A 60,974-nucleotide genomic window follows, 5' to 3' on the forward strand; every position below is an offset into this window, starting at 1 on the left:
AAGGATAAGAACCCCAAAGTAGGCCTTTGGGGTTCTTAGATCAATTTGGTCCATCTCCTTCCACCTCTCTCCAAAAACACAGCTTCCTTCTACATTACTGCAATGCAGAATAATTTTCTGGATGGAATCTAGGATGAAAAGCTCAAATGAAGACTTGATGTCCTGCACATGAGTAACGGTCAGCTGTGGTGGCCCTGGCTTATCACAGTAGCAGCTCTGCAGGCTGGCTCATTTCTTGGGTAAGAAGACCATTCAATTTTACCATTTATTGGCATCCATATTTCTTCACCTGCTGTCTGGTGGGCTTGTTCTGGTCCTGGAGCTGGCTGCTGATGGGGTACTCGTCTTCATTTTGTTACTAAATGGTGCTCAACCTCATCCTCTTCTTCAAAGTCACTGTCAGACTCTGAATTTTCAGAAATGTGAAATATTCTGAAACCTCTTTGTCAACATCATCATCCGAAGCTCCTCTCTCTTCCAAAATCAATTGGAAGGCCCTCACAGCACATAATCTTTTCTATCTTGATCAGTTGTGATAAAGAACCACACTGGCAAAGTCTTATTTATAGTATTATGCCCCTAATTTGCAGGTGGGACAGGGTGTGAGAAAATAAAATTTGAATCCCTCAAGAAAGAGGGTAAAATGTGCGGGAATGTAAGAGGTGTAAGAAGGTGTTGATAGTTGAATTTTCAACAATGTTGCAACTTTGTGCAGGAGCAGGAGGGGAAAAAACACTATCAACAGCACCAGGAAGAAGGAAGACAGAGTATGGGAACACAGGACCTACACTTTCAACACTTTTATTAGACCTGGGTCCAGTGGACCCGAACACCTTGTATGTAATGTAAATGCGTGGGGGGATGTACAGTATGAGGTCATTGAAAATTAGTTCGGATTTATGTTCTTTACAGAAAATAAGCCAAAGCCAATGAATTTCAGGTTGAAAAAATAATTAATTGTTTAATTTTTCTTTTGAAAAAAACTGAAAACGGGTCTCACAGACCCGAACACCATACAAGGGTTAATACCAGCAAGTCCAAACCATCTTGTAAACATTCCCTTTGCAGTTATCCGCCCTGCCTGCCCTCTTTTCTCCACCTCTGTTGTGCACTGCACTGCTTTAGATGGTTGGCCACAGGTATTTAAAATCCTCTCCTCCTTGCTAGCTCCACTGTTTCTCCTCTCCCTCTCATTAGCACACATGCAATCTGTCGTCGACTACTAGCTTTCACCCCCTCTTCCCTCCAGAGCATACCTCCACCTCTGGGCTCTCTTCCACCTGTTCCCTAAACATCAGTCTCTGGTTAACCTATCACCATTGCCAACAAGAAGGGGATCAGAGCAGACCCCTGATTGAATCCATTTTAGATACATTTTGTTATGTTGGTTGTCGCTGTCTCTGGAAGAGTATTACTGTATTCAAAAACATAATTTCAGTCAAGCGGTATTGATATTTTGTTGCTCTGTAGAAATAATCGTTGCGTTATCAAGGCTCCCAAACAGGACAACATGCTTTCTTTTATTTTATTTTATTTTATTTTGATTCGGGTGAGTTATCACTCAATCGGAGACGATCTTTACCAACAGCCATTTTGCATCATGTATCCCATAATGCACCGCTGCTGTCACAACATTTCGCCATTTCAGGTTTGGCGGAGAAGGGGGGCGCTCTGTAACTCCCGCGAAGGAATTAGGTCAGCCGAGCGGAGGTGTGTGTTTCTTCATTGAAAACATTTCTCACTCGTTCTCGTTTTCCCGACGGCTCTCTTATCGTGCTCCGATGCGTGTTACCTGGCTGCTGCGGATGAACTTTACCAGCGTCGGCCCGGGCTGAAGAGTCGAGTCAGTTGTCGGATTTTCTAGCTAACAGCTACCAAGCTAGCTGTGTGTAAACAACAAGGTAAGAGCCACTGTAGTCACTAGTAAATAAATAATGAATGTTAATAGAACTTGGTATGAATGGCCAGTGAGTACAGTGGGGTTTAGTGTATTTGCAGCGAATCAAGTGAATTTGCAGCACCAGTTGGCTAAGTCGCTCTGTTAGCTTGTAAGACACTTTTACGTTAATAAATAAGCAATCGTTAACTTGGTTAGCGGTTGCATTTACTCCCCTGTTAGCTTGCTAACTTTACGAGCCACTTTATTGTATTTGTGTGCGTTCATTGTAACCATAGCACTGACAAGCTAGCCCAATAACGTTTGTTTGTTTTTCACTAAGTAAGGTTGTGTGGCTGTGTTTGTAACGTCACAGTCACGTTTCCTCTGAAATATGCAGTGTCACATGCGGTGCAACTTTAGTGTGAGCATTAACGAGCGGTACAAATCCAACAATTAAAAGCTTTAATTGTTGTACTTTGGAAAAATGATGATTCTTCAGAGAAACACAAACACGATTAGATGAAAACAGACTGAGTTAAAAAAAAGAAAGAAAAAAAGCTGGAATGGCTGCAGACCCACCATCTGCACAATATGTTAGCTGCTAGGAATGTTTTAATTATTTTGCAGAGTGCGTCAGAGAGTGATAAACATGCACATTTAATCTGCACCTGTTAGTGCAGGGACAGCAGGGCTGCAGCTAGAGCTTATTGACTCGTGACGTCCTTGATTAGAAACCTTTCAGAAAATTGTGAAAACAAATGGCCACACGTTTCTAAAGTAATGTGCATGTGTAGATTTATTAATCAGTGCATTTTGTTTTGTAAAAGATGAAACGGATGAAAGGAGGAGAGGAGGGAAGCGATGACTCCTCCTGTGAGAGTCCAGCAGAGGTTTGCAAGAAGGTGCGAAAGCAGTTGAGCGAGGATTCGGAGCCAGATGTGCCTGAGTCGCTGGACTGTAACTGGGCACGGCTGCCTCAGGAGCTCCTGCTGCATATCTTCCAGTACCTGCCACTGCTGGACCGGGCTTATGCCTCCCAGGTGTGCCGTGGGTGGAACCAAGCCTTCCACATGCCTGAACTGTGGAGATGCTTTGAGTTTGAGCTCAACCAGCCAGCCAGCTCTTACCTAAAAGCCACACATCCAGACCTTATTAAGCAGATCATAAAGAGGCACTCCAATCACCTGCAGTATGTCAGCTTCAAGGTAAAAATGTCTGTGTAACTGCGTGTGTCCTCATTCTGGGTTCAAACGTTCATAAGCAGCTTCTGTTTAAAAATGTTTCTTGGCTGTTTTTCGAGTGATATGCAATCTTTTCTTTGTTCTTATCAGGTTGACAGTAGTATGGAGTCTGCAGAGGCGGCTTGTGACATTCTTTCACAGTTGGTGAACTGCTCACTGAAGACCTTGGGCCTCATCTCTACAGCCAGGCCCAGTTTCATGGAGGTTCCAAAGGTATAATTAACACAATCACGAGGAGTCTGGGTCTTTACAGTGTCCTGCTCTTTAGATTTGTAAGCAAAATCAAAGGAATTCTTGTTTTAGTGTACATCCCCTCTTATCCATAGTCTCATCTTATCTGAGATTGGGTCTCAAAAGCAGCGTCTGTTCTTATGCATGGCAAACGACACTTTTATTATCAGTCCCACATTTTCAAAAGGACACAGGACTTTATTTATTTACATATCATGAGCTCTATTCCTTGAACCAGTTACATTCAGGTTTCATGGAATCTAGAAGTTATTGAGCAAACTAGCCTAAGGGCGGGACCTTTCTTTTTGTGTGTGTTTGTTTTGTTTGTTTTATCAAGGATTGGAACCTGCTGCACGTTCTGTTATCTGTAGAAATTGACACACCCACTGTCGTCACAGTTCACGTTTTAAAACCTTTGTTAAAAACTGGCTCAGGATCTCAATCTTAGTTGAATTCTTTTGAATGTTTCAAAATCAGGTTTAAGAACTTTTAGGTTCATTAAAGTAGAAAAAAATCACTTGTTTATGAACTTTTGAATGTCACAAAGATCTCAAAAGCTGTTTAAGAACCTGTGGTGACGTCATAGAATTTGAAACGTGCAAACGGCCTCACTCGTTCACCAGGGTGTGCTCTTTTTAGCTTCTGTTTTAAAGACAGCATAAGCCTCTCACAGCCTGTGCTGCTTTTTCTGTGACTATGGATAAATATTAGAGGACGTGTTGTTCTTGGATTTTCTCACAATGCGGTGCTGGTTGCCAAGTTGCGAAAACACCTTTTGGCATAATAAAATCTTCTGAACTTCTCCAAAGAAAGTTCTCAAAATTGCCATTATTACTCACTTTCTGCCAGAGAGGACATTTGATTGAAGGATTTAAACCAAAAGAAAGCTGAATGCAAAAAAACAAAGAAGACTTGTTTTTTCCACATTTCGGAAATAATTAGATATTACACCATTTTCTCCATAAATACTTTTTTGCTATTATAATATGTACCATAAAGTCAAATAGACACCCTTCCAATATTTTGCACAAAATTTTTTTTTTCCCCATTTTCTTGTCCTCACTTTGTAATACAGATCTATGTAGTCTAGCTGTCTGCAGCACCAAAGCTTAAGATTAATTCGAACAGAGGTCCACCCATGCAGTAGACACAAATGAACACACCCTTGCATTTCTTTATGTCAAATTTGTTTACCTTGTCTATAGATTCAATCTACAAATTAAATTTGTATGTAATCTTATCCCACTAATTATGATTAGATTAGGGTTTCTTATTGTACTCAGATTGCAGATTGTGTTTGTATTGTTATATGTAGCAGATTCCTAAGTTTAAGGTTGTCTCAGTAATTACAAATAGTGGTGTGTGAGCCATGACAGAGGCCTGCCTGACGTACCAGGCCCACCAAAAAACTGTATGTTAGTGGGACAGATTATGTTTGGGTAAAAGATCATTCCAGACACAGTTGATTAAATTAGCATTTCAAAGGCGTCAGTCAGGTTTAAAGATCGTTACAATTCAATGTGTCATGTTTGTCCTTCCACAGTCTCACTTCATCTCCGCCCTGACCGTGGTGTTCGTCAACTCCAAATCGTTGTCTTCGCTGAAGATTGATGACACGCCAGTTGATGATCCATCTCTGAAGGTGCTGGTGGCCAACAATAGCGACACCCTGAAACTGCTGAAAATGAGCAGCTGCCCTCACGTCTCTCCTGCAGGTACAGTCTAAGTGCATGTGTTTTTATTTATTTTCTACTTCCAGCATGAATGGAAAATAAGTATAGTGATGTGCAAAAGTCTTGAGCCACCACTCATTGCTTTGTTTTGCTTCAAAAAAAAAAAAAAGAGACAGAATTTGGGTGTCATTGGGGGGGGGGAGTGGCCATCATCAACAAGTTTTTCTTCGGACATTGGCTGCTTTACAGTCCTTGTACCTGAACATTTTCCAAGTAATGTTTTTCTTTATAACATTGACCTATGAATCATCTCAAGCATAAAAAAGGCGCCTAACTCAAAGGATGACTATATCTTGTGTACATAACATGCCTGGATAGAAAAACCATCAATCATTGATTGGCCTTCTCAGCTGTTGAAACATTCATCTTTACATAGTGTTCTGTTCTGTTGAGATGATCCCACAGCATTAAAGGCAGCCAACATCCAAAGACGACAATTAGCATGTCCTTCAAGAATCCTGGAGGACTATTGCTGAAGGCTACTTCAGGAAAGTTTGCATAACAGAGTTCAGGCCGTGTTGAAGAATAAAAGTGATCATACCAAAGTTGATCACCTTTATTGTTGCACAGACTCTGTATTTGCCTTATGCATGGCGTTTCCATTCATGCTTCAATGTTTGAATAAACTGCTGCACATATTTTACATTTTTGAGGAGCATATAAAAAAATAAAAATGAGAGGTGGCTCAAGACTTGTATACTTCACGCTGTATTGATTAAAAAACAGAACTTTATTCACATAAAGAGATAAATTGTTTAGGTTTTGATGTAACTTATGGATTGATAGCTGAACTTTATTTCTTTATTTAAAAAAGCCTGAGAAGAGTCAAAACTATGTGTCTGTAAAACTAGTAGTGGGAAACTAACTTTTAACCTCAATGACTTAGTACATTTAGACCATCCTTCAATTTGTAGGTCTGAGGAGAGACCATCTGAGAATATATGAGAGAAATCCTCTTTTCCTGAAATTCTGAGCTAATATGATTGCTGATTAAACTGCAACTTGTCAGAGAAATGCAGTCGACCTGTTCTTTGATTGAAAGTGAAAACACGATTTGAGAATTTGGTCGCATTAAATGAAACGATCTGCCTGTGCTTTTAGGAATCCTGTGTGTGGCAGACCAGTGTCACGGGCTCCGAGAGCTAGCGCTAAACTACCACCTCCTGAGTGATGAACTCCTGCTGGCGCTCTCCTCTGAAAAGCACGTCCACCTGGAACACTTGCGAATTGATGTGGTGAGCGAAAACCCCGGGCAGCACTTCCACACCATCAAGAAGAGCAGCTGGGACGCTATGATGCGGCACTCGCCCAAATTTAACCTGGTCATGTACTTCTTCCTCTATGAGGACGAGTTCGGCCCCTTCTTTAATGAGGAAATCCCGGTCACACACCTTTACTTCGGCCGCTCAGTGAGCAAAGAGGTCCTGGGCCGAGTGGGCCTCCACTGTCCTCGTTTGGTGGAGCTGGTCGTGTGCGCCAATGGCCTGCGTCCTCTGGATGAGGAGCTGATCCGTATCGCCAAACACTGCACCCAGCTGTCAGCCATCGGCCTGGGTGAGTGCGAAGTGTCCTGCAGCGCGTTTGTGGAGTTCGTCAAAATGTGCGGCCGCCGGCTGTCCCAGCTGTCCATCATGGAGGAGGTACTGATTCCAGATCATAAATACTCCCTGGATGAGATTCACTGGGAGGTGTCGAAGCACCTGGGCCGGGTCTGGTTCCCAGACATGATGCCGACCTGGTAGAGAGTGAAGCCTGTGCTCAGAGTTCAGTATGTCGAGTTTGTGGTGCGGAACAATCAGTGCCTCCATGTTGCGTTGAAAAGCCTCGGCTGGGAAGCTCGATGACAGCATGGAGAGCATGAACTTGCTGAACTCTCGTTAGCAGGGCAGGGATGTAATGTGGCACTCGACAACAACACAATGTTATCACATTATCATGGAAATGCCACAGAATTCCTGCTCGGCTTAATCCGCAGATGGAATTCAGCAAGCTGGCTTCGGCCCACAGAAGAGCAGGAGGAAATTTAAATAAAATGCAATGTTGTTATAACTGCAAATGGAGTTATATGTACATTATAGGCTGGGTATGATAATCTGTGTTGTGAGAGGGGTGTGTGAGTATGTGCATTTATGTGTGAATGTGCGGGTGGGTGTTTACATGTTTTCCAACATTGAGCAGTAAATTGGGACAATTAGGTGCACAATTGCATGTTGTTATGCTACCACTTGGCCTACATAAATCCGGTGTGAGATAGCAGCTCTGCACTCTGTAATACAATATGGCATTGACCGTATGGTTATCTGTACATAGGATGTGACAGAAGGTGTATTTGTCATGTGTGGCTGAATTTTGCAGAAGAGTAGCTGGGTCCTACGCCTCATTTTAACCTAATTTAAAGAACAGTGGTTTTGTTGTTTGTCCTCCTTGCCTGGGGAGCTCCAGTCGTGTCTCACAAAACACGATTGTTGAGCAAATGGAAGATGGTGGAGAGAAAAAGAAATGTGTATATAGGTCTCTAAATTTGTGACGTGAAGGTGTACAGTGTTGATTGATGTCATTGATTTTTATTTTTTTCTCAAAGTTATATTTTGAGGAGTTTTTTTTTCTCCCCCTGCATCAAACACAAATTGGCCTGACAAATGGTTTTATCTATTTTGGAAAAAGGTTTATGTACAGTTATAGATTTCCTAAGCACCTTAGATGAATACCAAATGATAGATGGAATACACCCGGTCCTTGGGACCAAATATGGTGATTATTTATACTGTACTCGGGCTTTGTTGAGTCAAATCCCCAAGTGCCGCATATTGAAGTTGTAAAGCTCTAATTAGAACAATCAAATAATTCTGTGTAAATAGTGCACAGAAATGTCTGAATTTGGAGGTAGAGATCAGTGGTCTCAGTTCTTCACGCTCAGATTGCTTTGTAATCATTCAGTAGACTAGTCTGTATGGCTGTTGGCTTACAGTGCATGCTGGAAATGCAAATCCAACCCATTTGTGTTTCTCAGATGCATTAAAATGAAAATATTTTTTATGTAGGTTTCATTTGTATCTTCTGCTATTTGCCTGTTCAAGCTCTAAACCCCGGTTCTCTGTTGTGGATATCTGCCCTTCCGATTAGTCCACATTTGTTTCTTCATCATGCTATCTTGTATACATGAGAGGAAGCAGTATTCACCCATTATAAACACTGTCTGCAGATTTTTCTTGTGTTCCAAACATCCATTCATTTCAGTCGAAAGAGGTTTGGCAAGTCAGATGAGTGAAACAGTTTTGTTTTTTTCCTTTAAGAAGGAAGTCAAATGCATCTGTATATAAAAACGCTGTGTGTTTGATTATTATGAGTAGAAATGTATTTCCTTATTTCACCCTCTGTCAGGGTTTGAAGTTTCCTTAACCGATGGCTTGTCTTTTATAAAACCAGAGTGCAAGTTATCCTTTACTAGATGGATCTTTTTCATACTATAGCCACTAGAGAAGTTAAAAACTGTGTGTAATTGATTAATAGGGATTATGCTTTTTTTTTTAAATGAATTTCAGTTTTTCAGTTAAACAAAAGCAACCAGCTGTGGTATTTTTCTTTGTTTAGCTGGGTTTAGCTTCCACCTATTGTCACCGTGGTTTTGTTGGATACAGGTGGTCCTAATGTTTTGAGTCCACTACCACAAACTCTCGATCCTTGGAGGGATTTTATTACTTTTTTCCTTTAATGTAGTGGAAAAAGACCCTGTTAAACAGTTGCCTTGAGGTGCTTTATATTTCAAGGCAAAACTATAGTAATAGAGAGAAAACCCCAACAATCACATGACGCCCTATGAGCGAGCACTTGGTGACAGTGAGAATGGAAAAACTCCCTTTTAACAGGAAGAAACCTCTTGCAGAACCAGGCTCAGGGAGGGGCGGTCATCTGCCACACAACTGCTTGGGGTAATGGGAGGAAGATGGGGGGGGGGGGGGGAAGAGTATGCATTTATGGCGTATACATATTAAATATTTAAAGGTTTTTGGTAGTGGACAAACCTTAAGGCAGCACTGCATGTCAATAAAAATTTAGTTTATTTCTGCCAGATTTCATTCCTTTTTACTCAAGTTTTATTTCATATACAATAACTGAGAGACTTGTTGCAAGAGGTGCTTCTTAGTATTATTGAATGAATATAGCCTCTTCACAGTATTTGTTTCTCATCACTGAAGAAGCGGATATCTGTGCTCATGTACATTAGCATCTGAAGGGTACAGTAACACATCTCCTGGTTATTTTATTTGAAAATGTGTGCAGTGCATTAAACAGTGGCCCTAACGTGAAGCCTGTTTTCACTGAGAGCTTGTCTGTATTTGCTTTTATTGGAATATTCGGCTGAAAAAAAAAATGCTTCACATGGTAAATGCTGACCGAGAGAGAGCATTATTTAAATTTTGTCACAAATATGATTGTCAGTAATTATTATTTGAACTTTATTTGGGAGTTAACAGGTGTTAAACACTCTCCTCTAGTTTTGCTTCTGTATGACAAAAGCTTTGTCTGCTTTGCTTTACTGGTCACCTGTCTTGAAATTAAAATTGTTTTGGACATGTGATCTCACACTGTAATAAAAATTTGTGAATGTACTCTGTGCAACTTTCATGTAATTATTTTTCTTTATTAACCGAAGGCACACGTAGTTAAACTCCATAAAAGGACTCAGTTATAAAAATGGGATGCATTTGAGATGAAAAGATGTATGAACAGTTTTCTTAAATTATTATTTCTTAAATAACAAGAAGAACTGAAGTAAAGGGGGAAAAGGGGTGGGGTTGTACATGTATCTTTTATTTATCAAGAAGTCTCTTTTTGGTCATCATATGTCCAAAAATAACAGGAAAATGCAGATTTCTGTCAAATAAGCTAACCCAGAATCCCTGCTTTTACTGTGTGTGGACTGATCGCACTTAAACATGTAGTCAACCCACAAACGCCACTTATCGGCCAGGAAAAGTCCTGCTAAATGTTTCCGAACATTTAAACACTGGAAAGTCCAGAAGTGCTGTTTTGTTTTTTGTTTTTTTTACTTTTTAAACTGATATTACAAACACAGAATGTTATGAAGCAAGAAATGCACTCAGCATATCTGTACATAATGCTCCTTGGTGAGAAATACTGAATTAAAATCTATTTTCCCTTGAAGAAAGTGAGGTTTTATCCTTTGATTGAAACCTTTCAAACAGCTACAGTTGTGTGGAAACTTTTCACAGGACTCAGGTCCTCCAAAAAACTAAGTACACCTTGAATGCTTCCATAGGAATTAAGTAGCAGCTAGGTGATGCTAATCAAATGCACTTGATTAACTGATTAACATCAGCAAGTGTGAGCAGCTCTTCTTTCTAAAAAGAATATGGCAGCATGACTTAGCTTTGCAAAGTTGCATTTGAACAAACCACAGGAATTCTGCAACAATGTCCTTTGGACAGATAAGACCAAAGCGGCCATAATGCACAGCACCGTGTTATCAGCATAAATCTTTCATACCAGCTGTCAAGCACGGTGGTGGAGGGGTGATGATTTGGGCTTGTTTTGCAGCCACAGTACCTGAGGACGTTGCCGTCACTGAGCCAACCATGAACTCTGTATACCAAAATATTCTAGTGACAAATGTGAGGCCATCTGACTCTAGAATATAAGCTAAAGCTTGGCTGAAATTGCATACTCCAAGTGGACAGAGATCCCAAGCACAGCAGCAAGTCTACAACGAAACGGCATAATTTTTTTTGTTGTTGTTATTATGACCCAGCCACAGTTCAGACATCAAGCTGATTAAAAGGCTATGCAGGACCTTAGGAAGGTTGTGCACTGATGAATAATGTAATGATGCAGTAATGTAACGTATATGTAAGTCATATAGAAAACAATGACTAGTTACTTCTGCAAGCCACTGAATCGTGGGGTGTATTTAGTTTTTGAAGGACTTCATAGTCATGTGACAACTTAGTTGAAACGTTTTTTCTTGACTGCTATTTCCAAATAGAAGAAAAAAATTAACCATTCATTGAAGTTTATGTTAATATTGTTGTCATTAGCCTTTCAGCTAATAATATTTAGCAATAAAATAAAAAATTAGTAGTCAAATGGGATTTTAAGGCAAAGGCACTTCTTCATATGTAATCCGCACATATGGAGGTTTCATTGGCAGATGCCAGTACTCAAAGTTGTAGTAGAGGTAGAAGCTCCTTTCCAACACGACCGTCTCAAAAGCCTCCAGCAGACTGATCATGGCATCTCCAAATGTCTGGTGTGGCCTAAATGTGTGGTAAAATTTACGGATGTCCAATGCCAGATTTTTCAATGCAGGCTGTCCGAAAATGGCGCTGTCATTGCCGAGGTACGTGGGCTCTCCGCTGTACAGGTAGATCTTGGTGTAGTTGGTCTGTGATCGGCTGGATAGTTTGGCTCCCAGCTCTGTAAGCTTCCTGTATGTGCGGTGGACAAACTGGGAACAGTCGTAGGATTCGAACCACACCGTGGCGTTGGGGCTGGGGTCAGACCGAACTGTCCACGTCTCATAGTAGATCCCAGTCTCGTTGTCCTCCTGCACCCAGCGGGCCATATCGTTGAACTGCTGCCCTGGAGAATTAAAGAAAAACATGTTAATACCAGAAAAAAAAAATGGGTGTGAAGCAGAAAGTCAAAGAAGACAAGCGTGTAAAAAACATTTTATATGTTCGAGGCATTTAATTCTTGGATGTGCTCTAGCTCTACCTAGACAAGACAAGCTATCAGTCACAATGCCAGAACTGCCTGTTTTGGGTTTTGGAAGCTATCCAGGGCCTCCTGAAGCCAGTGAAACAGTCAATGCAGAATTTCTGTTTCAACATGCTGTCTTTCTACAGTTTTCATGATTACCAAGTACTCTGGTTGTGTATCTGACTCAAAACAAAGTACAAATTTTGTAGTTTTACAACTACAAAAGCAAAATAAGCTGTTTCAGGGTCATGCTCTGCAGGATATATTAGTAGTAAAATGCACAGAATTTGATTAAAGTCTTAAAAAAATCCACATTATCACCAGTCATATCCACTGATGATGTAACAAACCAGGTTTATGTTGGCTTCTCTGTGCACAGATGTGAAGTCTTACCTGTGATTACTCCAATTTTCTCTAAGGTGCCATTCTGTGACCAGTGTAAATCATCGATGCCTTCAAAAAAGCAGGCAGCTCCCTGGTTGCACCAGAAAGGTGCGTAAACTTCTTGTCTGAGGTGAGGAAAAGTGCAGTTGCCCAGCTGAAACAGCTCGTACCACTCCATGGTGTAGTTGGCTCCTGTCTCTGCACTGCTGAACCCAACAGCATCATGCATGATGTGCTGTAAAGAGAACAGAAACATACTCTGGCTTTATGTGTGTGTGTTTCTATGAATAGTGTAGCACAGCTGCACTTCTGTTTTAACAGAGGAAATATTTTTATTAGCCAGAACACAGCGGCCCCTTCACTTCTGTTTTAGAGAATAAAATATTAAATACGAAAAGAAAAATCTTCCCGGGTGCTTTTTGTTTTATCCCTGACTTGTAAACAGACATTTCAGAATTCAAATTACACTACTTACAAACTTTCCCAGCAAACTTCCATACTTGAATTCCCACACTGGAGTCTGCAGCCGATACACCGAGATGGTGTCGCTGTCTCTCATGTTGGGAATCCGTCCATCTGGGTCTCCGGTGGGGCAGAACGGATAGAGAGCTTGACAGTAAGAGTCCACATCAGGCCGACGATCGAAACGCCTGTGGGTGACACGAGACACGTCAGATGTTAAAGTCACTGCGAGCCCAAAGCCTCTTCATGTTAAGCCACCTTTTGTTGCTCTATAAAAATAAGCATATCAACTCAAATATGAACCAGCTGTGACACTGTGTTTTAATTTATACTAAAATGTAAATAAAATTATAATGCAATAATTTGCAAACCTCAAAAATTGTACCAATTTAGGGGAAAAAAATTGGGATGGGGACAACAAAAGGCTGGAAAAATAGGTTAACAGCTGGAAGAACATTTTGCAGCTAATTAGGTTAAATGGCAGTAGATCAGTAACATAATCGGGTGGAAAAGAGCTTTCTTAGAAGTAAAGATGGGGAAAGGTTCACCAATCCCCAAAACAAGGTGTCTACAAATTGGGAAAATTTTCAGAATAATGTTCCTTAGTGTAAATTCAAACTTTCAATCAACAAGATACAATATCATCCAAAGATTTAGAGAATCTGGAGAAATCTCTGTGCACAAACGCCAAGGCCAAAACTCAATACTGAAGCACTGCATTAAAAACAGGCATGATTCTTTCATGGAAATCACTGCACAGGCTCAGGAACACTTCCAGAAATCGATGTCTGTATCACCATACCATCCACAAATACAGGTTAAAGTGTAGAAACAGCCAGAAATGCAGCAAAGATTTCTGGCACATCCACTTTAGATGAACTGCTGCCTGCTGATGACAGAAGGTCACAGAGCCATTACATAAATTTTTGTGGCGCGTTTTTGGCCAATAGAAATGTATGAAACCCACTCCATTAATTCTGTTGCTGCACAACTGAGATACTCCAGATTCCAACATTTTTAAGTCACGTGAACGTACCACGAATACTTCCTCGGGTTGCTGTCTAAAACAAGTCTTTATTGGGACAACAAGAACACACAAAATCACAAAATGTGTTCTTAACGTGTCAGTGAACGTGTAACATCGGAATAGACACGCTTTCTAGGAAAAAAAACATAAAAGTTGCGAACTTTGTACTGATCAAAACGGACTAAGGGACCATTCGTAATTGAAAACGAGGTTCATTTGATCGCCTTTTCCAGTTTTCTTCATTATCTGTCACATGATTTAACGCTAAAGAGCGGAGTGAACGTGGAAAGGTGTGCGGTCTTTATACCTGTAGGGTACGGGCCACTTCTGCTGTGCATTAATCCTGAACTGAGCGACGACGTGCAGAAAGAGGAGCAGGTTGAATCCCAGAACGACCTCCGTGTGAAACATGTCGAAGCCCTAAAAACACAACACCAAAAAACAGCAGTTACGAAGATGACTATCTTCCCATGACTCACCGCCTCTAACTTCCTCATTACAGATCACATGGTTTTGTTGATGATACCAAATCACATGACCACACCAGACAAGATAGTGAGGGCTCACTTGACCGCAGTCGTTTGTAAACTGAAACATGCTGAAATTAATGGCACATTTTTCCACATTTAGCTAAAAACCTTTCTAAAACGTGTTTTTTGAGTCATGTTTTTTTTAGTTTTACAATATTTACCAAAATATTTGTAACCTTTATATTTAAAACACAGTTTTAGCGGTTCAATCTAAGTGTTAAATGTTAAATCAAAATATTATATTTAAATCATGAACATGCATGAATATATTTCAATATTCATTCTGATGTTTTATGGCTCCAAATTTTCTTTTGTGATTAATCCGTTTTTCTAATGTACATTTTAAAGATCTTTGTCTACTTTCCAACTTTCCAACTTCTTCTGTGTGAACTTCAGCTTTAAAGCCAAAGTGCAGAATTTCATCAGTTGTGGACTTTGGCTTTCAGGTGAATGATTCGGTGTATTTCAACTCATGAAACATTTTTTTCACCAACAATTCAGTAATTATAAAAATTCAACTCAAATCATTGAGCTACCAGCATTCACTCTGCATTTTCTTCAGGAAATGCATTCTCTAGTTTTACATACCAGTTTCATTTGCTGTTGTTGATATGTTAACAGTAAGAATAAGTTCAGATTATCCTAAAAATAATAACAGTAATATGTTCTTTTTCCAACTTCGCTTGGTGTTTCACTATGGGGAATCGTCTTGGCGTGACCAACTATGGAAGCTCCAATGACACCACGTCTGTCTGTCTGAGCTGTGCTCAGGGTTCCGCCCCCTCATTCTAACACAGCCGACCAGCTCCTCCTAATTCAATCTCGCTTTCTTCCCGTGCGAAACTACTTTGAGCTCCCTCAGCACATCAAGGCTAGCTTGATTAGCTGCTTAAGAGTTCTCAGGCATCCAGTGAAGACGCAATTTTTCCGGTTCCAGTTTGGATTGTGCTGAGTAAGTCCTTGAAAGAAGGATACTTATAGTTATACTCTGTTGAAGAGCAATTGCGTCAGGCAAGCTGTTCCAGCAGTTCCTGGTTTTAGTTAGCGAGGTAGCCAACGTTGTGTAACTTGGGCTAACACGTTACGACAAGCCTTTTACCTTTTTGTGTCCAGCTAGCATTAACTTGTTAACTTGTAGTTGCTATTGGCTAGCAGGGTGCAGCTATGTCACGACGAGCTGACTCCTGCGGTGACTAGCTCGGATTGAACCCCCGCTGTTAGCTTTAACTATGAACGAGATAACGTGTCGCGATGAGCCTGATGTAGCTTAGTCTCACCCCTTTCCGCTAACCATGCCTATGACTCTTACCCCCGCCAAAGGGTCGGAATCGAAGGCCAAAGAGGCTGCATCCCACCCATGCCTCACATCACGAGGTGCCATCATCTCGGGCAGGGTTCCTCATCCAATGTGCATCATTTGTATGGGTGCCAAGCATGCTCAGGATTCACTGGCAGACCCTCAGGGATGCCCACACTGTGCGTTGATGCAGAACGCGACCTGTATGATGGCAAGAGGCTCCCACCAGCATTGCCGCCATCCAAGCAGCTTCTGCTAGCAGTCCTGGCCTACATGAAAGAAATGAGTCGCTACTGGTCAAGCCCTTTTAAAAGCAAGCTTCCGACCAAGGGCTGCTCTAAGCTTGAGATCCAGGGAATGGGTGTACTGGAGCTGACCGAACCCCAGTTCCCAGGCGGTGGAGCCTTCAGTTGCGTATCACCTTCACCCTAACCGCAGGGCAATCTCAGCTTCTTTCAGCATTTCTTTGCCCAGTAAGATGGATCGCCTCACGGCATCTATTTATCAAAGGACGTACAAATATGCTGCACAGCCAGCATGCTCGTATGCAGTATGGTTAATGGAGTCACTCTGCTGTCAGCATATTAGGCAGAAATTCTGGAAGGCATGGGCCATCAGCTGGATTCAGGTTCCCCAAACCCAGCCCTCTGGAATAAAATCTGCGTGGTTAATGATCTCATCCTTCGCTCTTCCAGGGGAGCAGTCCAAGGTTGTGGCGTGTAATGGGCCTTAAAGTCTTGGGTGAGAGAGCCTTGTGGCTACACCTCTCAGGCTTAGGTTATGCTCTGAAGGCTGAGGTCATGGATGCAGCCTATGACCTGACCAAGGGTCTTTTTGACCCAGCCCTGGAGAAAATAAGCGAGACAAGCACCTGTAGAAAGGAAGAGCAAGAAGCAGGTGCCAAGAGCTGGCTTTGTGGCAGCAGCAGCAGGTAGACAGAGTGGGGCCAGAATGCAGAGAGGAGTGGGAGGCCTGCAGTCTACCCACCAGGTCAAAGTAGAGAATCAAAGAACTTGGGGCAAGCATTCCTTTGCAGCAGCTGTCGTCACATCCCAGAGAGGGGAGAAAGAAATGGTCAGCCTAGTACACCGGCAACTTTCTGTGTCACCCCTCTCTTCGCCCCCAACGAGAAGGAAGGTGTTGGAAGGAGGTAACCAAATCACTCCAAGGTTTGGGATCTCCAGAAGTTTCCATTTCACCAGGAGCACTCTCGGACTTCCCTCCTCCAGTTCAGGGTGGACAAATGGTGCAGTGTCACCAAGCACTCCTAAATACTTTGCCAGTGTCACTGAGCACTGCCCACAGTCACCAGACACTTCACTGTGTTTTGGGGGTAACAAAAGAAATAAAGTGTGAATCTCTGCAGCCAGGCAATTTGCCAAAGGCAGAGTGTCCCCCCAGTTTCAAAGTAAAAACAAAAGATAATCACTGTCACTCCCCATTTTCCCCAACAGGGGGAGCTCACGCTCTTTCCAAGGGGGACAGCCCCAACTCCTTCAGGGAAACAGGGGTGACGTCACACTACAACAACTTCAGGGCCCTCTTGCTCCTCGGCTGAAGCAGTGGTGTGCATGTGGAGTTCATCCCTGGGTCTTGTCAACCATTTCCCATGGTTACACACTACAGTTTGTGGTAAAACCAACCATATTTGGCAGAGTGTTAACTTCGGTGGCCAGTGCCGATTCAGCAAATGTCCTAGAGGAGGAAATAGCCTCTTTGTTACACACATTTTTTTTTACAGTCAACCTCTCAGAAGCATATTTTCACATCTCTATTTATCCTCCACAGAGGAAATATCTCAGGTTTGCTTATCAGAGCGTAGTGTACGAGTTTCAAACTATCCCATTTGGGCTATCTTTGCTCCGTGGGTGCAACACAACAAATGTGTGGAGGCAGCGCTGTCTCCATTAAGGAACAGCGACATCAGAATATTCTCTTACACGGATGATTATCTAATATGCTCACGATTGCTGGAGCGTAGGTTCGGGGGCTGGCGCAATCCAGGAGTGGGCCATATCTCACATAGTGAAACACCAAGCAAAGTTAGAAGAATAATGTTGGGTTACTTAACATAATCCATGGTTCTTTGATAACAGAGTGAGGTGTTTCACCAACACTTTTAGAAAGGAGTTCTTCACTGGAAAGAACATCTGACATTGGCAGACTTTCAGAAGGATGTTCTTTAACCAGTGGAACATCATGCATTGACATGCTTTCAGAAGGAGGTTCTCCATTGGGAAAAACATCAGACATTGGCATACTTTCAGAAAGATGTTCTTTAACCAGCGGAACATCAGGCATTGGCAGGCTTTCAGAAAGAGATTCCTCAATTGGTGGAACATCAGACATTGGCAGACTTTCAGAAAGATGTTCTTTAACCAGCAGAACATCAGGCATTGGCAGGCTTTCAGAAAGAGATTCCTCAATTGGTGGAACATCAGACATTGGCAGACTTTCAGAAAGATGTTCTTTAACCAGCGGAACATCAGGCATTGGCAGGCTTTCAGAAAGAGATTCCTCAATTGGTGGAACATCAGACATTGGCATACTTTCAGAAAGATGTTCTTTAACCAGCAGAACATCAGGCATTGGCAGGCTTTCAGAAAGAGATTCCTCAATTGGTGGAACATCAGCTATTGGGAGACTTTCAGAAGGAGATCCTTCACTGGGAAGAACATCTGACATTAGCAGACTTTCAGAAGGAGGTTCTTGAACTGGGGGAACATCAGGTATTGGCAGATGTTCAGAAGGAAGTTCTTCAATGGGAAGAGCATTTGACATTTGTAGACCTTCAAAAGGAGGTTCTTCACTTGAAAGAACATCTGGCATTGAGAGACTTTCAGGAGGGAGTTCTTCACTGGGAAGAACATCTGACATTGGCATACTTTAACAAGGATGTTTTCCAACTGGTGGACTGTCGGGCATTGACAGACTTTCACAAGGATGTTCTTTAGTGGAAAGAACATCTGACATTTGCAGACTTTCAGAAGCGGTTCTTTAACTGGTGGAACATCAGACATTGGTGAACTTCTAGAAGGGGGCTTGAAGATCTTGGATATGTGGTTCTTTGTTATATCAGCAATTATAGTGAGCAGCATTGGTGCAAAGTTTGCAATTTTGTGGAGCATAATTTCTTGTGGATATTTGTCTCTGATTTCTTTCAGGATGGTCTGGACCATGTCATCTCGACCATGTCATCTCTAATGGAGCGGGAGAAGATGGCCTGGCTTTCAATTGCTGTGATAGTTTTGGAGACTCAATCCAAAGTGGCCTTTGTGACACCAGTGGAGAGTATGCTCAGACTCTGGGAGGCCATGTTCAAGAGGGTGCGAGGAGGAAGCTCCCAGAAGCCCTGCAGGACGCAGGGAACTACCTCTATCACCACTTCCTGTGCAGTGAGCACTTTGGTGCTTTGTGCTTCCTGATGCTTCTCTCCAAGGATTTGAATGTAATTTGTCACCATGCTGAGTAGTTTAGATGTTTTGTAGAATAAAGTTATAAGAATGATCTTTTAAACATATTTAAAGCATCATAGAAATATTGATACACTGTAGCTGAAATGTTAATTATTGCATGTCAGATGTTACTCACTGAAATGTAGGAGGTATGGCCTCTGGAAATTTAAGGAGCATTCGGGTTTGAAACTCTATGTCCTTCATTTTATTAATGCCAGTCACTTCCCACACCTGAGTGGAAAACACAGTTACAGTGCAGTTTTGTTTACAGGTTATGTGAACATAGTGAAAAAAAAAATCTCCAAATTGCTACAAGTCTTGTGAGTTTTCTAGTCTTACCAGTTTCAGAAAAGGTTTGGCTTCTTTTTCTTTGAAATTCTCAAATTCAAACTCCTAAAGCCTTCAAAAGAAAACAAAAAAGAAGTTTTCTCTCAGCATTTATACAAACAGACTTTCAGGTGTGAGGTGGATGGTCTGTAGGTGTCACAGTAACTCACTGCTCTCTGAGTATCTTTTTGCTGTTGGCCACCAAAAGATCTCTCATATCTTCAGCAGTGATGTGTGCTGGGATTTGATTTTCCTGCTGAAGTCTAAGGAACTCCATCATGATTGCAATCTAAAAATAAAAGGAGACATTTAATCACCACCACCCTCAGGTCTTCAGAATTTACCTGATATTTTATGTCAGTTTTGGTTTGGATGGATCCGGGTCTCACCTGAGTCCAGAAGATGCCAGCAGATCTTCACAGCCGTGTTGTAAATGGGTGTGTTAAATAACACTTTTCAAAGAAATAAGAAATTACTCATTGTTACTTAAATTGATTTTCAGTTTGTTAGCTTTTAAAAGTACATTAAATTCTATAAACTGTTGAAATGCAGTAAAAAACAAACACTGTCACATACCCTGATGGGTTTGTAGATTCCTCCACTTGCTTCTATTTAAATTTTGTTGTTTTTTCCCAGTCAGGATAAAGAACTGTCAAATACTCTCCAAAAATTGCGTAAGGTAAAATGTAGACCTTAAAATACTCCAAACTCAGTGGTTTCTCTTGAACAGATGAGCTGGTTTTAAAGTCTGATGCAGATTTACAAATGTGGAATTCTGGAATGGTCACCAAGGAAACACTTGATGCAAGTTTCTTGTTATTAAATTAAAAGAAAACACTTTATGTATTTTGCTCTACATTACACTAAACTTTATTTTTTATATAAGTAAATAAGTATAGGTTACAGCCGTCCTTAGGTCACTCCTGTGAAAAGATGCATACAAGCTAGCTAATATGAAAAGAAAGCCAACCTGCAGCATCGAGTCCGTTCATATTATCTGCCTGCTTATCTCCATTTTCTTACTGTAGATGTGAACTTAAGCAGTAAAACAATGGCTTACAAAACACTGGACTGTGGAGGGAACTAATGCAAAAATTTGATGCCTGACAGCATTTGGTATATAACAGCTTTGGTTATTTGGATAAACTGTCCCTTTAAACAACCCGGAGGGAGAGACCTCTGTGTAATCGGTAGAGTCTAAAGCCTCAAGCACAATAATAATAATAGTAATAAAAATAAAGTAATGATACTAGAGATCTTAAGACAGAAATGGCAGTAATACATTTTAAAGGGCCTGATGACTACAATACACTCACTGGCCACTGTGTTATGTACACTTGCTCAACTGCTCATCAACACAAATATCTAATCAGCCAGTCACATGTCTTGATATCAGTACATTCAGGCATATAGACATGGTCAAGATGACCCACTGAAGTTCAAACTGAGCATCAGAATGGGGAAGAAAAGGTGATTTAACTGACTTTGAACCTGGTACGGCTGTGGGTGTGCAATGGGCTGAGTATTTCAGAAACTGCTGATCTACTGGGATTTTCCCACACAACCATCTCTGGAGGTAAAGGACAGAAGAAGTAGCAAGACTGAAAAAAACGATAGCAGTGGAAAAGTATACAGTCTTTACCGGACTGTGTGGCAAAAAAAGAAAATACAGATTTTCACTTACCTCACTTACCTTTTTATGCCATAACCTGCATAATTTGTGTCTACTACATTAATGTATCTTTGATATAAAAGTTCATCTTCTTCCTTTCTGTAGCAACCTCTTGTGGTAAGATGTAATCATGTAAATGTTGTGCTTTCTTACTTGTCAGTTACTGCCTTTAGGTGGGACTGAATGTCTATAAGACAGCAACGTTCAGGCATTTGTAATTGTTCAGTGGCCACTATCTCTATATTTGATCATCGGTCTGCAAAGGCACTATATTTTTTTGTACAATAAGAATTTACACCTCTACTCTGCACACTGCATCAGAACACTTATCTTTTCAGATCTGCTGTGTTTAGAGTGCAATATATGATTTTCCATTTATATTATATTCCATACTTAACCTTTTTGGAGCCTTTTATATTGCTAGGCCGGATAATGGTCACATATTGAATTTTAGGTGTTAAAAACATTTCCATGTAAACAACTAAATAGAAATTGTGACAAAGAGCCACTAAAAAGGTTTTTGGAGTAATTTTCAGCAGTTATTTGGATGTGAAATACCTGGTAGACAAGTTATTAACTTTATGAGAAAACCTTTAGTTTTATTCAGGTACAGAGCCACTATTAAGGTTACAGCAAACACTTTTATTCAAGTACCATTTCTTGTCAAAATGGCTGTAAAAAAGATCAGTTGCAGTATGTGAGAGCTCACGTTTACAGAAGAAAGATCAAGTGTACATTTGTAAAGAATAAATGAATAAGACCTATTTAGGCTTTAGGGAAACTTGACCAGAACAGAGCTGTTGTTTAGTTAGTATATGCCCGCCAATGTCAAAGCATTCCAGTAATCAGTGCATTCACATGTAATCTTTTAGTGTTAAAAATCGTTTTGCTCTTTTCTTTTGTCATATGCCAATTTTTTAAAAAAGAGAAAAGGAATGTGCAAAGGTCCTGAATTAACCCTTGGAAACAGCCATTTATTAAAAAAAAGCGGAAGTGTCCATGGAAATACATTGTGCAAGGCTCTTAATTTCTTTAAGCAGTCTTCAGGAATAGTTCTCCTGGTTTCTTGAATGAAAGTCAAAGCTCTTCTTTGGATTTTGGCTGCCTTTTATCTGTTCTCTCTTTAAATATTTCGTTCACATTATTGATAACTTCACGTAGCAAAAGTTGTTATTAGTGTGAATGCTTGTAAAAGCATTCACAGTATTGTTCTTCTAATCTTTATTAGTGTGAATGCTTGTAAAAGCATTCACAGTATTGTTGTTGTAATCTTTATTATTAGTGTGAATGCTTGTAAAAGCATTCACAGTATTGTTCTTCTAATCTTTATTATTATTATTTCATATTCCGTACGTTTTTTGGCATCTAACTCCTTCAAAACCGTTCAACTTAGAAAAACCATTCAAACACCGCTAGATTCCTCTTCTTTTGGACATGACTGCTTCTACTTTTCTCATTTTTAACATTTATATTTTTAATTTTATTCAACTTTTTCCAACAAAAATTTCCCATGTATTTCAATGGGGAGACCCTTCAAATTCTCCTTCAACTTACTCATTTTTAAACTCTTACTACTTCCACATACGTTGACATAGAGCCACCATTCAAACTTTAGAACGAAGACAAGACATTCAACTATTCAACTTGTATTTATCTTTTCAATATCTTTTATACTTTTTCTTCAGTTCCAGTTTAAGTTTCATGATGTTTTTTCACCCGTTTCAGAGTTTATAATGGGTGTGTATGGGATGGAATGTTGCCGCTAGCGTGAGACAGCTCAACTGCTAGAGTGAGAGGAGCAAAAAAATTAATCTTAAAATCTTTTTTAAAACTGCTGCTGTGTCCGCAGCGTTTGCTCTACAGGTATGATTTTACCCTCAAAACGTAGCCATCGCTGTCCTCTTTCATCCAATGTGTTTATTATTGTACTAGGTGTTATGGTTCTTTCATAAATGTCACCAATGCACAGCCTCCTCCCTCCAACTCCTCCATAGACTCCAATGTTAAAATGGCTCAGAAAGTTCGTTTGAAAATCAGAAGAGCATGGTGTCTTTCCACTGTCACCACGTCCATATAATAAACTCCACAGGCATGAAAACTGAGAATTTGGTAGACTGGACATTGCTGCCGCTCACGGTGAAAGAATTTTGTCAATACGACCTGTACTTTTCATTTGGGAACGATTTGTTTCGGCCTGACTTTTCTGTTCATTTTAAGCAGCAAAAGTGAGGTGCATGTCTGTGTGCGTGTGTACTGAGCCATTGGGTGCAGTCACTATAGCAACCAGGCTCACACCTGCCTGCTTAACGAGCTCTGTCTCTCACTCTGCCAAGATTCATCTTAAACACTTCTCTTTCAACTGCTGCTGTGTCCACAGTGTTTGCTCTACAGCCATCATTTTACCCACAAAACGCTGCCATCGTTCTTCTCTTTCCAACACCGTGTCTTCCAAAGCTCAGACATTTAAACTTTTTAAACTGTGTGGATCCAAGTGGAGGGATGACATTTTAGTCATTCAGTGATTCAAAGAATATGAACTTTTATTATTCATTCAGCTGTTTTCTGACTATAAATTTTCTTTTCTCATTTCTTATGTTTTTCTAATTTACATTTGAAACATTTTCAGCTATTTTTCAACTTCTTCTTTGTGGACGTCAGCTTTTAGCAGTTCAGCACTTTTGTTTTCAGGTGCAAATGTCTGTATTTTTCATCTCATTCAACATTTATAACTTAAAATTCAGCAATTAATTCATTTCAGTGCATACATTCAGATTCAAGCATTCACACTGCAGTTTCTTCAGAAAATGCACTTTCTAGTTCTATTTTATTATCTATTCCGTACGTTTTTTGTACTCCTACTCCTTCAAAACCGTTCAACTTAGAAAAACCATTCAAACACCGTTAGATTCCTCTTCTTTTGGAATGGTGTGCTTCTATTTTTCTCATTTTTAACATTTATATTTTTAATTTTATTTAACTTTTTTCAACAAAAATTTCCCATGTATTTCAATGGGGAGACCCTTCAAATTCTCCTTCAACTCACTCATTTTTAAACTCTTACTACTTCCACATACGTTGACATAGAGCCACCATTCAAACTTTAAAACGAAGCCAAGACATTCAACTATTCAACTTGTATTTATCTTTTCAATATCTATTATACTTTTTCTTCAGTTCCAGTTTAAGTTTCATGATGTTTTTTCACCCGTTTCAGAGTTTATAATGGGTGTGTATGGGACGGAATGTTGGGGCTAGAGTGAGACAGCTCAACTGCTACAGTGAGAGAAGCAAAAAGATTAATCTTAAAATGTTTTTTAAAACTGCTGCTGTGTCTGCAGCGTTTGCTCTACAGGTATGATTTTACCCTCAAAACGTAGCCATCGCTGTCCTCTTTCATCCAATGTGTTTACTATTGTACTAGGTGTTATGGTTCTTTCATAAATGTCACCAATGCGCAGCCTACTCCCTCCAACTGCTCCATAGACTCCAATGTTAAAATGGCTCAGAAGGTTCGTTTGAAAATCAGAAGAGCATGGTGTCTTTCCACTGTCACCACGTCCATATAATAAACTCCACCGCCATGAAAACCGAGAATTAGGTAGACTAGACGTTGCCGTCGCTCACGGTGAAAGAATTTTGTCAATACGACTTGTACTTTTCATTTGGGAACGATTTGTTTCGGCCTGACTTTTCTGTTCATTTTAAGCAGCAAAAGTGAGGTGCATGTCTGTCCGTGTGTGTGTATGGAGCCATTGGGTGCAGTCACTATAGCAACCAGGCTCACACCTGCCTGCCTAACGAGCTCTGTCTCTCACTGTGCCAAGATTCATCTTAAACACTTCTCTTTCAACTGCTGCTGTTTCCACAGTGTTTGCTCTACAGCCATCATTTTACCCTCAAAACGTCGCCATCGTTCTTCTCTTTCCAACACCGTGTCTTTCAAAACTCATAGATACAAACTTTTTAAACTGTGTGGATCCAAGTGGAGGGTTCACATTTTAGTCATTCAGTGATTCAACGAATATGAACTTTTAATATTCATTCAGAGGTTTTCTGGCTCTAAATTTTCTTTTCTCATTTCTTAGGTTTTTCTAATTTTTATTTAAAAACTTTTCAGCTATTTTCCAACTTCTTCTGTGTGATTGTCAGCTTTTAGCAGTTCAGCACTTTTGTTTTCAGGTTAAAAACTCTGTATTTTCCAGCTCATTCAACATTTTTAGCTTATTATTCAGTAATTAATTCATTTCAGTGCATACATTCAGATTCAAGCATTCACACTGCAGTTTCTTCAGAAAATGCACTTTCTAGTTATTATTATTATTATTATTATTATATCATATTCCGTACGTTTTTGTGCATCTATCTCCTTCAAAACCGTTCAACTTAGAAAAACCATTCAAACACCATTAGATTCCTCTTCTTTTGGACATGACTGCTTGTATTTTTCTCATTTATAACATTTATATTTTTAAAATTATTCAACTTTTTTCAACAAAAATTTGCCATGTATTTCAATGGGGAGACCCTTCAAATCCTCATTCAACTTATTCATTTTCAAACTGTATCTACTTCCACATACATTGACATAGAGCCACCATTCAAACTTTAAAACGAAGACAAGACATTCAACTATTCAACTTGTATTTATCTTTTCAATATCTATTATACTTTTTCTTCAGTTCCAGTTTAAGTTTCATGATGTTTTTTCACCCGTTTCAGAGTTTATAATGGGTGTGTATGGGACGGAATGTTGCCGCTAGAGTGAGACAGCTCAACTGGCAGAGTGAGAGAAGCAAAATAATTAATCTTAAAATCTTTTTTAAAACTGCTGCTGTGTCCGCGGCGTTTGCTCTACAGGTATGATTTTACCCTCAAAACGTAGCCATCGCTGTCCTCTTTCATCCAATGTGTTTACTATTGTACTAGGTGTTATGGTTCTTTCATAAATGTCACCAATGCGCAGCCTCCTCCTTCCAACTCCTCCATAGACTCCAATGTTAAAATGGCTCAGAAAGTTCGTTTGAAAATCAGAAGAGCATGGTGTCTTTACACTGTCACCACGTCCACATAATAAACTCCACAGGCATGAAAACCGAGAATTCAGTAGACTAGACATTGCTGTTGCTCACGGTGAAAGAATTTTGTCAATACGATGTGTACTTTTCATTTGGGAACGATTTGTTTCGGCCTGACTTTTCTGTTCATTTTAAGCAGCAAAAGTGAGGTGCATGTCTGTGAGCGTGTGTATGGAGCCATTGGGTGCAGTCACTATAGCAACCAGGCTGACACCTGCCTGCCTAATGAGCTCTGTCTCTCACTGTGCCAAGATTCATCTTAAACACTTCTCTTTAAACTGCTGCTGTGTCCACAGTGTTTCCTCTGCAGATATCATTTTACCCTCAAAACATCGCCATCGTTCTTCTGTTCCCAGCACCGTGTCTTTCAAAGCTCATAGATACAAACTTTTTAAACTGTGTGGATCCATGTGGAGGAATCACATTTTAGTCATTCAGTTATTCAAAGAATATGAACTTTTAATATTCATTCAGATGTTTTCTGACTCTAAATTTTCTTTTCTCATTTCTTATGTTTTTCTAATTTAAAATTAAAACATTTTCAGCTCTTTTCCAACTTCTGTGTGGTTGTCAGCTTTTAGCACTTCAGCACTTTTGTTTTCAGGTGCAAATTTCTGTATTTTTCATCTCATTCAACATTTTTAAGTTAAAATTCAGCAATTAATTCATTTCAGTGCACACATTCAGATTCAAGCATTCACACTGCAGTTTCTTCAGAAAATGCACTTTCTAGTTAGTGTGAATGCTTGTAAAAGCATTCACAGTATTGTTCTTCTAATCTTTATTATTATTATTATATCATATTCCGTACGTTTTTTGGCATCTATCTCCTTCAAAACCGTTCAACTTAGAAAAACCATTCAAACACCGTTAGATTCCTCTTCTTTTGGACATGACTGCTTCTACTTTTCTCATTTATAACATTTATATTTTTAAAATTATTCAACTTTTTTCAACAAAAATTTCCCATGTATTTCAATGGGGAGACCCTTCAAATCCTCATTCAACTTACTCATTTTCAAACTGTATCTACTTCCACATACGTTGACATAGAGCCACCATTCAAACTTTAAAAGGAAGACAAGACATTCAACTATTCAACTTGTATTTATCTTTTCAATATCTATTATACTTTTTCTTCAGTTCCAGTTTAAGTTTCATGATGTTTTTTCACCCGTTTCAGAGTTTATAATGGGTGTGTATGGGACGGAATGTTGCCGCTAGAGTGAGACAGCTCAACTGGTAGAGTGAGAGAAGCAAAAAAATTAATCTTAAATTTTTTTTTAAAACTGCTGCTGTGTCCGCAGTGTTTGCTCTACAGCCATCATTTTACCCTCAAAACGTAGCCATCGCTGTCCTCTTTCATCCAATGTGTTTACTATTGTACTAGGTGTTATGGTTCTTTCATAAATGTCACCAATGCACAGCCTACTCCCTCCAACTCTTCCATAGACTCTAATGTTAAAATGGCTCAGAAGGTTCGTTTGAAAATCAGAAGAGCATGCTGTCTTCCCACTGTCACCACGTCCATATAATAAACTCCACAGGCATGAAAACTGAGAATTAAGTAGACTGGACATTGCTGGCGCTCACGGTGAAAGAATTTTGTCAATACGACTTGTACTTTTCATTTGGGAGCGATTTGTTTCGGCTTGACTTTTCTGTTCATTTTAAGCAGCAAAAGTGAGGCGCATGTCTGTGTGCGTGTGTATGGAGCCATTGGGTGCAGTCACTATAGCAACCAGGCTCACACATGCCTGCCTAACGAGCTCTGTCTCTCACTGTGCCAAGATTCATCTTAAACACTTCTCTTTAAACTGCTGCTGTGTCCACAGTGTTTGCTCTACAGCCATCATTTTACCCTCACATTTTAGTCATTCAGTGATTCAAAGAATATGAACTTTTAATATTCATTCAGATGTTTTCTGAGTCAAAATTTTCTTTTCTCATTCCTTATGTTTTTCTAATTTACAATTAAAAACATTTTCAACTATTTTCCAACTTCTTCTCTGTGGATTTTAGCTTTTAGCAGTTCAGCACTTTTGTTTTCAGGCGACAATTTCTGTATTTTTCATCTCATTCAACATTTTTAACTTAAGTTCAGCAATTAATTCATTTCAGTGCATACATTCAGATTCAAGCATTCACACTGCAGTTTCTTCAGAAAATGCACTTTCTAGTTATTATTATATATTCCGTACGTTTTTTGGCATCTATCTCCTTCAAAACCGTTCAACTTAGAAAAATCATTCAAACACCGTTAGATTCCTCTTCTTTTGGACATGACTGCTTCTACTTTTCTCATTTTTAACATTTATATTTTTAAAATTATTCAACTTTTTTCAACAAAAATTTCCCATGTATTTCAATGGGGTGACCCTTCAAATCCTCATTCAACTTACTCATTTTCAAACTGTATCTACTTCCACATACGTTGACATAGAGCCACCGTTCAAACTTTAAAACGAAGACAAGACATTCAACTATTCAACTTGTATTTATCTTTTCAATATCTTTTATACTTTTTCTTCAGTTCCAGTTTAAGTTTCATGATGTTTTTTCAGCCGTTTCAGAGTTTATAATGGGTGTGTATGGGACGGAATGTTGGGGCTAGAGTGAGACAGCTCAACTGGCAGAGTGAGAGAAGCAAAATAATTAATCTTAAAATCTTTTTTAAAACTGCTGCTGTGTCCGCGGCGTTTGCTCTACAGGTATGATTTTACCCTCAAAACGTAGCCATCGCTGTCCTCTTTCATCCAATGTGTTTACTATTGTACTAGGTGTTATGGTTCTTTCATAAATGTCACCAATGCACAGCCTCCTCCTTCCAACTCCTCCATAGACTCCAATGTTAAAATGGCTCAGAAGGTTCGTTTGAAAATCAGAAGAGCATGGTGTCTTTCCACTGTCACCACGTCCATATAATAAACTCCACAGGCATGAAAACTGAGAATTAAGTAGAGTAGACATTGCTGGCACTCACGGTGAAAGAATTTTGTCAATACGACTTGGACTTTTCATTTGGGAACGATTTGTTTCGGCCTGACTTTTCTGTTCATTTTAAGCAGCAAAAGTGAGGTGCATGTCTGTGTGTGTGTGTACTGAGCCATTGGGTGCAGTCACTATAGCAACCAGGCTCACACCTGCCTGCCTAACGAGCTCTGTCTCTCACTGTGCCAAGATTCATCTTAAACACTTCTCTTTCAACTGCTGCTGTGTCCACAGTGTTTCCTCTACAGATATCATTTTACCCTCAAAACGTAGCCATCGTTCTTCTGTTCCCAGCACCGTGTCTTTCAAAGCTCATAGATACAAACTTTTTAAACTGTGTGGATCCATGCGGAGGAATCGCATTTTAGTCATTCAGTTATTCAAAGAATATGAACTTTTAATATTCATTCAGATGTTTTCTGACTCTAAATTTTCTTTTCTCATTTCTTATGTTTTTCTAATTTAAAATTAAAACATTTTCAGCTCTTTTCCAACTTCTGTGTGGTTGTCAGCTTTTAGCACTTCAGCACTTTTGTTTTCAGGTGCAAATTTCTGTATTTTTCATCTCATTCAACATTTTTAACTTAAAATTCAGCAATTAATTCAATTCAGTGCACACATTCAGATTCAAGCATTCACACTGCAGTTTCTTCAGAAAATGCACTTTCTAGTTTATATTTAATTCACTGCTTCATTGTGTTTTTTAAATTTACATGAATGACAGTTTTTCTACCAGTTTCAATACTACTAACGTTATTGTTTATATTGCTCGTTATTAAAAAGCTGTAGTGCTCAGGTGAGGACACAAGATGGCGAAAGAGGGAGCATCAAACTATTTTTTAAAGCGCAGAAGAAGAAACGGCATCCGGGGGCGTTTTGTCAGTTGACAGTCCGCCATGCTCAGCCTTCTGCAGCACTGTGGTCGCAACTTACTGACAGCTAGGACCCTCCAGACCGTGAGCAGCAGTTATTATTCAGCGCAGATGGGCAAACGCGTGGCTGTGGTGCTGGCGGGCTGCGGCGTCTATGACGGCAGCGAGATCCACGAGGCCTCCGCTGTTTTGGTCCATCTGAGCAGAGGGGGTGCGACTGTAAGTGTGACACGCTGATTTTATCTGCCGCTACCCCTGGAGTAAACACCACATCAGAAATGTTCATTAGCTTCCAGTTTGTCTGCTTACACTGCTCCGTGCTGGGCAGTTTCTACGATTTTTGCACTTTTTATTTGAGGTCCGACCCGTGAGCTTCCTCTGACCTCTACAACCTGTTAACCAGACTGCGCACAGTGACACGAACAGCCTCGCAGAATGTTTTGTGCAAACTGCTGATTAATGAACGACTGAAATGTACCGAAGTATTTAAAGTTCTTTAACCTCAACAGTTATCTGCCCCCCCCCCAGAAAAAAACACCTGTACAAATGCACCAGTTTAATTGGTTGTTTCTTATAAGGCAACTCTTTCATTGTCTGGACATTTGAAAGGGTCCCTGAGGCAGCCAGTTTGATCAGTATATGGTCCTGTCTGAGCTGCTGATGGGTAGCTTCAGTGAAATGTGAAGGCCTGTGTACTTTCAGCAGCTCTCTGCACCGGCCTTAAAGGAATGGTTTGTAAAAGTCCCGAGAACGGGCCCAGAGAACGTGATAGTGTGTCCTTTGTCTTACCAGCAGTGCAAACCTCTAAATGGCCAAGTGACTTTTCCAAGCCTTTCAACTCCACCTATGTGTGCAGTTAAATCTGTTTATAAGTGTTGCAGTTTTGGCTGGAGCACTCTGAGGAAATTAATTCAAAAACTTATCACAATAACTTAGAGTGTCTATATAGCGCTCTGCATGTAGAGGTGCAAGCTGACCATGATGGAATTTTAATTTTATTTATGTTTTAATGAGACTTTTTTTTTAGTTTTGAGGCTTGAGGCGTTTCTTCATTTCTGTTAGTAATATAACCAATCGTAACCCTCCAGCTGGACTAATCAATCACCAAAGCAACTGGTCAGGCATATCTCATAACAGAATTTTTTTCCTGCCTATTAAAAGGTTTGGTGCTCTCCAAAGAGCCACCAGTAACAGAAAAGCACACATACTTCAGGTAGCCCTTTATAAGACATGCATTGAAACACTTTCTTCCTTCAAGTGTTAAGATTTCAGTTTAGTAATACTAAGTGGTTACTAGTGCTGGGCGATATGGAAAAAATATTTATCACAATATGAATTCTTTTATATCACGATAACGATATATATCACGATATACCACCTGACCTGTGGTCATCTGGAAAGTATGCAGTCTGTAAACAGCGAGTGCCGAGGGTGCAGTCTTTGTTTTGAGTTACCGCAAAGCATGTCGCAAATCCGGGTGCACGTAAAGCAGCACCATGTCGCAAAACCACAAGACGGAGTTTCTTTGCAAAAAATATCATTTTTTTTATACTTTATTTTCTCTTGCATAAAGTTAAGAGTATGTATAGTGAGAAGACAACACTAATATATTTGCCACAGGCTATTTAACCCTTTAAGACCTACGATAGAACCAAGTCCGCCAGAGCTTATCTTTACATTTTACATGCTGTAGTGCCATTTGTGGGAGCATTCCAAGTTGCTATACATCAATACAACCATTATAGCCCAAATTTTAATAATATGTATGTATTAAGTCCATAGTAACTACATAAATTGCAAAAAAGTGCAATAAACTACAAAAAAATTGAAAATCGTTTTTGTTTTGTTTTTTTAACATATATTTCTAGTTAGAGAAATTTAAGAGGCTTATCCCTCAAAACTGTAAATACAAAAAAGTTGCACAAAATAGTTTCCAACCACGAGAAATTTATTTTGAGTGTCTTCATAGTTTTATTTTTGAGATACACTAATTTTTATATACTACAGGAAAAATGAAAATAAATAAATGCAAATTTGCAAGAACACAGCATGTGCATCAAAATAAACTATTTCCAACAGTGTAACTTGACTTCTAAGCATCCCAGAAACGATACAGAAAAGCATAAAGTCAAACATGACTTTTAAAAACACCAACATAGGCTTTGAAGCTAAAAAACTACATTTTCCGCGAAAATGACGTCACTTCCGGTTTCGGGCAGGTAATGGCGGACATGGATAGTTCGCGCTGACTTATATTCCAAGTAGGAAGTGTTATGAACAGCTGATCGGATCGGCAAAGCCTGTTTCTGGAATATTATGTTTTTGTTGCTGCAAGTGCTTTTTATGCAATTTTTGCAAAGCTATATGTGGAAGGAAACCGTGACCTAGGGCAAGCTAATGGAATAAGATGTAAGTACAACTCCTAAGGTTTCATATGCAAAAAAAATAATAATAATTATTGCGCTACCTTACGTGGTTCCAGTTCTACAGGGATTTAAAAACAGTTAGGGAAAACGGAGTGTGCCTGCTCCGACCGGTTGTAAAGGGTTAATGATATATTTTATGTAATAATTTATAAAATTAGGGTTAGAAACGATAGAAACGATAGAAGACAAATGGCACGATAGACACTTTTCTATCGTCCGCACGATATATATCGTCATATCGCCCAGCACTAGTGGTTACAGCTATTAATATCACTACATTATTGTTACTACTACTTTGATTGGTGTAACAAGAGAATTTCTCAATTATGCAACATATGTCTTATTACTGCACATTACAAGTTGCTACCTTGTTACAAATTGCACCCCTGAGAGTCCATACCTCATATTTACCCTACATATTTAAGGACCTAGCTAACCCCTCACAACAACAATGGTAGATAAATGTTTAAAAACAGAGCTGCCTTCATCCCGTGAAAGATTTCTCTTTTTTCCTCAAGGACAGTAATGACAGTTGGGACTGGAAATTTTCTCAAATTCCTCTTACAAAGTGTAATTTTTCAGGAATTGACATGGAATGACCCAGACACATGTCTCAAGCTTACAAGAGTAGTCATCAGTCAAAGGTCCACTATGAGTCAGGGAAAACCCTGCAACAAGTGTTGCGAAATGCAGATATTCTTAGGTTTTGAAATGCTGCTCTGACAGAAGTTCTGTTGAGTTAGCTTCAAGAATTGTGATGTTAACAATCATCATTAGTTGCCTGGTGTGCTTTTTTTTTTTTGAACTCGTCTCTGCTGCTTTTATCACCTCCAGGTGAACATGTTCGCACCCAATATTGACCAGATGCATGTGGTAGATCACCTGAAAGGTGCACCTTCTCAGGAAAAGAGGAATGTGCTGGTGGAGAGCGCAAGGCTGGCCCGTGGAAACATCCAGGATCTGTCTAAGCTCAGCGTGAAACAGCACGACGCTGTTATTTTCCCAGGTTTGTGTTCATATGTATTTCGCTGGTTCAATCGAAGCCCACACAAAAAAGATGTTGGGAAGGTCTGAGTAAGGTCGAAACTGAAGTTTGTATTTTTGGCTTATGTACATCTAGACATTTATCTTACCTCTTCCTCATTTTTGGTGTTTTACAGGCGGCTTTGGAGCTGCGAAGAATCTCTGTACGTGGGCAGTACAGGGCAAGGACTGCTCTGTAAATGACGAGGTCAAGGCTGCTCTGCAGGCGTTCCACAGCGAAGGCAAACCCATCGGCCTCTGCTGCATCTCACCTGTGCTGGCTGCCAAAGTGATCCCCGGGTGCGAGGTCACCGTCGGCATTGAAAAGGATGACAAGTGAGAAATACAACATGGACTTCCTTGTTTGCGTTCTAAGTCTGGACTTTTCAATGTTGCAATTGTTGTGTGCAAACAGTTGTTTCCAGAGACTACCACGTGCTGGGCGTGGGCTTGTTTACAGCCAGTCTGCCTGTCCTGTTGCACAATTTCTTCCTGTTTCCATGACAAATTAATTTGATTACAGTGTTAGATTTAAAAAAAAAAAAAAAAAAGGACTTAGGAAAGGATCCGTCTTTGTCAGAGTGGTGACTGACTGACGCTTGGACCAATTGATCGGTTGACAGATGTCAAAGCCAACAATCAGTTGAGATCATGATTTTGTTTACAGGCAAAATAATATTATAAAATAATTTAAAAAAAATTAACAGAATAGAAGAAAAAATGTACCATGTAAACATTTAATCTGGCTGATGTCTTCTTGCAAGTGTGCTTTTACATAAATGTGACTCATACCAGTAACCAATGCATGTTTCAGTAGATATCTGATTTGGATGCTAGTTATTTTTCCACTTTGTGCTGGGTAAACAAAGGTCTTTCTTATAAAATATTGGCTGTTTTTGAGTGATTTAGCTCTTCAACACACAGTCTTTGACCGTGTCTACATGCCTAAATGTTGCTGTAATGTGATTGGCAGATTAGATATTAGATAGTTAATGAGTGAGACCCACTGGTGCACTGTGCAGGCTGCTAAATATTTGATTGACAGGACAATCACTGGTGTGTTTGTGTAAATAGGAAGCAAAAACTGTTGGGTTCTTTCCATGTTAAGGTGGAAAGTCCCTCTGTAAGTGCAGTTTGCAGGCATAATTGATGCATCTCCAAAACTTAGAAATATAAATTTCCAGTTGTTAAAAGCAAAACCCCAAATGTTCCTAAGATGCTTGCAGAAATCGGCTTTGAGCAGCAAAACATTAAGTAGTGCCTCTTCTCCCCCACCTCTCAGGTATCCAGACACCGCTGACACTGCAGCGGCCATCAACCAGCTGGGCTGCAAGCACGTGAGCAAGGGCGTCGGCGAGAGCCACGTGGACGAAAAGAACAAGCTGGTCACCACCTGTGCCTTCATGTGCAACGCTCCGATCCACGAGATATTTGACGGAATCGGATCGATGGTGCAGGGCGTCCTGAAACTCGCCTGAGTGTAATCAGTAGAAGGTCGAAACAAGGAAAAGACTGGTGCAAGCTGTGTGGCAAATGTCTGCTGAGCTGGTTGCAGAATGGTGTTGAAGTGATTAAAAGCACTAAAAGATAATCTAGAGTAGCAGAACTGAGCTCCTCGTGAGCTGAATTTTTGAGTTTGCGTGTCAGTTTTACTGCCGCTGTCGTGGCTCCGTCCCACGTCTGTCATATTTTAGAGAATCAGCTGCAGGTGAGGATAATGTTCTCATAAATAAATAAATGAATACAAGGAAAAAGGTTCAATTTATTTCTGACCACAGAAGAGAAAAAAATATGTATAACATATTTACACGGTTATTATTTCATTCGTACTTTCTTGAAAAGATTACAAAGCTTCATATAAAGATATGAGTGTGTAATTACAAAATCCTCATTCTGTCAAGGCGCTCTTGATTACTTGTCATTCTCAGATATGAACCCAATATTGAGCACTCTGCCACCCTTTCAATGTTTCCTATAACATCAATGACCCCCTCCACTCCCTCTGTGCACAGCACAGACGAAGCATTCACACTGAACTTCTCCACCAGGTGCTTCAGAGTCAGAGGCTTCCTCCAGTGGCCGTAGAAAGTGTCACATCTGGCTGTGTAGCTCAGCCCCTGGTGCGTCGCTATCTCGACCTCGCAGTACATCTTGTCAAAACTGGGCAGGTTATCTTCCGGCGTCTCCAAGCTGACTTTGCCCAGGAGCTCCTTCAGAGCGGATCGGCCGATATGAGCGTCGCCGAAAGACTCCACGGTCACCTTGTTATCCAGCAGCGCGGTGCAGGCGTTGAACTGGAACGAGTGCCTGGCTTGGTGCTCTGTGGCAGGTAACGGGCAGTTAACGTACTTGGATGGAGGCACCCGAAGTGTGACATGCCGGATCTGGCTGAGGTCAAATTTGCCGACTGCGTTTTGGAGCTTTTCCCGGGCTGCCAGAGCTGCATCGACAACCCAGTGCATCCCGAGGTGAGCGGGGATGCGTTTGAATGCCACGTCCTGATCTTCCAGAATCCATTTATATGCTCTCACAGCAGAATCCGCCATAGCGGAGGGACTGTAGTCTTTGTAGTAAACACCAAGCCCTCTGTCCAAATCCAGTATGGCTGGATTTCCCTTCAGTCCTATCTGGGCCAGCCGAGCGGCCTCTAGGCCTCTCCGAGCAGCGTTTCCAATGTGGAGAGGTTTGGTCTGTGTGGCAGCATTGGCTAAAGGCGCCCCGGCAGAGGAGGCTGCTATGGCAAGAGCATGACTGCACTGTTCAGGGGTCAGACCGAGGAGCTTAGCCGAGGCTGCAGCGCTGCCCATCACTCCAACAACACTGGGAGGGTGGAATCTGAGAAGCAAAACAATAAGATTTACTCAAGCCTGACATAGTGATTCTGATTAACTGAAATCACTGCTTCATTAATCAAACAGTTCATATGTATTTTAATCATCAGTTTAGTCATTTTTAAAGGAGGTTTTTGTGATTTCTCCTTATAAGGTATTTTCATGTGAGCACAAACCAGAACCCAGTCACCACATCCACCTCTAAAACCCAAAATGAAACCAAAACTGTTTTCATGGCTTGACAGCACTAGGTACTGGTGAATCAAATGCTCTAGGCTTTCTAATCTAAATGAGCTGGAGAATAAATTTATTCCAGAGCTGAAAATATTTCCAAAATTGATACCTTTCAGGGATGTTGTAGGCTTCTTTGGAGAACCTCATCAGTCTGCCCTGAACTTCAATGCCAACATTGAAGGCTAGCAGGAGATCTAGACCAGAGGGCTGGCTGGGAAGTGTCTCTGCCAGGGCCAGCAGTGCAGGTAGGACGGCGCCCGAGGGATGAGTCGCAGGGTGCCAAGTGTCGTCAAAGTCCATGGAGTGAACCTAATAGACAGTCAGGCAAGGACGTTATCAGGGATCGAAGCAGAGCTGGATCATAATTCTTGTTTTCTGCATATTTTTGCTTTTGTAGAAATCCAAACTTACAGCAATGCCATTAACAAATGCAGCGTAATGAGGAGGCAGAATTATGTCCGATTTACCCCAAACGCTGCTCCTTTCCCGCGATGTGAACAACTGGAGGCACATTAATATGAGCATAAATGACATATCAAAATAACTAGCAGCAGAAAGAAGATTATAATCACAAACCGGACTATTAAAGAAGTGCAAGACTTGACTGGATAATCAGTCATCAACATGTCATGGAAAACAACTTAATAATTTGTCAAGATTGCAATCAGGGCACAAATGAAGCGAGTTAGTTAGCAGGACCGATCATTTGTAAAGGAAATCCACCAATGAGCAGAAGAGTATTTTAATTTCAGCTGCACAAACAACCTCTGATGAGCCCATATAAAGATTTTTATGTGATCACTGACAATAGATACAGAGTACTCATGTATTACTAGTTACTGTGTAGAATTAAATGAGCATCTTCTACATCTACCCACATCATAAGCAAATATTTGTCAGCAGTTGTTTGTGCAGTTATAGGGTAAATGCAGTTCACTGTACCTGACTGTACTTCAGAGCCTTATTGAAGACAGCTGTTCTGGTTCCTAATAGTCCGACACCGAGGGTGTCCAGCATCATCCTTTTGCTCCTGTTAATCACACCATCTGTCAGCTGTGAGGTGTTGAGGGCATGGATCGCAGCTCCAAAGCTCTCTGTGATACCCTGAAAAACATTACACGGGGCTAGTCAGTTCAAATCATGCAGACTTCTCCAGAGATGGTGCAGTTTATTGTGGCTATAATCAGGTTAAGATGCTAAGCTATACTGCAGGTCACCAAAAGCCAAAAATACTTTCCAAAAGGTGCCTTTATTAAAGCTCATACAGCAACCAACAGTACCTTGCGAAGCATTGTTCAGTCTTGACAAGCTCTTCAAGTGACTAAACATCCAAGCATAGCTGGCTTTTATACATTATTACTCTGTCTGAGGGCTGGACTGCCAAATTTCCAAAGTGGCTAAAAACCCACTAGGATGAGAAGTGGGAACTTTCACAATGACTGAATGCTGTCTTTTCATTTATGCTGGTTGCCAGTGCACTGGGGAATCTGCACAATCTGCACACAACAAAATCTTGTGACAGCTGATTTTGAAATTGAAAACATATTAAATCTGTGTTTTAGTAGGCACACATGATTCAATCACATGACTTAAAATAAAATGTTGCCCCTAAAACTGTAAGACTGCTAAGCTCGACCCCACAGTAACTATATACATCCTCCATATGCGATTTTCTTCTGTCCAATTCAGTCTCCTGCTCCTCTGGACACACACCCTTATGTACACTTTATAACTCACAATGTAAATAACTTGTGCAAGTGCACTGATCTACTGCTCAGACTCATACTATCAGCCCTCAGATATATGCATTACATATACATAAACATAGCCTCATGTTCAGTCCAAACATGCAATACTCTTGTTCTTGTGTCCAATCTTACATATATTTCAATTCAATTCAATTCAATTATATTTATACAGCGCCAAATCACAACAACAGCCACCTCAAGGCGCTTTATATTGTAAGGTAGACCCTACAATAATACATACAGAGAAAAACCCAACAATCGTGGGTTATATATTTATAGATGCATGTGTGTGTGTGTGTGTGTGTGTATATGCAGATATATATGTGAATATGTAGTTGTGCATATCCACACACATACACTAATTCAACTTTATACTTTTTAATACACATCTATATATTTATGTCACTGTATTTATCTTATTTATTTATTTATGTGCATAATGACAATAAAGAGTCTTGAATCTCTTGACATTTTGTTGACCCTTCTTAGTCTGTAAGACCAGCTTTACAAGAGCAGCAGAAAGCCATAACTCTGGAAATATGCCATCTTTCGTAATGGTGGCCACTATAATGGAAATTCATTGATGTGCAAGGGGAAGTTTATGAATGCAGAAATGAAATAGGTGGAAATCACGTGATAAAGAGTTTTCATTTTCAGCCGCTGATTATTGAACCAAAAGCTGTGGCTTAAATTTTATTGTTACCAGTCGCTCACAACTGCAAACCCCAAATCTCTAACTGGTCCAGTTTGCATATAAATGTGGGCTTATTAATGATTATTACTGATTGTTATTTGTTTTCCGGGTAAAATCTGATGGTAAACCAAAGTCTTTGAAGAAGTGAAAGTGAAACAAATTCATCCATTTCATGTAAAAATGAGGAAAACGTGGTTGTGTTTCTCTCTTTTGAAAAAGATTAGTTTACATGGAAGGGCTTAATTATGTAATTCCATGATGTGCTTCCTTTCCAGCTGCTCTTTTTCTATTATACAGAGTATTCTGATACACTATGCAACATTTTTGCTCAGACCTGTGTAATTGTGTCCAAGATAAAGCTGAATAAAACTTTCTACCTAATGTTAAGAAATAAATATATATTGTTAATGCATGTGACACTAACTAAATAAATAAAAAAAAGATACTGTGGTCTTAAAAACTGCAATAACATAAAAATCTATAAGAACAAGGCTTTGGTGGATAACACTCCCTGAGACAGGAGGTCCACATGACTGTGACTCTAATGCTCCGTGCTTTCACAAAATGGTGCAACTTTGAAACTTCCTAAATGTCACCCATGGCCAAAATATCCCACAACACACACTCAAGAAAATCACCACCAGCAATATCATAAAAAGAAGCAAAGCAAATATTGCGCTGGATGATTATTAAATGTGTTTCTGGCATATTTTTGCTTGTAAGTGACTTAATGAGAACTTTACTTTGTAGACAGAAAGTCAGTCATTTCATTACTATAGTTTAAGTTTAAGATTTGTAATAAGTTAGTGGTTATATTAATGTTTTATGCATCTATCTTGCATGCCACATTGTGCAATGTGATTGATTTCTTATGTATATGGCAAGAATTTTAGACACTACTTCCTCTATTGTAGCTTAAATGTTTTGTATAGTGTTTGCCCATGATTGATGTCTGGATTTGTGTTCACTGACTGCTCTGCCTTCATGTAATTCTTGGGAACTGTGTAAGCAGCCTGGCATGTCCGATTCTCCTAAGAGGTTGAAATTGAATGTGCCTTGTGTTGTTTTATGTCTGGCCCCCGAGACTGGCTCAGGTTTAGTATAACATGCTCCTGCACAACAATAAGCTGGTTCTCTGCCTAGATTACACTAGAATTAAAGCTATCACTCCTTCTGTTTGGTTTTTCTCATTTTTGTTTGGTTAGAAAAAATAGTTAGGTAGCACAGGTTTGAATTTATTCTTTTAAAAAGGAATAGTTTTACTCAATTAATAAATTATACCCATCAAAATCTTTTATCTGTGACTCAACCCTCCCCACCTGGATCATTCATGTTACGTTCTTCCCCTTCCGGCTTGGGCTGCTCGGGTCATAGCACCACTTTAGAAGGCCATTGTTTGTGAAAGAATAAAGTATGAAGTGGGATAGTAGTAGACCTGCATTGAAGGAATACGATGCAGTGCTGAAAACACTGCTTAAGAACTGTTGTTTGAAAGGACTAATTACAGTAATTCTTCCCTTCTTTAAATGGCTATTAGAGAGCTGTGTGTGTGTGTGTGTGTGTGTGTGTGTGTGTGTGTGTGTGTGTGTGTGTGTGTGTGTGTGTAAGTTACTAATTAGCATTTAGAATTAGGTTAGGATGGTTAGACCTTAAAATGTAAAAACAGTGATACAGTTTGTGTAATTTTGCTTCTGTACACCACCACAGTGGATTTTAAATCCAGCACTCAGCATGTGATTACAGTTCAGACTTTCAGCTTAAATTAAAGTGGTGAAATAAAAGGACTGTATTAACTGTTTAGGAATTACAGCCATTTTTATACTTAGTTCCCCATTTTCAAAGGTTTAAAAGTGACTGGACATTTAAACATTAAACATTTAAACATTTTTCTTTTTTGTCCACAACAAATTAAGACGTGGTGCTGATTTCAAGTGTTGACCTTTTTTGGGTATCTTGGAATGCTTGATGTGAGGTCAATACAACTGAAGGAGGCCATTGTTAGGCTGAAAAATCAACCAATAACACAACAAAATAAGACAATAAAAAAGGCTCTAGTGAGCTCAGAAACGTGAAACAGCATGGAACACAACAGAAGACAAAGGATGCAGATGATCACAGAATTCTTTCCCTGGTTAACAAAAACCTTCAAAACATTTGGCCAAGTCAAGAACACTCTTGTGGAGATAGGCTTGTAGATTTCATGTAGGGATTGACTGCAAAAAATGTTCATCCAAGTGTTAACGAAGTTCCTTACATGTAAAATTATGCTAGCTTGCCCAATTAATTTAGAGCCTCTGAAAATAAATAACTGTGGATAAAAATGGCCATAATTTCTAAACGCTTAATGTAACACTTTTGTGAAACCTCTTGAATTAAAGCTGAAAGTGCACACTTCAATCACATCTTAATTGTTAGATTTAAAATCCACTGTGATGAGGTACAGTGACAAAACTCCAAAATGTTATGGCCCTAACTGTAATTAATGTGTGAGCATGCGCTGAATGCTGGCTGCATTTCCATTAGAAATGCAATGGGTGTCACTATTTCCATATTTTCCAAACATCTCTTTAAGGGAATAACTTGGACCAGTTTCATAGTCTCTGGCTTGTGTGTGATCCTAATGGATTTGCATTCATTTGGAGAGAAAAAAAAAACACCCACACGTGCTGTAATTTATTAAAAAAATAAATAAATAGCGGATTTATCACATCGATATTTACGCTACAAGGTCAGGAGGAAGGTGGCGTTTCTGGTGGATACATAGATTCTCTCTCTCTCTCTGTGGATGAGGAGGGAGAGCAGCATTGGCACTCTTCACAGTCATTCAATAGTTAAATGTTAATTCAGCAGTCACCTCCCGGTACGCACGCACGCAGTAAGCCCAAGCTTCATAAACGAGCTGCTGCCGCTGTGGTGTCTCAGTGTTTCCACTGATTCCACATCAGTGAAGCAGCTCAGAGAAGATGGCACTGGCCGACACAGAGCGCGGAGTGTCCAGCTGCGGGGATTCGGGCGCCCAGTTTTCCGAGATCATCGAGCTGAATGTCGGCGGACAGGTTTATGTCACCAGACACAAAACTCTGATCGCCGTCCCAGACTCACTCTTGTGGAACATGTTCAGCAAGAAGTCACCCAAGGAGTTGGCGAGAGACAGCAAAGGGCGCTTCTTCTTGGACAGGGATGGGTTCTTGTTCCGCTACATCCTCGACTATCTCCGAGACCTCAACTTGGTCCTCCCGGACTACTTCCCCGAGAAAAGTCGGCTGCAGAGGGAGGCTGACTTTTTCCAGCTGCGGGACCTCGCAAAACGCCTCAGTCCCCGGGTGAGTAAAGAGAATTCAATCAGTGAGGAGATCAGCCAGAGCGACACAGAAGACGGCGGGCAGCAGTGCGGCTCCTCCGGCGGCTTGGAGACTTTACGCACCATGTCTGTCAGCGGAGCCATGCGCTCCCCGTCTCTGGACTCTAGAAAGTCCGGCTACATCACGATAGGATACCGCGGCTCGTACACTATTGGCAGAGACATCCAAACCGATGCTAAGTTCAGGAGAGTGGCGCGCATCACAGTTTGCGGTAAGACCTCTCTGGCCAAAGAAGTGTTTGGGGACACGCTGAATGAGAGCAGAGACCCGGACAGGCCCCCTGAGAGATACACATCCCGGTACTATCTCAAGTATAATTTTCTAGAGCAGGCATTTGACAAGCTGACAGAAGCGGGCTTCCACATGGTGGCCTGCAGCTCCACAGGCACCTGTGCCTACACCAGCAACGATCCCAATGAGGACAAAATTTGGACAAGCTACACTGAATACGTTTTCTGTCGGGAATAACCAACACCATTCGCGCCACGTCCGTGTAAATATACCTACATTTCACACCACAGAGGAATGTCTTCGAAGAGTAGTGCAGTTTCTGTGCTGATTGGTGACTTTTGTTAAGGAGTGACTGTACCATATTGCTCCATTATTGCCAGAAATTAGACACAAAATGCTCCCCCCCCCCCCCCCCCCCCCCAAAAAAAAAAAAAAATTATTTTACACACAAGATTTTGTTAAGATGGCTTGAAAAGATGAAGCTGTTCTGAGGTTCAAAGTGAGCAAAACTCAAAGCACTGCAAACATCATCTCCATCTCATAGAACTGCATGTCAGTGTTTCAGTCATGTCTGACTCAGTGCTGTGTGAATTGAGTGGCATCCAGGAACAGACCAGCAGCAATTAGTATTCAGTGTCATTGTGACTTCTAGGCTTGCTTGAGCACTTGTTTGGCCAAGTTTTGTATTATCTAATAGGCTCTTATAGCAGTTCTATCACTGACACGATTGTAATTGTATGTGAAGTGTTGGTAGAGTTGTATTTGTTATAAACTTACTCATTACAAATAAAGTCTTCTAACTCTGTTATTCTCAGCCATTTGCCAGTCATCCTACCTTCCTTTTAATGTCTGCACAAAGAGTACACAACAACAAAAAATACTGGCATTCACCTCTCTCCAACCTTTTAAACCATCCTCAGTGGGGGAATCAAAGAGTCAGCCTCAAAGAGAGATGCCCTACACAGAAATCTCACCCCGTCGTGGCAGTGGAGCCGCCAGCTCGACAAAATTTGTCACACAGTTTTAACCCAGAAGCGACGTGTTACAGAGTAGTGTCCCTGCTTGTCATTGCACTCACGCATCACTTACAAAATCCTGACTCTGAACTTTCCTTGCCTCCCACTTATTGTATCACATTTGCAAACTGCCCTTATAAGGTGCTATGTGCTTCCCAGTAACCTTTGCCCTGTTATCAGCCCCCCCTCCAAAAAACCCACAAAACAAACAAGCTCCACATCTGAAGAGACGAGCCTTTAAATATTGCAGGAGCATCCTTTTTCCCCCCTACCTATCCATTTTGGTACACAAATTCATCAGCATGCAGCATGGATGCAAATAGTGCAGCTGTGCACACATGATGTCATTATCATTTCAAGTGTAAATAATGAAAGGGTCCAGCTGCACACAAATAGGAGGGTTCAGTCCGCCAGGGACTGTGGATGAATGGAGATTCGATTGGTGTACCTCGGCTGTGGGGGACGGATTTTTTTTTGACTGGCCAGCGTACAGCCAGTCCTGGATTATACGTTTCATTCAAAACAGACATGTAAAAAAAGTCCCCATATTCAAGGCCATGGGTGGGATTATAGGAAATCAGGGGCTTACAGAGTCACAGTCTCTGTAGGGGTCCGGGACATCCACCCAAAGGGAACATCTTTGCTAAATGCATCACTCTGCTTCAATTTGGTTCAAGAATGTTGGAGAAAGGTTCTTTTCATAAGGATGACAATTTAGACATTACTGTTTGTATATAAATGGTTCCTAATAAATGCACTCTAAAAGATAATTATGCAGACAGGCTTTTCCATTTATATAATTTTGTCTTTTCCTGCTGTGACATTTAGATGTGTCACATCAGGAAAGGAACAGGTGACAAAAACAAAGATGGCTCATGCAGGCTTTCTCTTGTGGCTCGCTGAGATACTGAACCAAGCGGTCATTTTTGTTATTAGCAACACCTCAACCTTTTCTACCATAGGAAATCTTGAGCACTTTAACTAAATTAGCTTTACCTTTGCATGCACACCGGCTCACAGCTAAACTGGAAATGTTTGCGAATAAGCATGTGCATCCACCCCCAGAGTCTAAAAATACACTCCAGATATAACAAAGTGACACCGTTTTAAATTCAGACCTGGCAAGGTAATCTGAAAAGAACAAATTCATTAAAAGAGAAGAAAAGATGGTGATACTATCAGAGCTCATAAGCAATGTTTATAGTGATGTTTGTTTGGCTGATACCAGTTTAGCTGCCCAATATTGTATTTCTCCTAAGTTAAGCCTGAGAGCCTAGTGATAGATACTTTACTTGGAACCATTTGTTATGAGTTATTCAACAAAGAAATCAGTGTAAATTAGGGAGAAATGATGCTGCACTCACACAGAGGACAAAGACATTAGGGAAAAACAAAGTCTCTCTTCCTAGGCTCAGTTAAGAAAAGAAAAAAGAAAGGAAAAATATGTGTGTGTTTGGGTGTGTGGAGCCAGAACGGAAACTGAGTCAGAAAAGAGCCATTAGCCCATTGGAGACTAGTGAAGAAACGCTTCCATTTCAATTAATATTGTACAATCCTGTTCAGAAGGATAACTTTTCACATGTTATCACCCTTGAGAGGAAATTATGCCAGACCACAAGTTTTTGAGGAGCAGTGTCATACAGAACACGATAGCAGCTTTGCAACCCAGGCTCATTTTTAAGCGTAATGCTATCCATACTGCATGAAATCCAATCATATCTGTTGATTATTTACAGCTGGATGAACAGACGAGGGACGAGGCAGCCCGAATGAATGTGTGACATACCACAGCAATAACAGCTGCAGTTACTGGGACAAATTTTCACACACAGTGTTATATAACTTACTACTGTGACTAGGATATTGTTACACAGCTGCATAAATGTAAATTATTTGGCAAAAAAATAATAATTTTTGTTTAAAATGATTTAGTTCCGTCCTGGAATACAAAGAATTCTTGGAAATCTAGGATGAAATGGTCAGGGCACACGAAAGATGTCTCATAAGATATGACCGCATTATCTGATACTAGTTATAAACATTCATGTGCTTTGAATTTGAATAAAGCTCACGCGGACCCTCGCATGGGTGAGTTCTGACTAATAATAAAATCTGGGAAAAGAGGTCAAGAGCTTATATTGAATTTCTTTCATGTTGTTTTTTCTCATTTTTTCTGGGAAGTTGAAACACACCACACGCTAATAACTGCTCTGAAGTTGGGAAACACCCTGGATCAGTCAGCCATTCGTCATGGAGCTCTGCATAAAAACAATGACGGATTCGCACCCACATTTACACACGGTGCAGCGCGAGCAATTTAGAGACTCCACAACACTTGCATGCCCATGGGCCGTGGGTGGAAACCCACTCGGACATGTGCGGCAAACGATGTTATTCACTGCTACGCCAATCATTCAAGCTGTTGCAGCACGTGCACACCCAGCCCCACTCTGCACTTTGATACATTTTAGACAGAGAGCATAATTTTGCAATTCCCGAGGGAGGCCTCTTAGCTGCAATTTGAATTAAATGATAAGAAATCACAAAAGAGAGTCTTTTAGGACAGTTTTCACTAGTCTCCACTGTAATGCAATACCCTATGCTGCTTTAGATTCTGGTAATGCTTCATTCAGGCTAGAGACAAAGTCATTTTAATATTTTGTTACAAATTTTTAAAGGGTCATTATTAAACACAGAAGTCAGAAATCTAAAAGCGTTGCCCTGACTGTACTTTTCTTATTAACTCTAAATACAAGAGAGAAAAGTGAGGAAACAACAGAACAGGATGAAGACAATGATTCTACTTGGTGCTGCACTGGGGCAGTAAATAAAGGCGTGATGAGAACAATATGCAGTACTGTATGATGTATGATGGTAAACATGAATGACAGATACTGAGGAGGACACGTCCCATGAATGCGCTACCTTTCAGCGATGTGAAAATTAATTAAATGGGCCTTCAGGTTTTTCCCTGTGAGTGATGAGTGGATAACAGAGAACGAAGAAGGAAGGTCAGAGATAGAGTCAGGTGGCAGGTCAGCCACAGAGATATATGACTTTGGATTGTCAGAGATCATTAGTGCTCTTTTCTTTCTAACACTCTTTCTTGTTATATTTGCTGTTCTCTCTCCGTTCAGCTTCCTGATAAGAACCTCAGCAGATTGCTTGCATCTCCCCGGGACGCCTCCTCAATCGCTTTAGATCAAAGTCGGTTTCATTAGCACATCACAAACCTAACTCTGGACAACGGGCTTCATTATTCTAATTCAGCAAAACATTTTAAACTTGACTTCACAACAGGGGGATACAGAGCCGTCGGGGCTCACAGGAGGATAGCGCTCCCTGCTATGTGAAATCATAACAGTGTAGCGTTTCACAAGGCTTTTGGAGAACTCAAGAGAAAGGGAAAAATCCACAAGTGAGTGCAGAAATAGATGATTAATTAAAAGCATTATGTAGCTTTCTTTTTTAACCAGAGCTTCTGAAGTCCACTTAAAAGCTGCAGTGCTTTTTTTCTGCAGTGAAAGAAGAAGCAGTTTTCTTCCCATAAAAATGAAACATTTAATTTTGCTCAATGTCTTTTCTACTGAGCATTCAAAATCTACATGAGTAGCAAAATATAAATCTAAATGCGTGCGTCTACTTGTTTACATAGACACTCACAGTCAAGGCTCTTTTCTTCCTTGCAATTTTGTATTCATTGGACTGCTGAGGCTGACAGGAAATGAGAGAGGGAGAGGAGATACGAGTCCTAACAAAGGTCCTTGGTTAAATCTGACAGGGAATATTGTAGTTATCTGACTGGCACCTCAAACACCTGGTCACCATGCCCTGCAAATACAGTAATGGATACATAAAAGTCAGTCCAACCTTATTCAGTTAATGACTGAATAAAGAAAAAGAATGCTCGGTAGGAATGATCAAACTTTAATCTACCTTTTAGTCACAGAATATGATGTGATTGGGCATGAATTATTTTGCTCATTTGGTTTAATTACATTACACTGGCCTAATTCAATTACCATTCGGAGCCACTTGTTTGATGGCAAATTAATTGAATCTGCAATTATTTGAATAGATAACAGGTCAGATGATTTGTGATGGTAAAGGTCGTACTAGGATCAGTTCAGCATAAGGCGACCAACATCAGCTTACAATGACAACCTCTTCCAAAAAACTGCAAGCAGAGTGCTTTAAAATATTTGGGCTTTACGAAACACAGAAAAACGTCATTCTCTGGATGAAAGCACATGTTGCTCAAAGCTCTGTGTGTATTGTACAGTACTAATGGTGCCTTCAAAGCAGTACAACTTAGGAGGGGGGCGAACAACACAACAACACAGCCCGTCTCGTCATCCACCGGTTGGCTGTGTGGAGTTTGGATGTTCTCTGTGGGTTTTTGTGGGTTCTCTCAGTGTAGTCCGGCCTTCTCCCACTCTCTAAAGACATGCATGTGCTTGGTTAGCTGGCAATTCCAAATTGCCTTTGGTGTGAATGTGAGCATGAATGGTTATCTGTTGCTCTTTGCCAGCCCTATGACAGACTGTTGACCTCTTCAGGGTGTATCACACGTCTTTCCCCTATTACAGCTGGGATAGGCTCCAGCCCCCTATAACAACCCCGAATGGCATAAGTGGAAGAAAGTGGATGGATAGATAATTGGATATTGTTGTTTTTACCATTTTACAATAAATCTGACTTCAAATGATTTGGCCCTCATAGCGTGCAGCTTTTATTTACATTTTAAACAGCATCTCAGGGGAGGTATTGTGAAGAAAACATCACACCCTGTGGATTTTAAATGAGAAAAGGGGCCATAGCGGGGAAATTTTTTTCAAAATTACTAAAGGATTGAATGCCAGAGTAGCGAATGACTCATTGGTGGGATCTTTTTTGCCATCATGAGAAAAACAGTAGCAAAAATTATAAAACCGTAAAGGCAGTAATATTAGATTACTGAGAGCAATATGGATTATTTATTTGTTCCACATGCGTACTTGCGTTCATAGACACTAAATACCCAAATTACACATTGAAAACTAACTAATGCTAACCTTGAAACAATGTGCCTGCCGCTGGAGCCAATGCTGTCATTACAACCAAAGCAACTCACTTCACATCTCACATTTAGAAAATCATGTCTCTGACAGTGCACCGTGCAGAATTCCTAATGTGCACCAAAGTCTTATTTCAGACTCTTTTTAGATTTCTGATCATTTCTGATCAGCAGTCTCCAGACTAATATAATGTGTCCCAATCACCTGAGCTGAGATGTTGCGCCGTTCCTTCGCTTGGCCATTAAACCTCCCACCTTTCACCGCAGCTGAGTTCTTTTGAAAATTACAGTCATCAAATAGAAATGCTTTTTCCACAGCTGCTGTGCACTTCTGTAAAATCTTTCTTACTTACTGGAGACCGCTCGTCTCACGGTGAAGCCTTTCATTCCAGTTGTCTCTGCATTCCTACAGTTATTAAAATCAGATGCCCTTTTAAACTGGCTATGCCGAGTGTAAGTGTGGCCCAGATGAAAGACGAGCAATATGAAAGCTTCACGGTGATATTTTTGATTGTGGTGACAAAACATGTAACCAGTAGTTATCTGTAAGAGCAGCTTACAGCTGGGCGTTTTAATGGTCTTGCAACCAAAGAGTACACAGGAAAAAAATCTCGCCGTGCCAGAAATTTGGGATGATGACCTCACAATGTGGTATTATGGTGGTTAGTAAGAAGAAGACTGTGTTCAATCAAACCCAGAGTCTTTGCATGTGTTCTCCTTTCCTGCATGGGTTTTTCCCAGGTTGCTCTAGATTCCTCCCAGAGTTTAAAGACATGCACATTAGGTTAAGAGGTGATTCTTCATGAACTGTTTGGTCTGTTTGTCTGTTTCTCTGCAATTGACTGGTGACTTGTTTAAGGTGCATCCTGTGACAACTGGGACAGACTCCAGTCCTCTGTGCAGGAAAAACAGTTACGTAAATGAATAGTAACTCAAGTGACTATTTCTGTTTTAATGTTTTGAGAACAAGCAGAAAGCCGTGTCACATCTGCATTTTCATCTGTGTCTGTCCTATGTCTTTAAGGTGTCCGGGTGACAACTTGTGTATAGATTTTATTATCGTCCATGTCACTCTGGCTAGAATCGACTACAAGTCAAGAACCAGATTTGTTTAACATGTGCTAGAAAACACAAAAAATGTTTCAAACTAATCTGCATGGACGTTCTATTAAACCTAAAGGACCTGAAGGACAATGTCATCTGTGACTTTCAAAAAGGAAAAGAATATGGCAAAACCCCCACATCCTGCATTGCCTTACTCTCCAGAAGATATCTGGCTAAATGCACTCAGGTTATCTTAACCAGTGGTTTGACTGATTACCCTATGTCTAATAACAAACCGGTATGAATGGCACAGGGCACACATTTTCTTTTCATATTGCAGTTGTTATTTTGTCAAAGAACAAAAAAAAAAAAGTGGTGCATGTTTTTTTTGGTCTAAACCCACATTGCCTAATGTAAGTGACTGTGAGTCCATATCAGTGCCATCACAGCCCACTGATTTCTTGCCCTTAAATGATTATTCCACATCAATAATTTCCTTCTCATCTCTACCTCTTATAAGAGTTCATTACATTTTTCTATTTTGCATCCAGGAAAGTCCTCCCCTTCAGTCGCTGCAGTTTCTCTGGCCAAACCAGGACCAACACTGACAAGGAATTCATTAAAACAATTTTTCAATATCTTTTGTTTTGTATCAGGAAATTATTGAGAAAGTATAGTTTTTTGGTCTTGTATGATTTTTGTTAGCTTGCTGTAGTAAGCCATTTTACAATTTCTCACCATGTTAGTTGGTTTGTTGTTATGTTTCTTACAAGATCTTACAAGATTGCTCTGCTTTTTTTCTATTCTTCAGTTTTTTCTTACATGCATTTTTGAGTGCCTTAGTCAGTCATGGTTTCTGTACAGAGTTGTATTTTATTGTTTTTCCTCACCCCGTGGATAGCCTCTGTTACAGTGTTATTATATGCAAAAAGCTTCTGTATGCTTCATACAGAATATATATCGTCTACATCTAGATTTTACTCCAATCATACCATCCTCATTAATGTATTTTGTTTTGAATTTTATTTTTATTTACTTGTTCAAAAATCTATCTATCTATCTATCTATCTATCTATCTATCTATCTATCTATCTATCTATCTATCTATCTATCTATCTATCTGTTGTCTCTTGAAATGATCCCATCAGTGCAACACTGGAACAGATCCAAATGAAAAAGATGGAGGTTAATAGGCCAAACAAAATGTTTATGATGCAAAGAAATAATAATAAAAAAAATGTTGACCTGAAAGAGCCAAGCTGTTGCTTGAATGATTATGTTTGTGGTGTTATCATATCTCCACTCAGGAGAGTGCAGCATGAGACACAGTGGAGGAATTGCAGCCACATCTCATAGTCGACAATTCATTAGCTGTTACCATCTTGCAGTCATGTTGCACAGAAAAGCACGCAATACACTTGCAAGAGTGCTGAAATCTTAATCTATACGCACCTTTAAGCAAGTAAGGTGTCTTCTCAGTTGTAGAAGCTTTTTATATTTCAAAATGAAACCTCGATAATAACAAAGACACATTAATCACCTCTATCAGGATCATTGGATGTTTTAGAAAAAGCTAGCATGTAGACCTTGAGTTAATCTTTTTAATCAAACTACACCAAATTCAAAAGCGGAAGTTCAACATTGAAATTTTAAATCACCAGACATTTTTTTTGTTTTGTTTTTTTGCACAGTGAAGCATGATATACTATACTATTTTTATATTTTCAACTCTGTGTTTATATTTTGTATTTTTTGATGTGTAGAAATTTCAAATAATGCATGTATACAGTGTTTTTTCTCTTTACTAACTGTATCAGGGTAGAATCCACAATGATGCGGTTACATCTGCACGAATGTGGTATCCACATGAACTCGGAGGACTGGCTTTTGGAGTCGTTGGTCTAGTTTCACGTTTTCCACATCTGGCTTGGTTTTGAGAGGAAGCAATTTTGTGTACAGGAGACAGAATTACAGGGTGCAGAGGCATAAATAAAAAAAAAGCCAAAGTATCAAGTTAGTGCTTACGTCTGAGCTTAGAAATAGTCGTGATTAATGGACAGAAATGGAAGGAAAGAGGTGTAAATCACATTCAAGTGGCATTATGGAAGAAGTCAAGCAACAGCTCTATGTGTATGTTGTTGCATCGTGGTCTTACTGAGGAAAAGGCAATAACTCCATTCACAGATACACTGAGCCCTTTACTGTTAGTTTCAAATCCATTTGAACAATAGTTTTAGTCTACTTAAACATTTGGGTGATTCTGTGGCAGCAATAACTTAAATTACAAGCCTCTACAGAAACCACAGCATCCTGTGTTTCATTTACAGTCTACCCTTTAGCCATTAAAGTTAGCTTGTGAAACAACATTCACTGAGAACTGCAGTCTACTATGAAGTCACGTAAGTGGCTCACTCAAAATGAAAATTAGCGTCAGTCTTGTAGCTACTCAGTCAGTACCGCTAGCTAGCTAATGTAGCTTAGCATAAATAAATGGGACATATCCTGTTTAGCTCTAACTTCCTGGAGTGCTGAGGAATGGCTCTGGACATAAATTGTCCTTAAGCTTTGTTTTGGTGTCAAGTACATAAGATAAAACATCTCAATCTGTGCCCTTTAATAGTGCTAGCATAATGCTATTAGTAGGTTAAATAGCAAAGCATTGTCAGAATTTACACTGAAGAGAGAGTGTAAATTTTGGTTACAAAAATGGTTAACAAGTTAACAAGTAAGTATTAAGCAGGCTGGTGAACATGTTTCCTGTGAGGCTGGAGGAAAACACAGGAAAGTACAGCAGTAGGTACCTGCTGGACTTTCTGAGGCCACTGTCACCATAGCAAAGGAGACTTAAATCTAAAAGAAAGACGTTTCCCGCCCAAAACATTCAAGAGGACATGTTTCAACTATGGTAATTTTAGACCCCATTCCCAGCCCCATGTTAGCTAGTTTCATTTTTAAGAGACTTTTGATGTCATGTGTTAATAACACTGACGTAAATTTGTTGTTCTTGGTCAGAATAATTGTGCACTGTGTGAATGAGGCTTGTAGTGAAAAAGGGCTTTGCATTGCAGCAGTTCAAGAACATTGAAGCTCATCACTTCATCCATGTGGAGCTCTCGCCGTTGAATACTACAACGCATTTGTTCAAAGTATTTTTTAACAAACTGGTGCAAAGATAAAAATGCATGAACCCTCTGATGTTCTGTAGGGTGGTTAATGCAGAAAGTTTGGAGCCATGTCCAAATATTTTAGTTGTGATGCTGCCAAAGTCTTGCTAATGCTTTTCAAAGCATAACTGACTTCCAAAAACGAGTTTGGTTTTCATGGAAAAGGAGCACGTTATTATTACGTGATTAAGAACAGACCTTTGCTATGTTTTGTTTGAGTTTGCACATTTCTGTGGGGCAGAAGACCGAAGATAGAATTTCCTGCAGAAGCCAACTGATGCAGACTGATTATTTGCGGTCTGAAAAGACCATAGAGTGCAGCAATATGTCAAAAATAAGTTGAGGATATTATTTATTTATTATTTTTTTCCTTTTTTAAAGCTGAAAAACTGAACTTTCAGCTATGATTCACTTACAAACAGAAACCCGCAGTGATCAGCAGCCTAAAACTACTCAAATTACTGAGTTTCTGTATTCAAACCACACATTCATGAGTGAATTCAAAGCTGCTGGAAAAATGCACATTTTTTGCTGTAGGTGTTTTTCTTTGTCTTTGTTTTCTCATCTATTCTATTCTCTCTTTTCTATTTAAAATATATAACATGCAGAAGAACGTTGCGCAGCTAAACAAAGAAAATTGCATCAATTTATTTCCTCCAACTCCCTGTAACATTATCTGGAATTCACACTAGTCAAGACTGAGAACAAAAATCTCCCGTTGTTGCTTGTTATTGCAAACAACAATAGATGAAAATGAGGAAACGTTAAAAGGATATGAGTCTCAGGGCTACAAATCACAACAGCACTTTCAGAAGCTGATACAAACACTGAGACAGCTGCGGTGTTCAGATAAAAAGGAATACACGTCTGTATCTGTCATATCAGATTCAAAGCAAGAACTGATGGGGAAAAAAACAAAAAAAAAAAGACATTCTGTACACACATTTCACAGGTGATTTCATCCCGCTTGTTTTGAGCTGTGTTGTGTTGCTCATCTGCACACTGGCTGTCTGACAATCCTCTATTTGTAGCAGGAGAATACACATCGGAGGAGTTGATGGAAGCCCCTAAAGATATTATGTAAGACACAGAAAATCAATATCAGGCAGCAGGGATACAGTACAGGTGGATTATCTTTCTTCTGGGTGGATTCCTCTTAATTTATATATTAAAAACAAAATTTAAAAAATAAATAAAAACAGTTCTCTTTGAGGAGTTACACTCTGACAGGCAGCCAGTAGATACTCAAAGCAAGCATTAACACGGGGGATTGTTTTCAGCGGTGCAGAACTACACTATGAGCTGTGCTGAAAGTCTGTGGTGTTATATATGTGATCACAGCAGTGACTGCTTCCATGTTCAGAACCAAGCACAGTTAAGTGGTGATGGAGAGTGGAGTGCTATAGAAATACTTCCTTAGAAAGTGGTGAAAAAAAAAAATCCAACATCTGCTTGACTCTTTTCTGACAGATGTCTGCCTCTTCTGCAGAACTTGTTTACAGGTTACAGCTTGATTAGATAACTAGGTCGAACTAGGCTCCTTTTCCTGAGACAACCTCGAATTTTTAAGTACATTCATACATGCAGATACCGGTTAACATATACATGACTTTGCATCTGTTGCTGAGGATGCTGATGAAATGTCGGTGCTTAAAATTTAGCAAAGTTTCGCTTAAGCAGAGACACGAGCGTAGAAACTGTTTAACGTTACCAGCGCTGTTTGGTAGAGATGCACAGAGATGCGTCTCTGTTTGACAGAAAATCCCAATCAAATGTTCTGCTTCTTCCTTGAGGCAAAGCTTAGAGAGGCTGTTCTGGCAAGCATCAATGGAGTTATTTTAATGTTAGAAAAACATCACACCAGAGATTCTATTAAAAAAAAAAAAAAGGAATGTAACTGCTGCCACAATCCTTCAAAGGCATGTGGGCATGTACATCAGCTCCTATATGAAGATTCAGTAAATCTCTCTCTCTTCTCAGAACCTTCAAACTCATTGGTTGAGGGATAAAGCAAAGTGAGAGACACAGCCGACTTGTGAATGCCTGTAAATTAACACTGTGATTGGATAGGCTATGCAATGTTTTCATCCGCTAAGTGCAGTAATTAAGGATAGATGCTGTATCAGTATCACAATATTAAAGAAAAAAAAGGATACATTTGAGACGAGTGCATAATGAAATGGAAAATTCAAAAGTCTTTCTGTGTGTTCACTGTGAACAGATTTCATCGATGTGTGGCAAGTGCACATTTTTCTACATGTGTGGACTCTAGTATCTCCCTGAGGGGAGGAGTTGAAAATGATAATTGATCCTGTAAGACTTTTTGATTTTATTTTATTTTTTATTTGGTGGCATGTCAAAGATGGAATATTTTAGGTTAGTTGGAGTCAGATGTGCTGGTCTGTGTATTTGAGAAACTGCTGATCTACTGGGATTCTCCCACACAACCATCTGCGGGGTTTAGAGGGAATAGTCTGAAAAAAAGAAAATATGCAGGTTTCTGGGTCAAAATACCCTGTTGGTGTTAGAGGTCAGGGGAGAATAGTCAGACACGAGTATCAAGATGGCAACAGTAACTATAATAACCACTCGTTATGCAGAAGAGCATCTGTGGCCAAGCAACACGTCAAAGCTTGTGGCAGATGGGCTACAGCAGCAGAAGACCACACCACATGCCACTCCTGCCACTTAAGTACAGGAAACTACAGTTCTCATAGGCTCACCTAAATTGGACAATACAAGATTGGAAAAATGTTGTGTGGTTTGATAAGTCTTGATTTCTGATTACTGATCCAGGTGGTTGGATCAGAACTTGCTGTAAACAACTTGAAAGCATGGATCCATCCTGCTTTTATATCATGGGGTGTAATGGGGTGGCGGATTTTTTTCTTGCACACTTAAGGACCCTTAAGCATCATTCGTTCACCGTGTACCCATCATCTGATTCCTGATTCTAGGAGGATAAAACACCATGCCAGAAAGCTAAAATCCTCTCAAACTGGTTTCTTGAACATGACAATAAGTTCACTGTACTCCGATAGCTCCACAGTCACCAGCTCATAATGTAGTAGAGTACCTTTGGGGTGTGGTGGAACAGGAGATTCACAAAGGTATTGAAAAGCTGTTGCCATATGAACAAAGCCCTTTAGTGGGCTTCCAGGTTTATGACAAAAATGTGATGTTTCATTTGTCCCCTAAAAGTTGTATTCTCTGTAAATGTTCAATAATACATAGATGAGGAAAAAAGGGACCCTTGATTTTTTGTAATAGAGGACACTAAATAACACTGATATGAGCCTTTTCCTTAGACTTTAAAAAAAAAAATCATACTGATGGTAATTACACCTAATGAAAATCACTACATTTCAAGCATAATTAAATTGAAAGTTCCACTTATACTGTAAGAATTCAAGGCTAGTCAAGATTTCAGACTGTTTTATGAGTCACCCAGGAGACATCATAGCGCTCATTATTCTTACGGCATTGACCCAACTCTCACAGAGAAACTTTTAATTGTGTGTCAATCTTGGCCATTATCACACTGAGCTCAGCAGTCCGCAATCAAAAAGCCACTTGTGTATTGACTCAAAAACTGTATTTTCTCCTCTTTGCAACAGTCCCTCAGTTGGATCTCCCACAGCGCACCCGGAAAGGCGCTTGGCTCTGTCAGACACTCGAAGAGCTGCTGGGAAAACCAGTGAACTGCCTGACTATGATAAAGTGCTGTTATAATCATTGATCTGAACCCTGCAGTAGTAAACACTAATGCAACGCTGTGTTACACCAGCAGTCGAAGATGTAGTGTCATAACTTTAATCTCTCCTCTGTGTTTAAAGTGGGAGCAGGTAGGCTATCTTACGTGAGATTGCTGCAAAGAAAAATACCTTAGTAGAAATGGAAGCGGGTTTAGGGGGTTGAGTGCGATAAGGCAGCGTCTCCTTCATCATTTCAACTGGATCAAACCCAAGTGCCGGATTAGATGAGATGGTGGGAAGGAAAAAGATTTAAAAGCACTGAGAAAACGTTGCCAGCTTGGATTTCACTCTTTATCTAAAGGCTGGGGTGCCTACTGCCATGCTAAATTCTTTTAATTATTAATGCGCTTGTTTACTTTGCTCAGTGCAGTGATTAACTAGAACTGCGGTTCAACATCATAGCGTGTAAGTGACTGTTGAAGACGCAGCCAAGCTGTAAATATTTTCCGTACAATGAGGCATCATATTGTGGCTGATGACGGCAGTAGGACAGGTGGCCTGAGGAGTTGCACTCAGTGCATTTCTTTTTCACTCTGAAACAAGGATCGCGCTGAGGCAGCTGACATTTAAGCAACACCACCGCTGAGGAAGATTTTTCAGGAGGTGTAAAGGTTACACGATGCCAGGGTGGCATCTAGTTTTCTTGTTATGTTTCTTTTTGAAGCTCTGAGTGTGACAAACAAAATTTAAATCACTTCTGTCAGTGTGTGATTGTGTGCTTGGCTAAACAGTGAAACGTGAAAGTTTTTCCATTTGATCATTTTTTTGTGTACACTTTCATCAAGTTGGATGTTTGAGGTGCTCTTATGCTATCCACTGAATTTCCTCTGTATGCATGATTCGCTGTATTTGTGCTGCAGGAGCGGGGTGCACCAAGCCCAAACTGCTTTGATGTTGAGCCCTCACTGGTCAGCCTCCTTTGTTGTTGCATGCTTGGCGGTGGGATCCTGGGAATGAGAGCCCGGCTGTGGGGAATGTGTATGAAGCTCGAGTTTAAATATGCGCAACTTATCAGCTCAATTCAAGGAGACAGCTGGCGATTTGACTTAAATGAATATCTACTTGTAACAGACTGACCCGTGTGATACACAGTTCAACCCTCACAATAAATGCTTGCTCGAATCGGTGAGGAAGTCAATTGAATTTACAGAGACCTAATTACCGGCCTCGGTTTCCTACTCCAATACTCTCAGAGTGTTGTAGACAATCATATTGTCTCATTTCCCGTTTTTCTTCTTTAGTCGACCACATTCAGCTCATATTGCTGACGTGGAACATCTGAAAAGATTTCTACCAGCCATATTTTGTTAGCAAAGCAGCTACATTCACAGCCAGGTTTTTCCTCTTATGAAGTGGGAAGAGAATTTCAAAGGGATCTTCTGAAACTCAGCAAATTTCTAGTGCAAAAACCTTTGTGTAACAGATAGGAAAAATCCTTCTTGTCTTCAAACAAGGAATTGTTTCAACTGGAGAAAGTCTTAATCCTTCATACAGTCTGCAATGAAATATGGATTAGGAACTGTGGGGTGATAAGTATAAGATATGATGCTGAAATGCAGAGGTGGGCTGAAATTCAGTGACTCATCCACGACTAAATCTTGGTGCAGCGACATGATTGTCAGCAACGTGTAATGTGATATGGTGTGCTTTGTAGCCGACCTTTTCATTGGCTTATGACGGGCTATTTATGCTCATTAGAGTTACAGGTATAATCACAGCTGACTGGTACTTGGCTCCCTCTCCTGTAACGCCATTAATGAACAAGAACAATTATATAATAAAGAAATTATGTAATGGCCTAATGGTAATGCCAGGAAATGAGTAAAGTAATTGACACGCTCATCATCGCCTTATAACAGGTTGGTGCATGTTGAATACTGTATATTGATTTGCCTACTTTACACATGATTTCAACAGATGAAATTTTATTGATGCAAGAGACAAGAAAAACAAATAAAACAACATCTGCTGGCTTAAAAACTGCCCATTTATCTGTTCTGTGCTGTTCCTTCTTTTTCACTCTTACCAGAAAGCAGGTGTGTTTGCACCCTCTCGACCCAGCTGTGCGCTGATCTCCAAGGGTAGCAGGTTTTCCCATCAGCCTCCCACCAGCCGTTACAGAACTGAAGTAAGCAACCAACTTCACCCAGGGTGAATCTACTGCTTCATCCTGTTCGCTTAGCCAGCTAATCTCTCCCCCACCTGGGTAGCCATTGACCCGGTGTAACGCATTCAGTAGACAGGATGAAGCCTGATGGGACAGCAAATTAGTGGTATTGATTACATATTAGATTGAAGAGGGTTTGTCAGGAAGACAGAGGGTGGTCTTTTGTAGGAAATACAGCCTACAGCAGCTGCGATCCAGCTGGTGAATAAGCTGATATATATATATATATATATATATATATATATATATATATATTTTTTTTTTTTTTGGCAAGACCTACAATTGGAAAAAAGTATAATAAATCAACCTGCTCAAATCAGTTAGAGTTAAATCTGTCTCTGCAGAAGAGGTCAACAGCTGCCACTTCTCAGTTAGGAAATCAGGCTTGTTGGTGGAGATTACTAAAGGGCACGGGAGGATTAATGAGCACAAAAAAGGAGAGCTACAACAAACAAACAGCGTTTTCGTGCTCTGCTTCAAAGCATCCACACATTTTAATAAAAAAAAAGGTTATGTGGGTCTACTTTTAATATCATTCAAATCACATCACTTAAGTTTTAAACATATAATAAAATTGTTAAACATTTTTGGGAAATCCGCTCTTTTTGGGAGCTCGACGAGAAGACTCATTCCACTCATAGCACAGAAGTTTAATGTGAGGATGCAGCCCGCTGCCAGTTTAACTTAGTGCTAAGACTAAAGAAAAATGTTAGAGTTAAAAATCTGATATTGGTGGTGATTTAAGTGCCTTGAATCACTACTGTACTCAAAAAGCTACTCTTCTTGTCTTAGACTATATGGAAGTCTGTAAGAAAAGCACCCTTCAACTCATTTGATACATGACCTCACATTTCTCTGATTATGACGAGCATAAATTCTGATCTACCTCTCACCTGTCATTTCCCATTTCAAAACACCAAAATGGTGACGTGCAAAATGCTCAAGTCAAGGCTTTAAGATGTTTTCACTAACTAAGAAACAACTAAGAAGCAGTCCAGCACATAACCACTCCGTAAAAACCACAAATCGTTGCTTTTACACCATATTTTATTATGGATTTACCACAAAACAGCATGTATATTTCTTATGTTTATTGGTGCCGATTTGGGCAGGGCTTAGCCAGGCTAATTGTTTAAATCCTTTAAAGCAACCCAAATTCCTTTAAAATAAGAAGACAAATTCATGTTTTTTACAAATAAGTGTTTAGGCTTTTAGTGTATTAAAATACAAATGAAGTGTGCTTGATGGATATATAACTCCCTTTGAGATCTGAGAGCTCAAAATAGCCTGTATGATTCATGTGAAGCCGTAAAGAGCCAAAGCCCTTAGAAATCAATCAGTGGTTTGGAGAAAAATGCTCAGTGTAACATTCTCAAGTGGCTGGCATCACAATGAGAAGCGGGTGTTTATCAAAAATTGCCCGCCTTCCTGGCTGTTGTTAATTAGGTAAAGGGATTATTCTCCAAAATAATATGAACGGAGCTGCAGGACTGTCGCACTACAGAAACTAATATCACAAGAAGAGAATTCACTTGTAGCTGGAAGATATTTTGTTGCTACTTGCTGACTGCCACACAGCTGAGATCTTGCAGGTAGAAAAGAAAACTGTATATAGTACTATAGATGGAAAATCAAAGACCCTTCAAAGGCTGAAACATTTCATCTATGGAAACCATAGCAACTACAAGGAGGCTATGGGGGCTATAATGATGTGTTGAGGGTTGACGTCTTAAAGAGTACATACACACTGATGAGCAGGAAAGCATATCATCCAGTCCACTAAGTAAGAGGAAATTCATAATAACATAATAATATACAGTATATTGCATATGTAGTTATCATAATCACTGCAGTAATTATTATTAAATACAACAATCCTGCCCTGTCCAGGGTGTACCCTGCCTCTCGCCCTAAGACAGCAGGATGGATGGATGGATGGATGGAAGGATGGATGGATGGATGCAACAATCATAATACTTTGCAATACCTTTTAGATAAAAATGATTTGAGTTGTTCCCATTTTTAAATGATCCAAAACTAAAATAAAGGTTTAGCTCAGGCTAATCAATGGACTATTTACAGCCATCATTTCTAAAGACAGTCTGCCATTGGTATGCTATATTCAGTTCTCACTATTAAGAACACAAATAGAAGAAATTAAAAAAACAAAAGTCTCAGCAACGCAGCTGCACTCTTGTGGGTCTGAAGATTTTACATTTTCTTGGTCTTTCCTGAAAGTGTTTTTCCACAAACACTACATCCACATGTAGCATGCGTGGCACATGGATGATCCACTCCGCTCAAACCCTCATATCTCCTCCTCCTGA

General features: G+C 40.0%; 5 protein-coding genes across 5 annotated transcripts; 3 read left to right on the plus strand and 2 right to left on the minus strand.

The window, feature by feature from the left end:
* Positions 1-1,647: 1,647 nt before the first annotated feature.
* fbxl3a (F-box and leucine-rich repeat protein 3a) lies at positions 1,648-9,028 on the plus strand. The gene is made up of 5 exons (XM_063497367.1): positions 1,648-1,901; positions 2,707-3,084; positions 3,211-3,333; positions 4,895-5,066; positions 6,186-9,028. Exons 2-5 carry the CDS (start codon positions 2,707-2,709, stop codon positions 6,824-6,826), a joined length of 1,314 nt encoding a protein of 437 aa, XP_063353437.1. The 5' UTR covers positions 1,648-1,901; the 3' UTR covers positions 6,827-9,028.
* cln5 (CLN5 intracellular trafficking protein) lies at positions 9,024-14,160 on the minus strand. Its single transcript, XM_063497369.1, has 4 exons — positions 13,985-14,160; positions 12,664-12,838; positions 12,198-12,423; positions 9,024-11,684 (listed from the first exon to the last, which is right to left on the minus strand). Exons 1-4 carry the CDS (start codon positions 14,086-14,088, stop codon positions 11,197-11,199), a joined length of 993 nt encoding a protein of 330 aa, XP_063353439.1. The 5' UTR covers positions 14,089-14,160; the 3' UTR covers positions 9,024-11,196.
* Positions 14,161-29,880: 15,720 nt separating this feature from the next.
* zgc:162944 (uncharacterized protein LOC569993 homolog) lies at positions 29,881-35,074 on the plus strand. Its single transcript, XM_063499874.1, has 4 exons — positions 29,881-30,115; positions 33,157-33,328; positions 33,483-33,681; positions 34,628-35,074. The coding sequence occupies exons 1-4, from the start codon at positions 29,921-29,923 to the stop codon at positions 34,821-34,823; spliced, it is 762 nt and encodes a 253-aa protein (XP_063355944.1). The 5' UTR covers positions 29,881-29,920; the 3' UTR covers positions 34,824-35,074.
* Positions 35,075-35,167: 93 nt separating this feature from the next.
* acod1 (aconitate decarboxylase 1) lies at positions 35,168-37,702 on the minus strand. The gene is given in 6 exon segments (XM_063497561.1): positions 35,168-36,246; positions 36,370-36,375; positions 36,520-36,719; positions 36,822-36,911; positions 37,353-37,538; positions 37,691-37,702. Coding segments are annotated over 6 exon segments (1,518 nt in total). The 3' UTR covers positions 35,168-35,222.
* Positions 37,703-41,703: 4,001 nt separating this feature from the next.
* kctd12.1 (potassium channel tetramerisation domain containing 12.1) lies at positions 41,704-44,231 on the plus strand. Its single transcript, XM_063499884.1, has one exon. The coding sequence runs from the start codon at positions 41,816-41,818 to the stop codon at positions 42,680-42,682; it is 867 nt and encodes a 288-aa protein (XP_063355954.1). The 5' UTR covers positions 41,704-41,815; the 3' UTR covers positions 42,683-44,231.
* Positions 44,232-60,974: the final 16,743 nt, after the last annotated feature.

Source organism: Pelmatolapia mariae, linkage group LG16_19 (assembly GCF_036321145.2).
Source record: "Pelmatolapia mariae isolate MD_Pm_ZW linkage group LG16_19, Pm_UMD_F_2, whole genome shotgun sequence".
Classification (NCBI taxonomy): domain Eukaryota; kingdom Metazoa; phylum Chordata; class Actinopteri; order Cichliformes; family Cichlidae; genus Pelmatolapia; species Pelmatolapia mariae.

Excerpts from the sequence above, each read along its gene's own strand:
- zgc:162944 (XM_063499874.1), top strand. The coding sequence starts at position 29,921 with ATGCTCAGCCTTCTGCAGCACTGTGGTCGCAACTTACTGACAGCTAGG. Across the intron at positions 30,116-33,156 it reads TGAGCAGAGGGGGTGCGACT|GTGAACATGTTCGCACCCAA; the intron begins GTAAGTGTGACA and ends TATCACCTCCAG. Across the intron at positions 33,329-33,482 it reads CGACGCTGTTATTTTCCCAG|GCGGCTTTGGAGCTGCGAAG; the intron begins GTTTGTGTTCAT and ends GGTGTTTTACAG.
- fbxl3a (XM_063497367.1), top strand. The coding sequence starts at position 2,707 with ATGAAACGGATGAAAGGAGGAGAGGAGGGAAGCGATGACTCCTCCTGT. Across the intron at positions 3,085-3,210 it reads TGCAGTATGTCAGCTTCAAG|GTTGACAGTAGTATGGAGTC; the intron begins GTAAAAATGTCT and ends TGTTCTTATCAG. Across the intron at positions 5,067-6,185 it reads CCCTCACGTCTCTCCTGCAG|GAATCCTGTGTGTGGCAGAC; the intron begins GTACAGTCTAAG and ends CTGTGCTTTTAG.
- kctd12.1 (XM_063499884.1), top strand. The coding sequence starts at position 41,816 with ATGGCACTGGCCGACACAGAGCGCGGAGTGTCCAGCTGCGGGGATTCG.
- cln5 (XM_063497369.1), bottom strand. The coding sequence starts at position 14,088 with ATGTTTCACACGGAGGTCGTTCTGGGATTCAACCTGCTCCTCTTTCTG. Across the intron at positions 12,839-13,984 it reads AAGTGGCCCGTACCCTACAG|GCGTTTCGATCGTCGGCCTG; the intron begins GTATAAAGACCG and ends TGTCACCCACAG. Across the intron at positions 11,685-12,197 it reads GAAAATTGGAGTAATCACAG|GGCAGCAGTTCAACGATATG; the intron begins GTAAGACTTCAC and ends TTAATTCTCCAG.